This window comes from Sinohyriopsis cumingii, unplaced genomic scaffold (genome assembly GCF_028554795.1).
Source record: "Sinohyriopsis cumingii isolate HCF-2022 unplaced genomic scaffold, ASM2855479v2 utg000974l, whole genome shotgun sequence".
Taxonomy (NCBI): domain Eukaryota; kingdom Metazoa; phylum Mollusca; class Bivalvia; order Unionida; family Unionidae; genus Sinohyriopsis; species Sinohyriopsis cumingii.
The window spans coordinates 335939-398416 of record NW_028315950.1 but is presented as its reverse complement, the minus strand read 5'-3'; the positions used below and the strand labels follow the sequence as shown (position 1 = coordinate 398416).

The 62478-nt window shown below is 35.6% G+C and overlaps 1 protein-coding gene across 3 annotated transcripts; it reads right to left on the bottom strand.

Moving 5' to 3' along the window:
• Positions 1-3859: 3859 nt before the first annotated feature.
• On the bottom strand, positions 3860-36839 carry LOC149772888 (peripheral myelin protein 22-like). 3 transcript variants are annotated; one of them, XM_089947118.1, is made up of 5 exons: positions 34284-34538; positions 31223-31450; positions 8433-8620; positions 5517-5660; positions 3860-4172 (listed from the first exon to the last, which is right to left on the bottom strand). In XM_089947118.1, the coding sequence occupies exons 3-5, from the start codon at positions 8611-8613 to the stop codon at positions 3979-3981; spliced, it is 519 nt and encodes a 172-aa protein (XP_089803244.1). In that variant the 5' UTR covers positions 8614-8620; positions 31223-31450; positions 34284-34538; the 3' UTR covers positions 3860-3978. The 3 variants fall into 3 exon arrangements, with proteins under 3 accessions (XP_089803244.1, XP_089803245.1, XP_089803243.1); XM_089947119.1 differs by lacking the exons at positions 31223-31450; positions 34284-34538 and adding an exon at positions 36727-36839; XM_089947117.1 differs by lacking the exon at positions 31223-31450 and having other exon boundaries at positions 34284-34535.
• Between the last annotated feature and the right edge of the window lie 25639 nt (positions 36840-62478).

The window sequence follows — 62478 nt, the reverse complement described above, 5'->3', positions numbered from 1 at the left end:
AATGGAAATGATTTTTGTTTGTGTCTGCCTCATGTACAGTAATATGATAATTAATGTCACGCCTCCACAACTGGGATGCTAATTAAAGTCACGTCTCCACAACTGCTATCCTAATTAAAGTCACGTCTCCACAACTAGTATGATAATTAAAGTCATGTCTCCATAACTAGTATGCGTATTAAGGTCACATCTCGACGACAAGTATGCTGATTAAAGTCACGTCTCCACAACTAGTATGCTAATTAAAGCCACGTGTCCACAACTAGTATGCTAATTAAAGTCAGGTCTCCACAACAAGTATGATAATTAATGTAACGTATCCATCACTAGTATGCTAAAGAAAATCACGTATCCACAACCGGTGCTAATTAAGGTCACGTATCCACAACAAGTATGATAATTAATGTAATGTTTCCACCACTAGTATGTTAATTAAAGTCACTACTTTACAACTAGTATGCTAATTAAAGTCACGTATCCACAACTATTATGCTTATTCAAGTCACTAATTCACAACTAGTATGTTAATTAAAGTAACATATCCACATCTAGCACACGTGTCTATAACTAGTATGCTAATTAGGGTTACGTCTCCACAACAGGTATGATAATTAATGTAACGTCTCCACCACTAGTATCATAATTAAAGTCACGTTTCCACAACTAGCATGCTACCTGAAGTCACCAAAACTAGCATGCTACCTGAAGTCACCACAACTAGTATGCTAACAAACCCATGAGACTTTCCGAAAGCTGGACCTGTTTAAGCAAATTTCTTAAGGATCATTTACCAGAGAAGCATTTGTGTGTACCAGGCGAGGTAAAGTCACGATGTTGATTAAGTGATTTCGTCCGAAAATCAGTGAAGCATAATTTGCGTAAGACGTTCGAATTGTAGTAGCCGTTTGTGGTGACTTTTTTATTCATAGTACGGTTTAAAATGCCTATTTTGGAACGATAGGACCTACCTAGGTGTCCCAAATGTGTTTAGAGATAGGTACAGCCTGATTGTCGCCACTGTTTCGTGTTGTTTAGTTAGAACAGTCCTACGTTTGTGGCGTCAGTTGTTTCCGCTGCTGACAGAAGACTTTCAGTCGTTGATGCTGGTTTTGAGCATTTTTAAATCACTTTTAGAGACAATCCTTAAAACTGACTTTTGGGCGTCATACTGGTCTCACAGCATTGGCTACTTGCCAGAAAAACATGGACCGTGAGATTGGTATGTATGTTTCATTTAATTGTATCTCATGAATTGTTTAAAAAAGTTTTAAAATCTTGTTATTTTTTTAAATTTCATTTTTTGTCAAAATAATGTAGTTCTGTTTGTTAGGAACTTAATACTTTTTGTAATAAAATAGTTTGATCCTGACGATTCATTTTAGTAAACACCAGGTGTTGACCTAGATCCTGACCTTGATTCAAAATTAGTAGCAACCACGTAAATATGTTCTATTTGTATTTTTAAATGATTGGTTGTTGTCATGGTCATGATGGGACTGTGTGATTAAAATGTAAATAATTTTTTAAAATTTGATTTCTTAGAGTAATATAATTGTTTTTTTTATCTGGGTCATGTTAGGCGTACGTGGCATAAACATGATCACGTGACCCCCTTTTTGATTTTGCAACTTGGGGATTATCGAAACTGCGTTTTAGCATACGATATAACCTTTGTTTTGGAAATATGATTTCAGTTGGGCTTTTTCTGTACACTGGAAAGTGATTGTTGTGTCGTTTGGAATTATTTCAGATTACTTGGATTCAAAAGGATTAATTTTTTTTTCCTGGGAAAAACGTCTGCTCATGTGAGATTCTTGAACAAAGGCAGCTCTTATAAAAAAATATTCAGATTTCCAAAATTTTGTTTCTACAATGAACTGTATACTTCAACACTACAGGTTACAGCATTCGTCATCGTCTTCCATCTTTGGTTTTTCGTTGGAACTCGAGCTTGAAGTCATTCGAACATTTTATTGTTAGGACTCCTAAAATTGTATTCATGGATTATTCTTCGTTTAATTTTTGATTTGGTTCTTAAAACCGTAAGTTCATATTTTTTCATTTTTACAGACTTTTTCCAGGGATATAAATTATTATATTTTTTCAAAGCTTGCTGTTTCCACTCTTTTTTGTGTTATTATTTATTCGAACCTAAACACGTAAGAAGATGCATCTATGTTTCTTTCTCTTTTTGTGTGCCTGAGACAGCGCACCAGTCTGTATAAGGTGTCCAGATGCAGGATAGGTTTGCAAGTGCAAGAACGTCATTTTAAATCGTCTTATTCTTCCATGCAGTCCGAAGTGGTGGTGGAAGCTGTTCAGTTTCTTATCTGGGGAAAGCCCATTCATTCATGTTTCGCAGCCGCACTGTTCACTGCGGCTGTAGATCTGCTTGACAAGTGACATGGTTGTGTTGTATAGCCCTTCGTAGCCTACAGCTCCAGAGACATTTAATCATTCTTGTTAATCATGCCGACACAGTGGTGTCCAAGACCCGATGACCTGCGGTCTGATCAGACTCATGTATTGAAGTCGACAGGGAGGACAACTTCTCTGCTGTGGTACAAGGTCGATGATGTCATTTAAAGCGTCATGGAATCAATAATTGTTTTTAAAGCATGGGAATACGGTCAGAGTTTTTCTACCGGTGTCTTATGTTTTGCACCCCTTCGTTTCTTACGGCAACCCCACATATGTTTGTGCATGCATGAAATACGTTTTAAAGATAATTACATCACCATGCTATGGTTACGTGTAACCATTCATCTTAAACTGAAATTTCTTTTTGATATTCCAGCTCAGATTTAGTTCAGACTCTTAGATCCCTTTAAAGATAGACAAAAATAGTTGCAATGACTATGCCCATTTTATATATGAAAATCTGTTTTTAATCGAATGTGCCTGACTATAATGTGGCTGATTATGACAAAATAAAAACAGATAAATTAGGCCTGATTGCTTCCACTACAACTCCTGTCTATACATTTTATGCATTTAGAAAGCTATGTTCATACTGCAAGTTAATTTCTTTACATATAACATTTACGTATGTAGCTTATATAGAATACTCTAAGTTAAAATTATATAAAGATTCATACATGAACATATTTTAGTAAAATGCTTTATATTAAGTTCGAAATAATAATCAACCAAACATATGTGCAGCATCAACCTTAATGAACACATTTTCATTATAATTATTAATCTGTAATAACAAACCTTGTCCATTTATATCCAGTTAGAATGTACATGGAGAAAAATATTTTCTTGTAAGAGTTTGCCCATGATTGTATTATACTTGCTATGGTGATGGTCTTTATGACATTAGATCACATGTTCTACTTGTGTTCCCTTTGTTTTACTGTTATCGCATGATTGTTGGTATCAGGAAAATAATGGGATACGTTTTTCTGAACTTTCAAAATTAAAATATTGATATGTCTTAGTGAGTTTCTATATTTCAGTTTGGAATGAGCACGAATGTTATATACTTGGTAACCCATGACGAAATATAATGCCCATGTACAACGAAACCACAGAGTGTTGTCAGTTTCAAAAGGTTTGCTACACCTTTCATGATGTCATCGCATCATGTCAGAGGGTGCTGTTATCTGTTGTACCTAAAGAAGGATTATGATATGGATTAATTAACATGTTTAACACTAGTCATGTGATAAAAAAATACATTATTTTAGAATATTTACTTTGAATTAGGCTTTATTGTGAGGATGTTAGTGTTCGTGGATTCGGTGCTTACTTTCAACAAGGACTCAAGAAAAATGAATGCATTTTTAAAGGAACCTCTACATACCTGGGAAAGTTTCAGAGCACAAGATTGTGAGATCAAATACAAAATTGATAAGATTTGAATGATTTATTTTGTCTTCCATGCAATCCTTCTGTATGCTCATGGATTTGTGCATTTTATTAGTGGAAAGTCTATTTAATTATCATGTTATGAGGCAGATCACAATCTGTTCAGTGTAAAAGTGGAGAACTAGATTGATTTTCTTCAGATGGCCTTCCACGGATGAACAAAATTCCAGCTACGATCCCAAATACCCCTGCCCCTATGGCTAGAGCAAAACCAACGTGATATTGAACAAAACGTGGTCTGACTAAATAGCTTGTCCTTCCAGCGAACACGATCGCTCCAGTCAGCATGCAAATACCTGAAAAATATATGTATGATTCCATCTTATTTTAGATTGTTTTTCTAAATAAATTATTCAGATAATTGTCTATAATGGTTCAAAGTAAGTAAGAGTCAGTTTGAAAACCCATGTTATGCGTGATGCTACACACAGTTGGTACTATGGTGTTATTTTGTAAATGATTTTCATACCTGGTCAAATTAAAATTAAATTAAAACTGGAAACATCAATAACAGCAAGAGAACAAAAACACCTTAGCCTCAGCTCAAAAATGAACTTCGTTACAGCATAATGTTATATACGGACATAGAGCAATTTATAAACCATAGACGAGGAGAATTTTCTATTAATTTCTTGGACAGCCAGCATCCACAAAATCCATGGCTAGAGGAAATCGATGTGATATTGAACAAAAGCTCCTTGGATTTTCTTAGAAAGCCAGCATACACAAAATCGTTGTGAGTAGATGGTATTACAAAGTGCTCAACTTGATTAATCAAATGAAATCTTAAAGAGATATTGGTTGAAACCAGCGAACACACGTGATATATGCTGATTTCATCAACACCATGTTAAAGACTAGAAATTACGAGTTACCAGATAATGAACTTAAAATATCGACTGCTGAAAATAAAATATTCAGAAGTTATAGATTTTCAGTTCTCCCGTTTGTTGCAAAGTCATCGAGCCATGTTATTGGGTATAAATATACTATTGATTATTTAAAAACTGTTGGAGTAAAAAAAATGCAAATATAACTAAAGAATCTTGTTTCAAATAAGTGCACTTTACTTACCGGAAATATTATTTTGTTTCAATCAGCTGAAGGTGGCTTTACTGTTAATGAATTCTTCTGAGAAATGGTTATTACCTGCATAAGCCTAAAACCCTGTAAAGAGGCCTTTCCAGGTATTTTCGGTGTAAACAAATCACCTTACCAATATCTCCTTCCATCATTTAAAACAGTCAGAAGAAATCAAACGGAAAAAGCATTATATACAGATATTCTTTGTTTCCTTAATAATGCTTCATAGCAAATCAGTTTATTGTGAACAGTCTTAGGTTTTGTCAGTCGAACAGCAAAGGCAAATTGTGTACATGTATATAGGGTATTCGATTTGTACATCAGGTATATGATAGGTTTCATCATCGGATGGGATATTTACCCTCAATAACATTTTTCTTTGAATCAGGATGATGAAATGGACATTCGGTTTTTAACACTTTATTGTACATTGATGAAGTTGACACAAGAATGTGTTAGAAAAAAAAAAAAAAAAAAAAAAAACACGCTATATTCACATATAAAGCCAGATCATTACCTAATATACACATGATAAAAACAGGACTAGTTGTACATACCTGCTAAAATAGAGATGCCACCTGCAATACGAGAGATGTTCTTTTTTTGTCTTATCACAAATATGCCGACAAACCCGAATACGTTTGCACTGGCTACCATGAAAAGACCCATCAGAACCAATGCGCGAACGGCAAGATAATACTCTGAAAATATAAAATCATTATATAGAAATGAGTAAATATGCCAAACAATAAAGTGATGGAAGGCTTAATAGACCTATATCATCAAGCACTAAAGTGATGGAAGGCTTAATGGACAAAATATCATCAAGCACTAAAGTATTGGACGGCCTTTTTGGACCTATATCATCTAGCACTAAAGTGATGGAAGGCCTTAATGGACCTATATCATCAAGCACTAAAGTGATGGAAGGCTTAATGGATCTATATCATCAAGCACTAAAGTATTGGACGGCCTTTTTGGACCTATATCATCTAGCACTAAAGTGATGGAAGGCCTTAATGGACCTATATCATCTAGCACTAAAGTGATGGAAGGCTTAATGGACAAAATATCATCAAGCACTAAAGTATTGGACGGCCTTTTTGGACCTATATCATTTAGTACTAAAGTGTTGGAAGGCCTTAATGGACCTATATCATCAAGCACTAAAGTGATGGAAGGCCTTAATGGACCTATATCATCTAGCACTAAAGTGTTGGAAGGCCTTCATGGACCTATATCATCAAGCACTAAAGTGATGGAAGGCCTAATGGACCTATATCATCTAGCACTAAAGTGATGGAAGGCTTAATGGACCCATATCATCAAGCACTAAAGTGATGGAAGGCCTTAACGGACCTATATCATCAAGCACTAAAGTGTTGAAAGGCCTTAATGGACCTATATCATCAAGCACTAAAGTGATGGAAGGCTTAATGGACCTATATCATCTAGTGCTAAAGTGATGGAAGGCTTAATGGACCAATATCATCAAGCACTAAAGTGCTGGAAGGCCTTTTTGGACCTATATCATCTAGTACTAAAGTGACGGAAGGCCTTAATGGACCAATATCATCAAGCACTAAAGTGATGGAAGGCCTTAACAGACCTATATCATCAAGCACTAAAGTGATGGAAGGCTTAATGGACCTATATCATCTAGCACTAAAGTGTTAGAAGGTCTTAATGGACCTATATCATCTAGAACTAAAGTGATGGAAGGCTTAATGGACCTATATCATCTAGCACTAAAGTGTTGGAAGGTCTTAATGGACCTATATTATCTAGCACTAAAGTGTTGGAAGGCCTTAATGGACCAATATCATCAAGCACTAAAGTGATGAAAGGCTTAATGCACCTATATCATCAAACACTAAAGTGATGGAAGGCTTGATGGACCAATATCATCAAACAATAAAGTGATGGAAGGCTTAATGGACCTATATCATCTAGCACTAAAGTGACGGAAGGCCTTAATGGACCAATATCATCAAGCACTAAAGTGATGGAAGGCTTAATGGACCTATATCATCAAGCACTAATGTGACGGAAAGTCTCAATGCACCTATGTCATGAGCAAAAGGGGGTTGACGTTTGGTTTTAATATGGAAGTATCACACTTATTTAAGTGATATATCTGAATAAAAAAAATGAATATTCAAATGTAGACAAATCGTTAGTAGTTATATGTGGTGATTGCGCCTTGAAATGGCGATTGACCCTCAAACGTGAAATGAACATGGGATTGGTACTTGAGACCTAAACGGGAATTCAACATGGGAACGGCTCTTCAGCCTCAAACGGGACTTTAAAATGGGGATTCCTCTTTGGAGACAACGGGAATTTAATACGGGTGATATGATGGGGTTTTATAGGGACATAAGTGTTGATAGGGACAGAGAGGGCTTTATGGGGACAACAAAACAAAACAAATGAAGAAAAAAAACCCCACATACTTATACAACACGAAGACAAATATTTGTTTTTTATTTGGGGGGGGGGGACAATAGCAGAATATTATATCTTTTCTAGGAGTAAGAAAGGGAATAAAGACAGTATTTATTTATAGCCTCATCTTGTAGGAAAGTCCTATGAAAAAACACTAGCATCCATTTATAGCCTCAACCTGAATGTAAACCCTATAGAAAAACTCTATTTTTAGCCTCAACAGGGTCCATAGGGTAGAAAGATACATGGGGCAGAAAGGTTTATGTGGCTGAAAGGTGTAAATGGTAAAAGGGGTTATGTGGACATACAAAAAAGGGTTTTCCACAGGATGTTCATAAAATTTAAGGCTATAAATATATATTATGGTTTATCCGTAGGAGTTTCCTAAAAGATGTAGCGATAAATATATACTAGCGTTTTTCCAATTTTAGAAAAGATATAATATTCTACTATTGCCATTTTTACGTCTTTTTGTTGTATTAGTGTGTTTGTTTTGTCCAACCGCCCTCTTTACCTATAAATGATTTTGTCCATATAAAAACCCCTCACATCTACAATGTAAAATTCACATTGCCCCATCAAGTGCATTCCGATGTTAAAGACCCGTTTGAGTCTCAATTGCTCATCCCATGTTAATTTCTCGTTTGCGACTCATTCACCATTTTTGAGGCTTAATCGCCACATATAACTATACTTATTCCTACAGGAATGACGGACATCTTGATAGCGTTCCTTGGATGTACGGTGAAGTTCAGACAGAAATGGAACAAGAAACAAACATTGATAAGGAAATATATCTTCAGAAGTAAAAGTCAATCTCTACCATTCGATTAGACATGCTTAATTATTCATTTATGTCTTCATATTCTTTCTTATTGTTGTTACTGTTGTTGGTTTTCGACATGATCTGGCTATTGATGCTTTCTTTTGTTGTTGTTTTGCTGTTTGGCTGAAAAAAACTGGGACATTACCGAAAAGCACGAATACTACTTTAAAATATTAAATTGAGAGAGAGAGAGAGATACCTGGAACATCTGTCACCTCATTACATTCTGCTTCCTCTTCCTGATATATTTCGAAGCAAAACATCCACAATCCTATTGATCTGGCTTCATCTCTATACCAGTATGGTAAGGCAGTGGACACCACAATCAGAGTTAGGGAAACACCGCAACATATCAGTCCTGCAATTAAAACCTTTCCCATAGTGCACCTGTAACCAGAAAGTGTTGGCATGAATTAAGGTAGTTTAATTCAAATATGTGTTTTGTATGAATGAAATATATGTTTCGCTTCGTATTTGTCCATGATGAAAAACTGGTAAGAGTAAAATGTCGATTCAGAGAGTGAGGCTAACGCAATTAATTGCAATGAAAAAGAAAGAAAGTTAATTTATGTACTTAAATTTTGATCTCACTCTAAATTAGTCTGATTCTCGATATTACTGTGGACGTTAAATTAGTTGAATTCTCGATCTTTACTGTGAACTTTGAAATAGTGTAATGCTCGATATTTATGGTGTACTTTCAATTAGTTTAATTCTCGATCTTTATGGTGGACTTTACATTAGTTGAATTCTCGATCTTGACTGTGGACTTTAAATTAGTTGAATTCTTGATCTTGACTGTGGACTTTAAATTAGTTGAATTCTCGATCTTTATCTTGGACTTTAAATACGTTTAATTCTCGATCGTTATGGTGGACTTTGAATTGGTTTATTTCTCTATCTTTTGTTTGGACTTTGAATTTGTTTAATTATCGATCTTTACTGTGGAATTTGAATTAGTTTAATTCTCGATCTTTACTGTGGGCTTTAAGTTAATTTAATCCTTGATCTTACTTTGGAGTTTAAATTAGTTTGTTTTCTGATCTTTGCTGTGGACGTTAAATTAGTTTCTTTTCAGAATTTTACTGTGGATTTTGAATTAGTTGAATTCTCGATCTTTTGTTTGGACTTTGAATTTGTTTAGTTATCGATCTTTACTGTGGACGTTGAATTAGTTTAATTCTCGATTTCAATGGTGGACTTTGATTTAGTTTATTTCTCGACCTTAATGGTGGATTTCGAATTATTTTAGTTCTCAATCGTTACTGTGAACCTTAAATTAGTGTAATTCTCGATCTTTACTGTGGACCTTAAATTAGTGTAATTCTCGATCTTTACTGTGGACTTTGAAGTAGTGTAATTCTCTTTCTTACTGTGGCTTCGACTTAGTTTCATTCTCGATTTTAATGGTGGATGTTAAATTAGTTTAATTCTCGATCTTTACAGTGGAATTTAAATTAGTTTAACTCTCGATCGTTTTGTTGGACTTTAAGTTAGCTTAATTCTCGATATTGACTGTGGACTTTAAATAATTTTTATTCTCGATCGTTATTGTGGACTTTGAATTTGTTTACTTCTCGATCTTAACGGTAGACCTTTAATTAGTTTAATTCTCGATCGTTTGTTTGGACTTTGAATTTGGTTAATTATCGATCTTTTCTATGGAATTTGAATTAGTTTAATTCTCGATCATTGCTGTGGAAATTTAAATTAATTTATTTCCAGATCTTTGTGTGGACTTTAAATTAGTTTAATTTTCGATCTCTATTGTGGACTTTGAATGAGTTTAATTCTCGATCTTAATGTGTGGACTAAGAATTAATTTAATTATCGATCTCAATGGTGGACTTTGAATTAGTTTAATTCTCGAGCTTTACCTTGAACTTCAAATTAGTCTTATTCTCGACCTTTACTGTGGACTTTGAAGTAGTGTAATTTTCTTTCTTATTGTGGCTTGGGATTAGTTTCATTTTCGAGCTTAATGGTGAATCTTTACTGTGGACTTGCAGTTACTTTAATTCTCGATCTTCACTGTGGAATTTAAATTAGTCTAATGCTCGATCTTTACTGTGGACTATAAATTAATTTAATTCTCGATCTTTACAGTGGACATCGAATTAGTCTGAATCTCGATCTTTATGGTGGACTATAAATTAATTTAATTCTCGATCTTTACTGTGGACATCGAATTAGTCTAAATCTCGATATTATGATGTACTTAGAGTTAGTTAATTCTCGATATTTACGGCTGACATTGTATTAGCATAATTATGGATCTTTATGGTTGCCTTTAATTAGTTTAATAATCGATTTTCTGTGGACTTTGAATTAGTTTAAATCTCGATCTAACTGTGGACTTTGAATTAGTTTAATTCTCGATCTAACTGTGGACTTTGAATGACTTTAATTCTCGATCTAACTGTGGACTTTGAATGACTTTAATTCTCGATCTAACTGTGGACTTTGAATGACTTTAATTCTCGATCATATTGTTGGACTTTTAATTAGTTTAATTAGCGACCTTAATGGTGGACTTTGAATTTGTTTAATTCTCGATCTTTGTGGTTGACTTTGAATTAGTTGAATTTTCGATCTATATTGTGGACATTGAATTAGCTTAATTCTCGATATTTATGGTTGACTTTTCGCTAGTCTAATTCTCGATCTTTTACCCTGAACTTTGAATTAGTTTAATGCTCGACCCTTACTGTGAACTTTAAATTAGTTTAATTTGCGATCTTGATGTTGGACATTGAATTAATTTAATTATCGTTCTTTTCTGTGGACTTTAACTTATTTTGATTATCGATCTTTATCTATGACTTTATAGTAGTTAATTATCTATCTTTATTGTGGACGGTAAATAAGTTAAATTCTCGATTTTTACGGTGGACTTTGAATTAGGTTAATTCTTGATCTTAATGGTGGACTTTAAATTAGTTTAATTCTCAATCGTTACGCTGGACATTGAATCATCTTAATTCTCGACCTTTATGGTGGACATTGTTTAAGTTTCATTCTCGATCCTTGCTGTGGACTTCGAATTTGTTTAATGCCCGATCTTTACTGCGGACGTTGAATGAATTTAATTATCGGTCATTACTGTGGACTTTAAATTAGCTTAATTCTCAATCTTTGCGATGGGCATTGAATAATAATAGTTCTCAATCTTTATGGTGGACTTTGAATCAGTTTTATTATCGATCTTTACTGTAGCCTTTGAATTAGTCTAAGTCTCGATCTTTACTGTGTACTATAATATAATACTCCATCTTTACTGTGTACTATAATATAATACTCCATCTTTATACTGGGCTTTAAATTAGTTTAATTCTCGATCTTACTGTGGACTTTCAACTAATTTAATTCTCGATCTCTATGGACACTGAATTAGTTTATTTCGCGATCTTTACAGTTATTTTAATTCTCGATCTTTACTGGGGACCTTAAATTAGTTTAATTCTCGATATTTACTCTGCACTTGAATTACGTTAAATCTCGATCATTCCTGTGGAGTTAGAAATAGTCTTGTTCTCGATCCTTACTGTGGACATAAAATTAGTCTAATTCTCGATCTTTATGTTGGACTTTAAATTAGCTTCCTTTTCGATCTTTCTGTGGACTTAGTTTGAATTTCTTTACTATGGACATTGAGTAAAGTCCACGATTAACATCGAGAATGAAACGACCACAGCAAGATCGAGAATAAAACTAATTCAAAGTCCACAGTAATGACGGATAATTAAATTAATTCAAAGTCCACTGTAAGAACGAGTATAAAACGAATTCAATGTCCACAGATCGAGAATTAAACTAATTTAGAGTCCACAATAAAAATCGAGAATTGGACTAATTATATGTCCACAGTAAAGACCCAGTATTAAAGTAATTCAGTCCACTCTAAATTTCGACAATTAGACTAATTGAAAGTCCACAGAAAAGATCGAGAATTAAACTACATTTAAAGTCCACAGTAAAGATCGAGAATTACACCAATTTCAAGTCCACAGTAAAGATCGAGAATTAAACTAATTCAAAATCCACAGTAAGGACCAATAATAAAACTAATTCAAAGTCGACGGAAAGATCGAGAATTATACTAATTCCAAGTCCACCATAAAGATCGAAAATTTAAACTAATTCAATGTCCACCGTAAAGATCAAGCATTAAGCGAATTCAATGTCCACAGATCGAGAATTAAACTAATTTAGATTCCACAGTAAATATCGAGTATTAAAATAATTCAGTCCACACTAAAGTTCGAGAATAATACTAATTCAAAGTTCACAGAAAAAATCGAGAATTAGAACAATTACAAGTCGACAGTAAAGATCGAGATATATTCTAATTCAAAGTCCACAGTAAGGATCGATAATTAAACTAATTCAAAATCCACAGTAAGGATCGATACTAAAACTAATTCAAAGTCGACGGAAAGATCGAGAATGTTTTTCTAATTCAAAGTCCACAGTAAGGATCGATAATTAAACTAATTCAAAGTCAACCATTAAGATCGAGATTTAACCTATTTAAAGTTCACAATAAAAATCGAGATTTAAACTAATTCAATTTCCACAGGAAGGATCAAAAATTAACCTAAGTTAATGTCCACAGTAAAGGTCGAGAATGAGACTAATTCATCGTCCACAATAACGATCGAGACTTAAAGCCATTCAATGTCCCCAGTAAAGATCTATAATTAAACTAATTTAAAGTCCACCATTAAGATCGAGAATTAAACTAATTCAACGTCAACCATTATGATCCAGAATTAAGCTAATTCAATGTCCGCCGTAAAGATCGAGATTTAAACTTATTCACAGTCCTCCATAAAGATCGAGAACTGGACTAAATTAAAGATTGAGAATTAAACTAATTCAATGTCCAGAGTAAAAACCGAACATGAAACTAATTGAAAGTCCACAGTAAACATCCAGAATTAAATTAATTTAAAGTCCAACATAAAGATTCAGACTTAGACTAATTCACAGTCCATAGTAAAGATCGAAAATTAAAATAATTAATACTCCACCAAAATGATTGAGAATTTGATTAATTTAGAGGAAACAGTAAAGATCGAGAAATAAACTAATTCAAAGTCCAAGGTAACGATCGAGCATTAATTAATTTAAGGTCCACAGTAAGGATCGAGAAATAAATAAATTTAAAGTCCACGATTAAGACCGAGAATGAATCCAAGTTAACGTCCATGATAAGATCGAGAATAACACTTATTCCATGTCCACAGTAAAGATAAAAAACTTAGACTTATTAAAAGTCTACAGAAAAGATCGAGCATCAAACAAATACAAACTATAAAGCAAAGACCGAGAATTAAGTTAATTTGAAGTCCACCATTAAGATCGAGAATTAAACTGATTCAAATTCCACAGTAACGTTGATAAATAAACTATTTCAAAGTCCATAGTAAGGTCAAGAAATAAACTAATTCAATCTCCACTGTAAACATCGAGCATTAGACTCATTCAAAGCCACAGTAGCGATCGATAATTAAACTAATTCAAAGTCAACCATGCAGATCGAGAATTACAGTAATTCAAAGTCCACAGTAAAGATCACGATTGAAACTAATTTAAACTCCACCATCAAGATCGGGAATTAAACTATCTTAAAGTCCACAGTAAGATGGAGAATTGGACTAATTTAAAATCCAAAGAAGAGATCGAACATAAACTAATTCAGAGTCCACCATAAATATCGGAAATTGAACAAATTCCAAATCCACCGTTAAGATCGAGAAAAAGCTATTTTAAAGTCAATCATAAAGATCGAGAAATAATCAATTGAAAGTCGAAAGAAAGATCGAGCATCAAACTAATTCAAAGTCCACAGTAAAGATTGAGAAGTAAACTGATTCAACGTCCACAAAAGATCGAGAATTAAAGTATTTCAGAGTCCATAGCAAGATCGAGAATTAAAGTATTTCAGAGTCCATAGCAAGATCGAGAATTAAAGTATTTCAGAGTCCATAGCAAGATCGAGAATTAAAATATTTCAGAGTCCATAGCAAGATCGAGAATTAAACTAATTTAAATCCACCATGAAGATGCAGAACTGTGTTAATTCTATGTCCAAAATAAAGTTCGAAAATTGAACTAGTTCAAAGTTCACCATAAAGATCGAGTATTAAACTAAATCCATGTTCACTGTAACGGTCGATATTTAAATTAATTTAAAGTCCGTATTAAAGATCGACAACTCAGCTAATTCAAAGTATACGGTAATGATCGAGAATTAAAACAATTTAATGTCCACAGTAAAGATTGATAATTAGTTTAATCTACAATTGGTAGACGTCAATCAACACACAAATATGCGTTAACTGTCGTCGACGTTGTAAGTAGATATAAAGAAGCAGAGCAATTATTAACTAAAACAGCAACTCATGTTGTTTCTGCTCTTGACAATTACAAGTAATTCCCGAGATTCAAAATTACCACCGCGATAACATATGTAAGGTGCTAGCACCTCAACGTCGATTACACTCAGGACAGCATCACATTTTCACGTGTGTGACTATTAATTCTGCTCACGGTAAAATGTCTTGGATTATTAAGAATATCATTCCACATTATTACTGTGTTACAGCACGCACAATCATTATTATGATGTTTATTTTAATGTGATGATAAATTCAGCGTCAAGATCAAAGTCGCGCTTATTTATTTTTATCACATTGTTTATAACTAATTTTTTCTTACTATATCAGCTTTAACAACTTCGTTGTTGGTGCAAGCAGTTTCTGTTAAATTTACAATAACTCTCCGCAAATGAGATATTCTACTCACCCGAGACACTGCGAGATAAACTAAATTTGACCATTGGATACGATCATCATCGATCTAAACAAGGGTATCAGAAATGGTTAATCATTGTGATGAATGGATCGTCATTGCGTATCCTAACGTTCACGAAGATTTTGTCCATTTTCAGCGCATCCTCAACAGCACTGGCATCTTCTAAAACAATATCATTTAATACAAGATTTTGTTTAGTTCTTGACTCTGTCAAGGGTCCTGTTATATCAACGTCAATATTCTGTTGTCGCGTATCTGCTGGTCGATAATACAAAGGAAGGGCAATTCTGAAAACCTCTCTCATTGTAACTGAAATAATTTCTGCACATTCTTCCATACCAAGAAAATTTCCTGGATAACACGCTGCTATATCAACCGAGATAACGTCGCTATAATCATACTTAGTATTCCATAATCCACCGTGTCCGTATTCGAACCAGCTACGCTGAACATTTTCAAGAAATTCCAATCGTGTTAGTTTCCTAGATATTTCCCCTGAGCAAAATGAGCAGCAACTGACGAAAGTGTAAAACAATTACTCAGTAATTGAAACGTGTCAGGAGTATATCACTGACCAAATGTTTTCATTTCGTCGCGGAGAGATTCTGTGCGATAAGTGTCTCCGCTATGTCGTACAAACTGATCATAGTTTTTATCATCGGAGGATTTTCAAAAATAACCACACTGATACAGGATCATCTTTAATTATTTCGTAAATAAAATCAAACATATATCCGCGGTAAAATCTAACAGCTCGATTTCGTGGAAATATTATTATTGCGCTAGTCCACGAATGCGCATTCTGATCATTAATTTCAATCGGAGCTCCTCCCTTTTTGTAATGTTTCGAAATGTGTAAAATCTCTACGGTTATCGTTTTTACTTTTATTGAGAATTTTAGTATTTTTTCTAACTTAGCGACATCATTAATTGTAGCTCTCTTATCCTTGACTGATTCCGCCCACTCACCGTTTTTTTACGTCGTAGATCCGTTAACCCATTTCCACGTATCGCATTTGTGAAATTTCCGTTACCCGTTCAGTTACACAATTTATCATCGAAAATTTCATCGGCGCTAAATCATCAACGCTGGGATTATCATTCAGCGGATATAACTATCAAATAACTGAGGTTACACGATAAGCACGTGTATAAAATGTTTGTCAATACCAGTCAATATTCCTGGTTTTGAAGTTTTTCTCAATATAGCAATTATATCATTAGCAAGGACAGGGTCACCATTGTCACGGATAACCCATGTATTATTGTCTGTTTCGGCTAATACGAAACATTTTATTTTGAGAATATATCTTTGATCGTCGAGATTATTAATAATCGTTGCTGCTCGTTGGTCGTTCATTGTAACATTGATAACTTCGTCAATGACTTTGTCATCGCGCATAATTCTGAATGATGACCACACATGATATGCAGCATCGCTGCGAAATTCTTTTTTAGCATCTCGAATACTTTCAATCAGATTATTCGTCGGATCAAACAGATCTTGCTTCGTTAAGTCAGTGGTTATTCTGTCAAGGTCAAATCTGGATATGAAAGGTTTGGTTTTAGATAATCTCTCAAACTCTTCCATATTCTAATTAAGACAAGTATTTAAATTAAAATATATATATATATATATATATATATATATATATATATATATATATATATATATATATATATATATATATATATATATATATATATATATATATATGAACCAAACAAGGAACAAATGCAGGTGCCTAATGATAGGCTTTACAACTCCCTGTAACAGAGCTTGTGTTGATGAATTATGCGGGCATCATTCACGAAGCGTACTAAGGGGTAGTATATGACCAAATCCTTGCTTACGGTGTGGTGTTTGCGTCAGAAGGAAAACGCAGTTGTGTATGCATTGTGGAGGTAAAAAAAATACAGAGAACTGAGGCGCTATTATGATAAAAATAACACTGATAATAATGACAAAATTATAAGAAACGCTGAAGATTATTTAGCTAGATTTGTAAAATAATAATTTTACAAATTATATTATATATAAGTGGAGCAAAAATAATTTATGGCACATGCTATCATCAAGTATTATGGAGCATCTCGTGACGGTATGATTAGACACTGTCGACCAAAAAAAAAAGAAAACAGTTGGTCCTGTCATTAATACTGGTTATCTCATATTCAGTACCGGGAGAGAAATAATATATCTTTCTCATAAATTTATATACGAATGTTTCTTTGGGGTAACCAAAGACGGTCTTGTGATCAATCATATTGATTCAGGTAAGAAAAATAACTCTTTGCATAACCTGCGACCTATCACACAATGCGAGAATTGTGAATTTGGAAATACTGGAAAGCATAAAAAACTTCCTAGGGTCGTTAAATCTGTAAATACAGAGACTGGTGAAGAAATAATACAAAGTGTCGCAAATAATATTATTAAATCGACGTATTCCAAAAAGTATAAAATATGTATCATTTTATTATCACCGATGTGTTAGCTGAAGAGAGATAACTCTGTAATGGATACGTAGAACGGTTAAGAGTTATCGCCTATATTCTAATAATATTCGCGTCTAAAAAAGTTATTTTGTGTGGTTAATTCTCTGTCCTTCGGTACAACAGGCGAATTGGCGTTAGCCATATTGGTATTTTCAAAAAATAAAAACAAAAGTACCTTACTTCAGAATAATTTGATCTCATCGATGGAAAAGCCCTCTGAGTATTCTCTTTGATTGTTAGCGAGGGTAGTGTCTGTAATCTTTTATTTACTGATAAATGATGTTTTATGGATGTTTTGAAAAATAATATCCTTTTTTTATTGAATCTGTCAGGTTTCTTGCTTCATCTACATTTTTTATCGGATATAATTAAGAAAAACAAACAGTGAGAAGCCATACCATTTCTAGAACTACTTTTAGATATATATGTTATGCAGAAAATTATTTTCTTTAAACTCTGACTTTGACAGAAATGCTGACATCATTAACGAAAATTTAGATACCTTTCACATTCTGGGGACTGCTATTTGTCTTCTCTACCCCAAAAATAATGAAATCCTCCATAAAAGGTGTAAACATACTAATCGTGGACTAAAAGGTTAAGGTAACTGTACCCCAGCCCCTAAGGAGATTAGTAGAAAAGAAATATACAGAGCTTTACATCTCTCACTTCGCAGGAGAAATACCCCTTGACGTTTTCAACCTGGATGCGAAGCCAGAAATAAAACTAAAGTCTTAGAAGTACGCCGAGATACATACAAAGCCATTCCTCGGTTATGTAACGGCAAGATAGTTGTCAAAATAGGTCTAAAAGAGGCAATCAAGATCCCTGAATATTTTAAGATCTTAAGAATATTGGTGCTGAGTTGGTTCCACAACTCTCACTTGGTGCGACCCTGAAGTCTTTGTAACCAACTGAGTCACACAAAGTGGAACTGTGTGGACAAATAAAAAGCACAAAAACCAAACCGGACATTACCGGACACGACCAACCAACCATTGGTAACCTCTAACGAAACCAACACTAGGACATACGCAGCAGCCCTAATAGGCGATGCAAAACAAAAAGACACACAACCATCCACCATACAACCCACCACAACACAACCACCTACACAACCCAAACCGGAACCACCCACACCAATGGTAGCGACCATAACACTACAACAACCAACTACATCCACCACAACTCAAGAAGTCACCAAATATCAGGACCCAAACACTGAGGTGACCGATGACGAATATAGTGACAAGGAAACTGAGGTTTCCACCCCTGCACCACAATTTGGCTTTGGTGATATCTTTTGCACATGGATCCAAACATTATACAAAAACATACAATCAGCAATTAAAATTAATAGAGCTAAAACTAAACCCTTCCCTGTCAAACGCTCAGTGCGCCAGGGATGCCCACTTTCAATGTTTCTTCACGTAATAGGCATTGAAATATTAAGAAAAAACATACAAAATGATACAAATATGAACGGGGTAAGGATACCCAACATGAAATCCGAAAGCAAAACATACCAGCAAGCAGACGATTGCACACACCTTATCACAACATAACAGTCTTACAAATATCTCATAGAGCAATACGATATATTTGGAATCATTTAAGGATACAAAAAATAAACAAGGCAAAACAGAGTTACTTTTAATCGGAAATTGGCGTGGGAACCACCCAGGGCTCCACCTGATATTCATCAAATCCCAAGTCACAATTCTGGGTTTTTACTTGGGGAGGAACAGCAAATATCTCAACTTTAAATAAATTACCACGAAACTACAAAAACATATTGCCACATGGAGCACGAGACAAATTATCTTGATAGAAAAAAATACACATAGGTAAAACCTTACTTTACAATACGATATGGCACTAATTCGATGTCATTGATTTTGAATTTTTTACAAGAACAAACTTGAAACTGTTATAATAAATTACATATGGAATGGGAAAATACACAAGTTAACAAAACACACCCTTCCAAAAAATAAACCGCAAGGAGGAGTTAACCTACCAAACTTACGAACAAAGTAGGTCGCAAACTACCTTGACCGAATTAGAAACCTTACCCCAGGACCAGTATATCACTGGCAAGGAATATATCTATACTGGTTCGGCTTCCTATAACATCACCGACATGATATATATCGCACAATACTCTCACCAAGCAGCTTGCACCCCCAAACGGGAGTAACAGAATAACAAATGCAATCGAATCTTATCGAACGAACACAAACATTTGGAAAACAAAAAGCAAAGAAGAACTACTAACACTTATACGAAATGAGGTAACTAGCCGTACCCCACCCACCCACCCACCCACCCCCCAAAAAATCGAATCCCTATATCCTCACCTAACCTGGAAAAAACATTTTGGACACACTGGTCCAAAGTAAAGAATACAAAGCACCAATAAAAAATACTAGACTATTTATATGACGCTTGGTGGACAAATGACAAAGTGTACCAAAGAAAACTCATCTCTAAAATACCGCCATACCCAATACGCAAACAAAGAGTTGACACCAAAGAACATATAATACTAGAGTGTACAACACTTAACACACCGCGGGATGAAATAAAAAACAAAATAATAAATAAAATAGGTTATTTTGACAACAATCATCTACTCTACACGAACAATATATATAATAAATGTCTATACCAGGACATTATCACATATATTTTACATGATATTGAAGCCAGACGAAAACACACATGGATCACGGATATATAAATTAGAATAAAAGACACACTAGTACTAAATTGGAAAAAACGTCAATATTAGCACCTCTCTCTTACACAGAAATGCAACAAATTTCAGACGAATAATCGAGCTCTCCATCTCAAACTACCCTATATCAATTCAGCTACCAGCAATAAGCAACAAACACTCTCAGCGCTGATGACATACAGCTCACAGAGGGAGGCAAGAGAGCTCGATTAAACCTGTATCACTAAGAAAACACAACTCAACCACTGATCACCCTCAAGGAGGAGAGTACTACACGTCCATATATACAACATACACCGCCAGTTAATAAGAGAAAAATTCTCCACCTCCACCAACCCTACATTTTCCCATACTATTAATCCGACTCATTAAACAGACACATAAACTATAGTTAAAAACAATACACAATATGCACTGCACCACCTAGTCTGGAAAAGCTATCTTGTAAGATGAGCTAGTTGAAAAATACCATAAAATAAGCATACATATCTGTGTTTGTATGTATGTATATGTATATATAAATATGTGTGTGTGGGTGCGTGTATATGGATTTGTGTATGTAAGGATATGTACACATGTGCACGTGTGTCTGTAAAAAAAAGAACAAAAAAGATCAAAACAAATAAAACAGACAAAAATAAAAAGATACCACTGTAACCAATCCTGGAAAAAGCTTATGTAAGCTAGTTAAAGAGAACACCAGGGATCTATAACCTATCTGGTAAAGCCCTTGTTATAGCCGTCTGGATAATAAATCACCAGATATATAAATTTCACTAATAGAAACGCAAATTACAACAAATACAAGAATATCAATAGCAATAATGATCATAATAATAAAACCATCAATATCCAAAATAGTAAAAAGAAAACTCATCGGTGAAGTTACTCTAACCTGTCTTCAAACATTTATCATAAGATACGGAAACCAGGACCTTCAAAATAAAAAGTCACAACCTGTGCGCTCTCAAAAGAGATTTATTAAGAAGATTCTGGTGACTGTGATAACACTGAAATACACCGACACATAGCAACAACATAAAAACAACAATAAATAAAGTGTTTATAGATATGATCTATATAACACACACAATCACAAACTACTTCTTCTCTGTTTTTCACATAATAATCTCGACTCGGATACTACGCTGGACCGAAGAAAAAATCCGAGTCAACAACCGGCGACAACCCTGATGATTTAAATGAACACCATCGTCATTAAGATATATACTCCTAAACCCACGCAGATTACAGAACTGGGTGTGGGTAGTTTTGCTGAACACCAGGGCTAACTCATGATTCAATACATACGAAAGAAACCCAGGATTGTAGTAGCCCATCACACAAATGAATTAATCGGTACGCTATTTTACACGGTTCAACAAGGCCAATATCATTTGCACCCAACACTATGAATACGACATTTGGGAGTGGACTCAGATCAGGCAAATTATCTAAAAAGGAACTAACAAGAGCTCTTGGTCGACCCTCAAAAGAACGAACGATCTCATAAGGCTTATGACACAATAATGGTAATCCAGGAATCAGCAGCAGACGAGACACGATACTATGTCCGCAGATCAACAGACGTATCCTTGACTTCTCTTAGCACAAGATAACAAGACAATGAAGAAGAGTTACAGATAGCCCACCCTAATGAACCACGCGCTCAGGTGCGTGCCGAGGGGCGAAATATTGGGTTACCAAAAACCAAAAATGACCCAAAACTCACAATAAAATGAATGACCCTACCCCCACACTCATACACACACAACAAATAAAATAGCAACACCATAGATCACTAAAGATAAAACCTCTTTGGCACTAAAACATTATTAAACAATAGGTCTCTTACATAAGACAAATGAACTCAATGAATTTGACATTAAAAAAAGCTGTCCGGCAAAAACAAATGGGGAACAATATAACACTACACTCATAATACATGCAACACACTGACAAAAATGACTGGCAGAATTACTACGCGAAATTATCAAATTAAATAAACATAAGGGGAAGGAAATCAGCCCTGAGACTAAATAGTCGCATGGGATGGAAAAACCAACCTAAGTTCTAGGCCAGGATGGCCATGGCCCAGGCCCAGTGCCAGCTCAAGCATAGGGAAAGGATATGGTCTTCCCCCGGCCTACATTTGGGATAAAATCAACTCAGTAATCTGACGAACAAAACCAAAAGCACCCCTTCAAAGAATTCATACAAATAACCCTAAAAACAGAAACAGACATAAGATTACTGAGTGGACAGGGAAACCTACACCTACACATTTGTTTTATATAAATAAGGCTGACACATCTGTGTCTTTACAACCTGTATGTGCTGAGACCGGAACAAGAGGTGTCGACACTCGCTTCTAATTATTTGATACAGCTTTTTCTAAACAAAAACAAAAACGCTGTAATTTTATGTATCATAACGATTATTTCTTGCAATCCAGCATGGTAACTTTATAATAATTTCTGAAATATTTCTGTAACATTGGAAGGTAGCACGTTGTTAACGCGTAGAACTCTTATGCTCAACGTTTCGGGTTCGAATCTTGTGACTGACAACTGTCGACGGTGGCAATGATCGAAGGTTTTTTCATTAAACAATTAGGGTATCCAACCCCAAGATCGATCTTCAACAGAAAACAAAGCACCCTCCCACGATGTCACCATGTGATGGGTGCTCTTTTGCTCTCTCCCGGGGTTGATAATGGGGAAAGTGTGCAAACAAATATGTTGAACGTAGAGAAGGCTCCCAGTATATGTACTGTGCCATCCTTAGATTAAGTTAAGTGTTGTATCGTTCTTAAAATTAATTTGATAAGAATGTATGTTGTGCCGTCCTTAGAATTAAATTTAGTGTTGTGCCGTCCCTAGAATTAAGTTAGATAATATTATTGTATGTTGTGCCGTCCTTAGAATTAAGTTAAGTGTTGTATCGTCCTTAAAATTAAGTTAGATAATATTGAATATGCTTTTTTATTTTAAATACATATTTATTATATAATAAACTATGAAAATATCATTTCTATTATTTCTGCAATAAAAAAGTTAAATCAGGACGGCATAAAAATATCTGATGAACTAAATCCTAAAAAAATTTTTTTTTGATTTTGAATCATTATAAGAGTGTAAATTTGAAGGTGGATATACACTATTATCAAAAAATCAAATTCATTAAGCAAATTCAACATTCTGTGTACAAATCTTTGATTGTGGCTGGGGAAACATTAGTGGATAAATTTAATCACTTTCGCGCGCGATCGAAAAAATTAGATCGGAATTGTCTCACGAATAGGAAACCAAAAAAAAATTATGAATACACGTGTGAGACATTAAGAAATTATGTCAGATCCTCAAAGTGGCTATAGTAATGAAAATGAAAGTTAGGCCCCTTGTCACGACGCATGTGTAGTCGGGTAAAATGTCATCTGAGGCCTCTATCGTGGGGGCCATCAACATAAGGAAAACTCGGTTTAAAATAATAACTGATTCGACCTTGTCTGTAGTTTTTTTCTTCTGTTTTGTTTAGATGATATTTTTAAGACAATCACATTCAATATAAGAATGGAATCTGATCTCTTACACTTAATCATCTCGCTGAAGTTCAGTTAATTGTTCCTGTGTCAATGTTGTAGTCATGACTCGGGATGTGTCAATGGCATTTCAAGTACGTGTTTGTCGTGAATAAAAAATCTCACAATACATAACTTTTAAAAGACTCTACATGATTAAAAATCGCTATGATCGTGATTATACTGATCTAAAATCGTTAAAATTTCACATATAAATTTACATTCAAAATTCCATTTCTTAAATCAAGCAAGTGGCCGTTCTGGTCAGTTAGTCTAAAATATATCCTCGATAAAAAAGGATTATGACATCGTAGATAGACAGAATCGATTGGCTCTTGCACGATCAAATATCCGGTGGGGGGGGGGGGTGGGGCGGGGGACTTGAGGCGTAAGGTATAAAGAATATATCCTTGCTGAACTTGATTTCATTTTTCAAGATTTATCTGATAACTACCATCGACTGCATCACATTCAAGATTGTCTACTTTCGTTGAAGTTCTATTTACTATTTCTGGTGAAATATGACGACCTTCACCATGCTGACCATTGTTAGCGCAGAGAATATTCCCGCCGCCATGATTTAAATCATGGGGTTTAATTTTTTCTCCAGTCAGCGTGTGTTGCTATAAATAGACCATCAATAGTTTTTTAAACTCGCTGCGCATTTCATCAACATCAAGCCCGGGGAACTTAAAATTAGGGAAATCTGCTTCTGTTGTCGAAAACGTATTGTAAAACTGTTCTTTCACATTGTCATACGATGAATTTGTCACTGATAATTAAGCGCTCCTGTGAACAATTTCAGCGCCAAATATAATTTGATTTAATATGTCTACTTGCTGGATTGTTTCATCCTTTATTCTGGCTACGTATTCAAATCCATCCTAAGCGGTTATAAATTCTTTTTCGAAATAAGGAGCCAATTTGTGTTGGTGTTTTGTATATTGCTCATTGATAAGCTTAATGGCGTCTTCAAGATGTTTTCACAAATTATAACGCGCATACGGAAAACGCCATGCTATGGAATCATCAGGCTCATGTATGATCTGGCCACCGTCTGTGTATTGTTTTGCAAGTACAAAAAACCAATTTTGGTCATAACTCGTGGTATCTTCATGACACGATCTTTCCACGATGTAAAATCAGTCAACTTAGTTTCAGGTATTGGTGCAGGTGCCGGTGGATGTACTTCAGGCCATCTGAACACTGACCTGATCGAACTCGAGTATATATCAACAACGAAATCTGGTGAATTTATTTATATCGCGGCTGATAATGTCGGTTCGTGGACAGTTATGGCTGTCTTGGATTCTCGTCCCGTCACTGATTTTATTCTACGCTGAAATTCATATTTAAAAATTGCTCTATTTGATATATTCCTGTCGGTATTCCTACAACGTGCCCGTCAGGTGTTCCATCTGGCTTCTTTTTATTCGAAAATACCAACGAATTATTTGACGGAAATCCACCAAACGACTTTGACCTAAAATTAGGCCAGCTGTGGTATATTCGCAATTATGCAAGAGCTATTTCTTTTACTGAAATTGCGCTTGGTAAAACAGCATTGAATTCACGGTTGGTTGTGCTTACTGATATCATTGTGGTTTTTAACGGTGCTGTATTCGTCACGATATACTGAAGTAATTATGTCATTAAGGAAATTCCCATGATCTAAATCGCTGACTTTGTAAGTGTGATTCAAATCACGATCATTGGAATCAATTGCTTTATTGTATATTTTAACCATCACGTCAAACTCAGAATCTGATATCGCTCCATCGTTAAGGCTTGACGATATCAAAGAGGATAATTTAGAGTATGTTAACGTTGCAGTATGTAATCTTACTGTATAATTACGTAATTATACTCTCGTGCATGAAGATATTTTTTGAGACAATATTAAAAATACCAGCAAACGCTGATGAGGCTTAGACGCATATTATTACAACTGCAAACGGCGGTGTCAACGCTGATAAAGTTATGCCGGTTTCAGCAATAACAGCAGATGCCGAATAGATTATAATATTAATAACAACTGCGAGTCTACGATATTTTTGTTTGCATAATCGCCAACGATACCCTTTAGCGCTGTTTGCCATTCACGTACTTGATCATCCCTGAAATTTTGAACGTCGATTCATGTGCTCATTATACTTTATACAGTAGCTAATTGAGGCATTTCAGCTACAAATTCCAACATCACTAGTAAGACGTTGAGGTTAATTTCGTGTCAGCTGATTCTAATATAAACATTTCTTAGTTTCGACTATTTAAAAAAAAACGTATCAGATGGGTGCGGCTCTGAACACAGTCTATACACACCAGTGAATTCCGCAGTATGTTTGATAGTGTTATTTTGCTGTGACTATGTTGAGAATCCTGATGATATCGTGTATGTTTTGTTCGTAATTTACTTGTGGAGAATTTTAATCAGACTAATTTTTTTAACGATATCAGGAATTCCACTTATGACATCTTCTAGTTTTTTTTAACCGTTTCAATATCTGGCATCGCTGTCTTAATATCACAGAGTTTTGTGTTAATATCAGAGAATTTCACGTCAACAGTCAACGGGGTGTCAAATAAATCATCTGCGATTTTATTAGGCTTTTGAAAATTTCTACGAGTATTTAAAAATAGATTTACGTGAACGTCATATTCAGTTCGTAACGTGAATAATTTAGTATATTATTATAGTTATTGTCTACATATTTGTTTGCTGCGGCATCTTCATCTGACGTTGGATCTCTTAAAACAGCTATTTTATTTCCGTTCATGTTGAGTTCACCTGTGGCCGGTGGCCCGCAAACGATTAGCAGCATTTGTTTTGCAATTTCATTTCTAATAGCTGCAACTGATATATTTCAATCTATGATTATACCGCCGTCAGTAAATACTGGAATATTATCCGTGGTATCATCGAAAACTCTACGAATTGTCATTCCATTTGATATTACTTGTTTTTAAAACACTGTCTTTATCCTGAAAAACAACAACTTTATCTCGGTCAACTCCAGATAGGTTCATAATACGAGCGAGTTCATGTTTGGTCGCATGATTTGATAAATCCACGTCGTAGAACTTTTTCATATCTTCAAACGAAGAGGATATTACGTAAATATCTACCATTATTCGTTATAACCTCCACTTGTATAATTGTGCATGACTTTGTGAGGCGGTAATGTTAATTTTGAATCAGCGTCGATTTACGCAATTGCTTTATGGCCGCATATTGGCGGATCGGTTATTGTCTATGCTGGTAATGTTGAATGCCAGATCGGAATTGATTTTGTATCTAACAAATTCCTTTCGCGGGGGGGGGGGGGAGTCCTTACGAATACAAAAAAAAAAAACAGATCCACGTGGATCAATTGCGTATGCAACATATTGAGTACCTGCACCAGAATTATTGTCAAGATTAATGATACCGGTTTCAACTTCATTGTGCTGGTTAGGTAATGGATCAAGAATAAAAACACCTCTGAAGTTTTTTATTTTTAATTATTCAGCAGCATTATTTAAATCAAAATTAGACACTGGAAGAATATTTTTTTGTTGTCTAACGAGGTATTGTTCCGGGAAGTATGATTCCTTTTCTGTATCATGAGGCCGGAAATTTTAGTCGACCCGGTTGAGGCATACTTGCTTTTAATGTTTTTGTGGCGTCTTCCTGGTTTTTGTTGGCGTGAACTTCTTACTTTAAGCCTTCTGCGTACAAAATTCCTTGTCTAGTTGCTTTTTTAATGCCATTTCAGCGGCGGGTCCAACAGTACCTAACGCGGCTGCCTTTGCAACGGCTGGATCTTTAGCGCCTATCAACGCTGGTATCGCCGCAAGAAGCGGAAATATACCACCTGATTTAGTTATGTCTGAAATAGCACATGCAGAAAAAGTAATTCGTATTCCACTCTTGGCTTTCTTAGCATCGTTGAATTTTTTGAGTTGACGTTCTGTCAGCGACAACTTATTTTGGCTGCCTGTGATCTGGTTATGTTTTAATGTTATTATGGTTCCAGAATTTTTTACTGATGCGGATTGTAGTTTTTTAATCTGACCAGGAGTCAGACTGACATTAACATGATGACATGACATTTATAACATCAACGGTGATTTTATTACAATTACATATTTTCCACTGGAGCGTCAATAACTCTCATTCTGGAACCAACGCCTTCGAGTAACATAGATTTGTCGCTAAGTATAAAAGCGATTGATCGTCAATTAACACCGCCACCTGTATTTCCGCTGGCTCAAAAATGAATATCAACAACAGATTGTCTGGATAAATCAAGATGCTCCAGCAAAAAGTAATAGATCGGATACAGATTTTTAAAATCAAATTGTGATATTTGCAACCCTGTGTCTACCTTTAGATATCGCCCCATAAATGTCACGCGCTATACGATTTTGATCAAAATTCAGTAATATATTTTCAGCTGATTCTTGTTGTCCGTTTATCCGTAAAGAAACTCCACTAACTCCAAATTTGTAAAATATCGTATGACTACGCGTGTGCGAGTTTAATCAAACAGAATTTTTAAACGCAACACATATATGACGTGGTGAAGAAACGCCTTGCTGTGATGATATATGCCATGTAAATAAACCATTAATATTACTCTAGATAATATCAGTGGTTACTGTTAACCAACTGAGCAATGATTTACCGCCTTGATCCACAAATGACAACATTCACTGTTCTTCAGCAATCGCTGGAGTCATTACCGGCATCCACAACGAAAGTTTTGTTAGTATTACTTTATCAGCATCACCAATAGGTAGCTAGATAGCGTCGTCATCAGTGGATTTTCTTATAGGAACAACTGTATGCTTAGCTCCAAAGATAACTTTTCTGACCTTTCTAAAACATCCAAAGATGTGGGATAGTGGAATCGCGCATCAAAAACCTATAGGACCTTGTCTTAGCATTGCTCGACGAGTTAAATATCCTATGTTGTATTCTGGATTAGCATTATGTACCACCGGCCATACATCAGCTTCAGCGTTGTTGGCGTTGTTTCTTGGCCGTCTCATAGCTTACTGTACGTCGCTAGGATGATCGGAAGTGTCCTTCAGAAACATCATTGGGGGGACGGTTGATCTTGTATAATCATCAGAGTATCTTGCTAAGCCTATTATTTCTGTAGCAACGTCGACGTCTTTCTGAATTGTTTCGATGTTTTCCATACATCAAATACGTAGCGCTGTAAAACAATGCCATGATACCCTATTGACAAAACCAACTCGTACTTCATTTGCATATGCAGTGTCATCTGTTTTTATAATTTCACCTTCTACTTCAACAAAAGCCTCAGCGGATAAAAAATATCTACTTGTATCATAGACTTGTAATTCAATTCTTCCCCGCTGATTTGGTGTCCTGCGTCATAATAATAAAATTGATAATCTCGTACCGATTCATCTTTAAGGACTGGCGCATCCATGTCAAACGCTGGATTGGATATATGCTTAAAGAACTTTATTATAATTATTATCGTCTAAAACGAAGACCACTTTGAGAAATTATATTTCTCGAAATACCACTTTGGGGGAGATCACTCACTCCTATCAAACTTGAAACTATATTTTTTTCTGCTTCACAGGCCAGCTCCGCTACTTTTTGCAGGCATAATTGCGGTGCTTGGTAATTTTACTGATTGTTGAGGTCTTGGTCGTATTAATCGTGCTAATCTATCCTTGATTATTGAGATAGCATTACCGGAAACATCACCAATAGCACCAATACCTTTATCACGAACAACGGCAATAGCTTTCACTCCTAGTTGTTTTGCAATCGGTATTGCTTTTTGGGCTATCCTTCTGAATCGACCCTGAACAACATCGCCGAGCCCATTACCGTAAGTCGCTTCATAAGTAGGTACTCTCGAATTCATCACGCTTACCAATACAGGTCCACGCTGAGCATTGTGTACGATCATGTTATTTATTATTTATTTATCTAATCATTGTGGATAAGTTAAATCGTCGATAAGTTCCCGATAAACATCGATGTCCATGATACCCCCTGTAAATAATCTTCGACAAATATCAGCTGCTTCATTAATAATTTCTAGAGAATTATTTCCAGCACGTTTTCCTCCGATTAAAACTTCTAAGCGATTAACATCGGTAAGAACATTGTCAGGACAAATTCCTAAACCACTTCCCGATTTTGGAGGTTTTCCAGTCGGTTTAGTAAGAACATCTTCCTCCTCCGTTTGTTGTCGTCCTTGTTTTTCTGACTTTTCTTTATAGTATCCTACTACTTTTTGAAATGTACTAGTTTTGGGTCATTCCAATTAATTTGATCTAAATCACCTATAGCTCATTATACCTCACCAACCCATTTTTCTTGTTTTCGATTTCGAGGATGTTGAGGTGTAATATATTTTTCTTTTTACTATATTCATATGCAGCTATATCAGTTCATTTAGTGGGGTCTTCACGTTCTTCAATAATTTCTGGTTTAAACATTTTCCTAAAAGGACCTGGATGACCACCACATTTACTTAAATTTTCCTACCCTATCTGAGCTTGTTTTTCCGTTGGAAATCCTCCTATACTTCGTTGAAGTTCATTCCTATTAGTTAGATATGTCATAAATTCAGGATCACTATCTCTAGCCTGGTTAGTATCTTTATATGTTCAATATACCCATTTTTTCCCATGTTTTTGTATATATATTTTCATACCCAGATTTTAAATATTTTTATATCTGTGATTATAAGAATATATCTACAAATTTAGCTAATTCAATCTCATTAATTTATTTTATTTTATCAATAATTCCTGGATTAAATTTTTCATCTATATTAGCTTTATCGTTTTTTTGGATCTGCACCAACAATACCTTCAATTGTTTCTTCTTCTTTGTCTTCAAGTTTTTCTTCAAGTTGAGGAGGAGGTGGAGGTTCAGCAACAATCTCAGTTGGAAGATCTCGTCCTTTTTGTTTGTTTAGCTCTTTTCGCTATTTTTTCAGTTTGTTCCGCAGTTTGTCTTACTGACGGAAGAAGACCTTCATTAGCCGTTGCAACTCTTTCAGTAACTTTTGTAACAGGTCTAAACAATTGTTCTGTACCTCTCTGCAAATTCAACTTGAGATCGCTAACGTTCTTGTAGTTTTTTTCTAACAGAATCGCGAACGGGAAGAAATGTTTTGATTGCTTCTTGTCGTTCTAGAGCTAATTTAGCAGTGTAAGAGTCTTTAGTTGGTGCCAGTATTGAATTAGCAATCATTTAATTATAGCAGCAGAGAGAGCACGACCACAAGTGTCACGGCGGGTAAACGCGCGCGCATACCTTTTGAAAAAACGATGACGACAACAATAAAGTAAAATAAAAAAGACTAACCCGGTAGAGAGTTACTTTCGGTTGGTTAGAGGCTTTGGTTTGGCGTTGTTAACCCTTTTTTCGTTTTCGTTGGAGACCTTAGTCTAAAAAAAGACCTTCTAAACATTGGTGGGTTCGCCCTCTCTGCTGCTACTCAGCCCGTGATTGCGGCATAAATTTCTGCATGCAATCTGGTCCCTGCCCCCAATAGTGTACATCAGAGTCATTGACCTTGAAGGAGAATTATGCCTGAAAGTAGGTAATCAGGTAATTCATTCTACACTGTCAGGTCTGTTTTAACCTGCTCCGCTCATCCAATGGTATAATCCAATGGTATCATCCAATGGTATCATTCAATTGTATCATCTGATGGTATCATCCAATGGAATCATCCAATGGTATCACCCAATTAGTTTAAAGATCAATATCATTTAACATTTCGATACAAGCTACCCGGTGTTAAGCAGCTCTAAAATGTGGTATAATGTGTATAACCATACATACATACATAGATTCACACATACATCCACACACAGATATATACACATACATACATACATACATACATACATTCACACATACATGCACACACACATACATACATACATACATACATACATACATTCACACATACATGCATACATACATACATACATTCACACATACATGCACACACACATATATACACATACATACATACATACATACATAGATTCACACATACATGCCCACACACATACATACATACATACATACATACATACATACATACATACATACATACATATATACATACATACTCAGTAAGGAACTGTCCAACATATCTCAAATGTTTTTGCTTGACTGTTAGCCTAATAAATTTATGACAAATATTTAGCATCGAAACTACGTGTGAATTCAAAATCTTTCATTGCAATTTGAATTATTTTTTAAACTGTTAATATTCGTATAGTAAGAATAGAAATAAAGGCAAGAAATGAAGGAGGTTCGGAAAGAAAGCAATTTATTTAGTGTTTGGTTCTGATACTTTTTACTTCTGCTGCGAATGCATGCAACCATATTTGCAAATATGCAATAAATTGATTAGACTAGAACAAATGCACTACAATTGTCTCGCCTATGTGTTGTTAATAAATTAAATACAATTCAAACAATTCGATGAGCTCAAGATTAAAAACAAGATAACTTATTAATACAATAAAACTATTGACCACTTATATTAGTTCAGGTCCTTCTCTAATTATTGTATTTAGTGATAAGCCTCCTTTATTGTCATTAACAAAAGTATAAACAAAAACCTGAGATTTTCTGGATGACATTTGATGCTGTTAGATTACAGCGTTGACATTAGAAACATTAGAGGAAACGATAGCCTAATTGCTGATGCACTCTTACGAGTATATAAGTACAATGTTGTTGTTGTTGGGGGGGGGGGTATATGTTGTGCCATTAAACTGAGTGTCATTCATAAGAGATCATATTGTCACACAACGTTTTAACAATTATGTAAAATAAAGCTTTCTTGTATAAATCTTTGTTTTCCTTTATTGGAGTAGGTGATGAACTCTTTTCAATGATAGTAGATTATACTTTAAGATAATGATGGTTTATCAAAACGATGATTACGTAACTAACTTTAGTCCTTGAATATAAGTTGTACATAACATCTTAACATAACCTTTTAGCTCAGAACATTCTATAAAACAGACTTGGATTTGGATATTTTCATATTCTGTTACGTTTTAGATCTCGAGAACTTTGCATAAATAGGAATTTGATAAACTTTAAGATCATCCTTAGTAAATCCTTATCAGTTGTATTTAGATATCATTCGAGAGGAATTGTTTATTTAAATTATTAATTGTATGACGACTATGTGGTCTTCAAATTAGTAGTAGTTACTGTTGTTGTAGGGTTTAACGATATTTTTCAGCACAAGATAGGCTATACATGGCGGCCATTATAACTAGTGGAGAAAGAACCCTGGAAACCTCCGGGAAGAATCGTCGACGCACGAGAATCTACTGGAAAAGTTTATTCTAAAAAATTAGAGTTATCATACTGAGAGTTGTAATGTAAAATGGATCGATCAATGGCAAGCAAAGATCACAAGGTGAGGGCTGAGGAATAATTAAACGACTGAGAAAATTAGGTTTGAAGTCTAATCAGGCACCGTTTTATACGAATGATGCAAGAAATCCATCGCACACATTCGGGCCTTCAATTGGCTAGCAGTCTTACATGTTAGTCTCTAGAAATTAGCATTCAGAATTAAAATCTTATTCGTGTAGTTCAAAGCGATTTTCCTTATATTTCATCGAAACGTTTAACTCAAACACCTATGTTATAAGTCTGATAGAAGAAAGGTTTCTTTCTTTTAAATTTATTTGTTTATTTGTTTATCTACCGTAATTTTCTTAGTAACCAATATGAGGCATTACGATTTATAAAACCTATTCGATCTCCAGCTTCATTCGATCGTATCTGGGTATTGCGACTTCATCTAGCAGAAACGACCAAAATAACGCCCCTCCCCAGTCTGTTACTCTGTTTCTTTTTTCTCCTAAGTATTGAGCCTTAAAACAGATTAACGACATTCCAACAAGTGTATCTCCGAGTGTGCTTCTGAATGACATCACGTACCACACTGATTTGTATAGCCTATCCTGTGCTGAAAAATGGCGTTAAACCCTACAACAACAACAACAACAACGACAACGACACTGATTAGCTTCCCACACAACAATTAGCAGATTAAAAGCCAGAATGAAGTTCAAACTAAACCATGTTATGTAATGGCATTCATGATAATAAATACATTCGAACGTAATGTCACTTCAATAGCACTCCATGCATGGATTAAATATGATCTCCCGTAATTATAAACACACATAGTATTAATGTGTACTTGTGTCGTCAGCCTGACACAAATGAATTGACTAAATAGGATATACCGTAATAGTGAAGCTAGATTTATATTTACAAACATATTGACAAGATAGCATTTACCCAGCTGTTGAAACAGATAAACTAGATGTGCACTTGTGTTGTTAAATAATAATGTAAAAAGACTTATACTTACAAAACGTATTTAAATCCCTCAGAGCGAAAATTTCATGAAGTATCAGGTGTGTTCTTGTCTACCTTTCCCCGGCCAACATCGTGCTATTATAACCAAACCCACCAATCACTGCAGTGAATTTGAAAGGGATTGAGCTGAATTATAAGGTGTGTTTTCATCTACCTTTCCCCAACTAACAGTCTGTTAGCAGAAATATACCCACCAAATACTGCAGAGAAACTGCAGAACATTGGACGATGAACAAGGTTATCAATAGTCAACCTTACCTGGCTGAAGTTTGTTATTGAAAACAATATTAGTTCAAGGACATCTACTGCGATATGTATACAGCTTTCTTTGCTTATGTTAACGAAGGTAGATAAATAAACTAACACGGAAGTATTAATATGGATAAAAGTCTGAGTGAAGATTGTGATGGTTACATACATGTATCTCAGTTTATTTATTCAAATTCAATAACCAGAGTATTTGGATTGCTGTTCAATCTATCTATCTATCTATCTACCTATCTATCGATCGACCCATCGATCGATCGATCGATCGGTAGTTCAGTTAGTAGAAAGTTGGACACGTAATCCAAGGGTCACTTCTTCGATACCAGTCCAGGCCAGTCCATTTCCGCTGCCTAGCTGTTAAGGTCACTTTCCTTCAATTCCTTGGCTTGCTATAGCCAATAATAAGTTAAAAGCGTCGTTATAATCAACCAATTCATTATTCTATCTGCTCCTCTTTCTACAAGTACCACCTACTACCACGGCCAATTCTGCAACCACTAAATGAAATCTTCTCTCGGCACCGCAATGAATAGTAGTATCACCCAAGTATTACCATTATTGCTACCTTTCTAACCGTTACAAGTAAATTATCTACATGTTATTTTTATATCACCCCTACTAACGTTGCAAATTTTGACACCTCTTCGAAAGTCACAGAAGCACTATCCCTTCCATTTATTTTGTTTCGTTAATGCTATTGTTGTCTTGCTGCTTACACCAACACTGCGGATCAAATAGATATTATTGGAATAAACAAAATTACAAATTCACATAAAACTTTTTATCTGACCAAGAAAGAATATACTTACAAATATGCTAATAGTAAATGTGGCCTTGATAAATTTTATCCATCAGAAGTAGCAAATAAATTATTGATAAAACGAGCCATTGAAAAGTGGACATTTCACATCCCAATGCTACTAATGTAGTACTAAACACAGAGAACAGAAGAAAATGCAGTCACGGGTTTTGGAGGATAACTAATTAATCCAAAATTAAATAATAATAAAGGAAATATTATAAATCGTTTTTAGATAAAGAACATTAAAACATTAAAACAGTGAGGGGGGACTTATAGGGGAAATCAAAACAACTAGAAAGTATTGCATATTCAAACAGAACCAAAGTAGGGGATGTGAAAGAAGATGTCATAAGATAAACAGTATGGTACAAACCGAAAAAGAAAAAAATAGAAGCTTGAAGAAAATATAAGCCAGTACAAATTAGAAAAAAAATAGGAACAAAGACAAAGGCTGGAAAATGTATCTCTCTATATGTAAAGCAAGGGGGATGCATTGTAAGGAAGAAAAAAGAGGAGGAAATAACGAAGATATTTTGAGTAAAATTGGAAAAAGCGTTATTTGAAATAATCATGGAAATGTATTGAAAGAAATGTACAGTTGCTATAATGATTTGTATAATACGCAGGGTGAGATATACAAATAATGTAGAACAATAAACTTAGTGCAAATTTCACAGGACTATGTTTCAATGTGCAACGTTTATATCAGCAGATAAAACAGCAACAGCAGTCAATCAATTTTATAAAGGACAATCACCTGGTTCTGACGTCTTATTGTCAGGCTTCTATGTTATTATTCAAACTCTTTTAATTCCCGTACTAGAGTTTGTTTATAACAGTATCTTTCTACTAACGAAATGACCGAAAACTAGAGTGTGTAGATGAAAAGGAATACTATAGAAACCCAAATTCGCTCAGCAATGTGTACTCTATTCATGGAAACGATAAGACAAATATATTGTATGAATGGAATAAAGTCCCACCACTCTATAATATAGCCATTGTGCACCAGAAACATATTTCAGTGAGTCGAGCACAATAAACTACATAATATTCTATGCAATCTTATAGTCTTAACGGTCTTAAGTGTAATGAACATTACCTCCATTACGAATTTACAATGTAATTACTATGCATCATTTCCTAGATGAGATGTGTGCTTTATGTATGGTAATATGTATAATGTACTTATCTAGGACACGTCTTTCAGTGTTTAGCAAGTGAATTTTGTTACCTGCATTGTGTATTGGAACACGCTGACTCACGATGCTTTGACACGATGTGATAGATTCGGTATGTATTGTAACCTTGTATGAACATTTTGTACATATTTTACATGTTAGTCATAGCAGTATAATTAAATTACCTCGTATCATGTATAATTCCACCAGAACATGGTCAAATTATTCCATATTTCCAATGTTTGACTGTGCGCTCGCCGTCAAAATACGTACTAGTCCGCCTTTACACTCTTTTGGTCAGTGAGCGCTATGGAATCTGATTGGCTATTGGTCACATCATCTTTTCCTATAAATAGCACCACGTACATGTAATGTAGGGCTTCACTCTTATCTTGTCCAGCGTTCAGAGCAGACGGAAGCAAAGCATCGGGTGACGTTGTACCCATTTCAACTGTTTTATAATGTCTCAAGCTATGTTGGATAAACATAGGTGGTTACAATGTTTAGTTCTAATGAAATTTTATATGCTTGCTTTACATTACGGGGAATTCCAGAAGTTATTTAGTATTCATGAGGTGACGTCTGCTACCGTATTGGTTGATATGATTTCACCTTCGGTGAATTATCACAGCGATTAACCTTTGTAAGTGAAGGCGAGAGATCATTACGATATAATCCTGGGAAACATGGCAAAATTGTTCCCTCAGAAACTGATAAATAAGTATATTAACGCTACTAAACCGTCACTCTTCACCTTCGTTAGAAGGCGAACTCACGTTGCACCTTCACCTAACAATACTATCACCTTCAACACCTGAAGGTTAATACTTCACCTTATTCACCTCCCCGACTTAGGCAACTCTTTCTTGTACGTCCATAACGTGAGTTCTTTGTGATAGAAATCATTAAAAATATATTCTTAAAGAGGTGGAGAAGGTGCAATTATATTTGAAGCTCCATTGTACCTTCCCCCACGGGAGTCGACCACCTTTGTTTCCCGTGATTCTCTGGTTTACATAAGTCTGGTATTAAATCTTAAATGTTTATGTATATGTAACTGTATTGACATTCAGTAATTGCATGTTCACCTGCTCTTGTACTTAAAGTAATTTACAAATAAATACTTTCGATGTTGATTATATACGGTCTTGTATTATTCTTTCTAATCAAAAGCTAGACAGGAGAACCCAAAAATATTGTAGTCGGAAACGACGGTACATAAACACTTCACTATCATAAATCTGGTACAATCAAAAGCATACACTTAAATGTGTCTCTCTCGGTCTCTCTTTATATATATATATATATATATATATATATATATATATATATATATATATATATAGAGAGAGAGAGAGAGAGAGAGAGAGAGAGAGAGAGACTACACCTCTCTACTAAAGTCATGATCGTTCATTTATGAGGGTCTGACATGTGACATTATAAAACCTAATTGTACATGAAAATCCACTTAAACCTAGAATGAAACAGAACTCTATATTAATGTTTTATATTTTAATCTTGCCTTTCGTACGATAAACAAATGAAACGTTGCCGTTAGTATTTGTAGATGTTCAGGGGTATACATGTTTCTTTATTGTTCCCTTTATTTTTTAAGACGTAGGGGCCCCGAGTGGCCGAGTGGTCTAAAGCGCTTTCCGTTACGGATCACTCCCATCTCAAATCTGTCTGCGTGGGTTCGAGTCTCGGATTCGGCCAATGTGGGTATGTCAGAAAGCTTGCCAGTAGCTTCTCGTGGGTCGGTGTTTTTTTTCGGGGTTTTCCCGGGTTCTTCCTCCACCATTAATACTGGCCGCCATCTATAGCCTATCGTGTGTTGAAAAATGGCTTTAAACCCTACAACAGCAACAACTTTAAGACGTAAAGCTGAATGCATCATGCTGCACTTAAGGGCACCAACCGAGAGGAGAAGACATAGAGAGCACGTGGAAATAAGCATTTGTTCGAAGGCGCAGGACCAGGAGAATACGCAGTTTTGCAAAGGTGCAGGGTCAGGAGAACGGAAACAAAGGTACCGAAAGTACCGAATCGGGATACAATGCGGAAGTAACAGATGAGCAACATAGAAAGGGTTGGGAAGGAAACACTCTCATCATTAATTTCGTGTGATGAAATAATTGGCAATTTGAATAGATCTTTGTAGTGATTGAAAGAAATTGCGTTGAATAATTGTCAAGTAATTGTTGAATACCGGGATATAGTTCATTAAATTGGTAAACCTTTCACCACATTATTTTTGTATTTTATACACCTAGACCGTCGGCTTTGCTGACTGGCGGTTAGGAGCCTTTTAATATTTTGATTGTCTGTCCTTCTCCATTGCTAGCAATAGTACCGTAGCATGCACGTGACAGTGAGCTTCAGTTGTTGACATCCGTCCGTCTGCATAAGCTGATGGATATGCAATAGCGGGTTGGAAATGAGTTATTAGTATATGCTGCATTTCCTCTGGTGGCTAAAACTCATATCCTTAAAGGTGTTTTGATATAGGAACAGCATGACAGTAGTACTGTTTACTGGGTTGTCGATTTCGGACTAGTACGTTCACACTGGAGTTTGCAATTCCATTTCTCTTTGCAGCGTGTTAGTGACTCCCATTCGTCGATGCGGATGTTGCAAATTTTCTTGTCACGCTTACAACCCTCTTTAATGATTTTGTCTGTATGTCCTGCTTGTGTTGTGATATTGACACTGCGTCTATCTTGTATCCTGTGCACGTGTCCGATCCAGTGCAGCCGCCTCTGTTTAAAGAGTGCCTATATGCTTAGTAAATTGACCAGGGCAAGGACGTCAGCATTGGTAACCTTGCACATACCGAAGATACGATACTGTTCAGCTTCTTCTCGTGGCAAGTCCAAGTTCTCCATGTTTCGGAGCCAAACGTTTGAATGTAGTGTTGACCTCGCCAAGTGGCAGGTAGTGATAGAAAGCTGCTTCAGAGCGCACAGCTCGAGTACCCTCATTAATCACGCCGACACCTTGATGTCGGTGATACGATAGCCAATATCAGTGGTCTCATCAGCCTTTTGCACTGAAGTCTCGAAGACGAAATAGCTTCTCACCCTGTTGTATACGCCTGGGCCTGTCATGTAAAGCGTCATAGAAGCGATCTCTGTCTTTAGGGTGTGTGTAGAAATTTTGAGCATAAGTGCTAATGAATGTAATGACTCAACCAGCGTATGATATTGTTATGTGTATATCTATTGTGCGTTGAACTTTTGCCCATGGTTTTACATTATATTTTAAGATAATGATAAATTGTAAACAACATGTGTACATGGATTTGAGTTCCAGATCTTCAATTTATCCTTCGAAATTCTCTGTCTAACTTTCTTTTGTCTTGTTTGCAAGTTATAAATAAGTTGGTGACCGTTACTGGAGCTCAAGATCTAGCATTATTTACAAAAGAATGTTCTAAAAGCAAACGATTTCATTATTTAAAACATTAATGGGAATTGCTAAAGAGCTCATTGATTTGATTAGCACTATTTTGCAATTATTGAGGACTGATTCAATGACATCCAGGATTATACCATTGCCATTCATCAAAATTATTGGTACATCAGTACATTTAAGATTAATGTAATTAATTTGTAACCTTAAATACTTTTGGACTTGTGATAGAATATTTAGGATTATCTGGAATCATATTCACAATGCCTTAGGTTCCTCTTCAAATTAGCTTTGTAACTTAAAAACATTAAATAATGTGTTGACTTTACTAAACTAGTTGGTCTTGCTTTTCTCAGTTACCTAGTTTGGTGGCTACAATACGTAAAGTGAGATGATGCATTGAAATATTGTTGCCGCCGTCATAATCTTCTATATCAATGCTATTTTATTGCAAAACCCTCAATATGCTGAGGGTGTTCTTCAGCATTATTTTCGTGAAAGTGTTGTTGGGGTCAAGTATTTAGCAAGTGTCATCTAGTCTTGCTTCACTGAGAGCTGCAATGCTGATGTGCAGAGTATGCATCCCATGGTATTGTTATACAGATATCCTCTATCGCTTCCAGGTCATCAGACATTCTAGGACAAACATTACTGACCTAGCTTCGAAGCCGGAAATATCTGATTTTCTTCTCGCTCCGTACATACTTTCCGTACGCTTGTCAGGAAGAAACTCTATGCATCCAATAAAGTAAGCAGAATGGTTATGTGGCTGTTCGGCTTCGCGGTATGATTAAAATCAGACTTCTACTATCCGACGTGAAGACAGCGACTGCGTAGGGGTCATTTTCTGTTGCCTTGGAATTTTGCAATGGAAATACAGCTTTCAGAAATCTGAAGTGAATCAAATCATTTGGCATATATTGATTCTCTACAGTCAAACTGCTCATTCTCCCAAACGTGAAGATATAAGACATTGTCTGATTGACATAAATTTAGCGAGAATGTGACCTCTGAGCGGTCGCTGTTATGTCATTAGTGGAGATCTTATTTTATTCCGATTGACCTGCTTCGTTGCGGACGATAACTGTATAGTAGGATCAAATAATTCATCTCACCGTCTAATTTAAGCCGTATTACCAGTACTGTATGCTCAGTGAGCTGCACTTATAACCCATACACTTCTCCCTCTCGTGTTCAATCCCTGTTGGCGAGAGCAAGGACGAAGTGTCATCCATAAGAGTCCCTTGCATAGCTTACGCACAGATCCTGATGTTCAAATTTGAACACAATCTCCACTTGTCAGGCTTGTTGTCTTCATCGTATCTTAACTATTTCCATCGTTAACGAATATAATAAGGAGTCAATAAATTTCGGATACTGAATATATTATTTATGAGAATGTGTGTCACCATGAAAATTATAAATCAGATGTGGACACTTTAACGCTCAAGAGATGACACTCCAGCCTATCTTCTAGGCAAAAGCTTGACTGTATTTTAGAAGAAAGCTGTTTCAGCGTCTGATGGTCGTGGAGAAGAATGAGTTATAGTGAGATTTAGTAAGGAATCGATGTCGGAATATGATGAACATCCTGTTATGTGTATTCAAACTAATCAAAGTGGAACATATCTTTAATAGTTCTTGGGTCGAAAAGTTGAGTGCTTGAAACATTCATATCACACGGTTTTTATAATTGTAATCATTAAGGCTAAATCATTCTGCACATTATCGAGACCATCTACGTTTTATATTTTATTTCTTTTTGCTATGGATCACAGAGAGAATGACAGTAATCTAGTGGTGTTTTAACTTAAGATATAGCAAGGTATGCATTATTTTTTGCAGTTTTATTTTTCTGCTCTTTAGGATTGTTTGAAAAATTTCATTGACTAATTTAATATTGATAAAATTCATTAATCAGAATATGCAGTTGCCAGAGTATTCTTCTTCTTCATCGTAAAATAAAACACCAGAGAAAGAAAACGTGATGTATAATATAACAGGTAGAAGTCTTGTATCAGAACCATTAAAACGGCGGCTGACGTGTGCACCATCAGTAAAACTAGATAAAACCTTTAGTACTACTAATCTGAAATGATGATATTTACAAAGTACATGAGCTTAAATTGAATATCTGATCATATAACCCTTTTTCATGAACAAGATACTTTATCGAGATTAATCGTCGTCTTTCTGGCACGGAGCAACATTGTATGGCTTCTTAAATGTTAGCAGCATCATACAATAATGCCTCCGGAAGAAATTCTACTAAATAGTTTACTGACAAAATAGTACTTGTATAAGTGAATAATTCACGAGAAACAGGATAATTACGTACAGGTTATATAACAGGTTGTAAGACTGTAAATTTGACACTAATTTGTAAACACAACCTGAATCACAAATTGAAACAAATGTTCACAAATGACGTAATAATAATATTTTATAGCACATTCTCTTAAGGTAACGAAAGTTCCTGATGTTCCTAGTACATTTAATTTTACTGGTAATGATAACTATAAAAACATTTATCAATAAGAGACTCACTGAATTGGTTCTTGTCGAAAAGCTGTTTGATAATTTGATAAAGCAATATAAACATATTGGTGATTAGAATTCCATTTGAATTGTAAGTCTGGGTTGTGCAATGTTACAAAATGCACAAGAACTTTTAATTAAATCCAAATACTTTTAAACCAGGACGTAATACGCAGTTTATCTAACTGCCTATCTTATTACATGGAATGGTACACATACTATTATATACACATTTCACGAGTAATAAAGCCTTTAAACTGGGCTGTTTAGGGCAACTCATAAAACTGGCCTATGTGCTTCAAATTAAATTACTTTGTATGCTTTGCATTCATTTAAAAATTCGTTTCACATACTTATTTGATTTGTTTGTATAACATATTCAATCGTATTGTTTATCTAGTAGACTTAGACGTGAATGCGAAATCATGGTCTACTTGAAGACTTACAAATGAATGTATCTTTAAGAAACATGGTTCATTAATTTCTTTAATTCAGTTAAATCCTTTTATTATAATTATTAACGTATGATTATTTATCGAATCATATTACATCCAGTTCCAATGTACACGTCAACCAGATTCCTTGTTTTAGTGTTTGCCCTTGGTAATATTTTATCTAGAATAGGTTTCTTGTCGGAGGTTGTTCATTATGACTTGTTTCTGCAGCAGTTTCCATGTTACAACTTGTCCTTTATAATGTAGATTTAGAACAGTATAATTGTCAAAGTTCGTCCAGTATAGCTTGTACATGCAAACAGTTCCTATTTACAACTTGTCCTTTATAATGTAGATTTAGAACAGTATAATTGTTAAAGTTCGTCTAGTATAGCTTGTACATGCAAACAGTTCCTACTTACAACTTGTCCTCTATAATGTAGATTTAGAACATTATAATTGTTATAGTTTGTCCAGTATAGCATGTACATGCAAACAGTTCCTAGTGCAACTTGTCCTTTAGTTAGATATTAAACATGGATGTTCTTAAGATATGAAGTGTTTTGGGGGGAGTACATTGTAGACAAGTGTCCATAGTAATGGTGATGTCATTTAAATCGAATTGTGCTGTATTTGCAGTGGAGTTTGTTATCATTAAGTCAGATCATTTGTTCTGCTCTGCTCATATTCTCGTCTCTGTAAGGTATTTTCCGTTCCAATTACATCAACGTCTTAGTTCCAGATCACACATCAGTGCTTCTATAAAATGAATTCATGTAACTAACCAAACAAGTACTGTCTATTCAAAGTCTTCCAATTAAAAAATAATGACATTTATTGGCTACATATTTTTTGTATTTCGTATTAGATTAGACAAAAATGTAACATACATTGTATCACACGATTAAACCCTCTGCTTTTAGTTGAGGAATCCACAGAACGGTATTGTCAGAGGACTTCGCAATTCATTTTTTGATGCCTCGGTTATCTTTGTCTTGCGTGAGGTGATGACCATGTCATAGGGTGTTGCTATATGTGTAACGTTTAGAAGAATCGTTACATGGTTATGCTATCGTTTTATTATTTCATGGTAGGTAAAAATTTAATCTACCGAATTTCAGATTCACTTTCATGAGTTGGATGCAGAGATTTGTGGATTCCGTTTCCTTCCAACAACGAATATAAAGACTCAACGCCATTTATTCATCTTTAAAGTCAACAGGAACCTCTTGATACCTGGCAGGTGTAAGTGAGCGTGATGATTTAATCTGAGAAAATATAAAATATTGAGTACTTTATGTGCTTGGATTGTGTAATCTAGCACAACATATAAGATATGAGTACTTTATGATCGTGATTGTGTAATCGCACACACCATATAAGATATGAGTACTGTATGTGCTTGGATTGTGTAATCTGAAACAACATATAATTTATGAGTACTTTATGTGCTTGGATTGTGTAACCTGGAACAAAATATAAAATACTGAGTACTTTATATGCTTGGATTGTGTAATCTAGCACAATATATAATATATGAGTATTTTATGTGCTTGATCGTGTAACCGCGCACAACATATCATATATGAGTACTTTATGTGCTTGGATTGTGTAACCTGGCACAAAATATAAAATATTGAGTACTTTATGTGCTTGGATTGTGTAATCTAGCACAATATATAATATATGAGTACTTTATGTGCTTGATCGTGTAACCGCGCACAACATATCAGATATGAGTATTTTAGGTGCTTGGATTGTGTAATATGGCACAACCTATAAGATATGAGTAGTTTATGTACTTGGAATGTGTAATCTTGCACATATAATATAGGAGATTCCAGTACTTTATGTGCCTAGATTGTGTAATCTGGCACAACATATAAGATGTGAGTATTTTATGTGCTTGGATTGTGTAATCTAGCACAGCATACAAGATATGAGTACTTAATGTACTTGGATTGTGTAATCTTGCATAACATATAATATGAGTACTTTATGTGCTTGGATTTTGTAATCTTGCATAACATATAAGATGTGAGTACTTTATGTGCTTGGATTGTGTAATCTGGCATTACATATAAATCTTGAGTACTTTATGTGCCTTTAGTGTATATTATGACAAAATATACAAGATTTTAGTACTTAGTATAGGAGATTCGAGTACTGTATATGCCTAGATTGTGTAATCTATTACAATATATACGATTTGAGTCAAAAAGATCTGATTAGTATTATGTGTCCCTGGCACAATATTTGTATTCGTGGTCCAGATGGTGGAATTTGACAAAATGCAGATTTGAGTACTTTGTTTTGTTATACCATTTATTTTCCGAGCTCTTCAATATCTTTATTCTGCAGGCTGAATGAGTACAAGTTCATAATGTCAATCTTAATTCTTTGGGATGCTATGTAATGGTATATCAGCTAGAACTAGTTTGACTTTCTTCATATAATTTTTCACGGGATAAAAATGTCCCCGTCACGATCCCGACCACTCCGGCTGTTATGGCTAGATAGAGCCCTGCGTGATAGTGAAAGATAGTTCTTTCTAGCAAAAGAATGGTCCTCCTAAAGATGAGCATCGATCCACGTAGCATGCTCAAAATTCCTGTAAAAAAATTGTATGACCTTTTACATCTTATTTATATTTTATGTCTAAGTAATTTATTATATATATATATATATATATATATATATATATATATATATATATATATATATATATATAATAAATGTATAGAATGTACGCTGTATCAGTGATATACCACGAGATATAAAATTTTTCGTTAAAAGGAAACGAGGCTTACTGAATTTCCTTTGAATGAAACATTTATTCAACGAGTTTTATATCACTGATGCACGGTACATACTATATATATATATATATATATATATATATATATATATATATATATATATATATATATATATATATATATATATATATATATATATATCACATACAAATGCACATATTTACCCTTTGAATGGAGTTACGGTAATCTCAGGGCAACTGTGTATTGACCGAGCGAGTAATCTCGTCATATCCCCACGAGTGCTCCCGCTACCAAATGTAATTCTACGCCTTTTCTTATTGTTCACAATCACATATGCAAATTGATTAGTTGATTGTTTTCTTTTTGAGTTTCTATTTTTAAACACATCTTTTAAATCTACTTGCGCACTGAACCTGGACTGGCAGGCATTCACGTACAGGGAAATTAACGTGGAATATAAACTAAGCGAAATGACGAACCAACAAGATGTAATTAAAATATTTTAATACATTGACCGTTCATCTAAGTCATTTTTCTGCATTAATTAATATTTCAAAAGACTATATAACTCTCTCTCTCTCTCTCTCTCTCTCTCTCTCTCTCTCTCTCTCGGTTTGATTAAATTTTACCTTCATCTATAGGTCCAGAGACATCGTCGTATCCCACAAGTGAAAATCCCCAACGCTCGTATTTTAATGGACTTAGCTCGTATCTAGCTACGATGAGAGAGAGTGAGAGAGAGACAGAGAGAGAGAGAGATTTGGACATTGTTATATTTGCTAATTATTAATCGAATTTTAGAACATTATACTAGGTTTAAGAAACACAACAACAATGCATCAAATGCGCAAACGTATATGTGCAGTGGCAGATGCTTTATCTGCTCGGGAAATTGACGCACCCGCCCATCCACGAGTCTCCTGCTGCCTTGCAGGTCGACTTTGGTTAGCCAAAGGCTAAGGGAGTAAACCCTATAAGAAAATCCGGAGTGGAGACCCTAAGGCAGCTGGACGATGTACTACATCCCCTTCTGGCAACTCCTTGGTCTGGAGAGGGATGGGCTCCGCCAGACGACTTTTGCCCAAGACACACTGATAATGCTGGACAAATCCGAGCTTACAATACCGGATCGGTCATCGCCGGGGTCAACAAGGACCGCGCCTGTCGTTGTCCACCAGCACGGAGGTGACAAGTGTGCTACTGATACTATGCATAAAATCAGAGCGAGAGACAGCATTGCCATCGCCACCTGGAACATTAGAACTCTGGCGCAAATTGGAAGACTCCAAGAATTGACACATGAGCTGGAACACTACACATGGCACATTCTGGGACTCTGTGAAGTTAGATGGAAATCCCTTTGAGAACACCAAACCGAAGATGGGCATATATCATACTATAGTGGAGAGTGTGACAAGTCCATAAATGGAGTAGGCTTCCTTGTAAACAAAGCCATCATCACAATTATCCAAGTCTATGCTCCAACTACCGATCATGATGATGAAGAAATAGAGGAGTTTTACAACAAATTACAGGGTATTCTAAACATGGTCAGTAAAAAAGACATTCTCATCGTCCAAGGAGACTAGAATACCAAAGTTGGCAAAGATGCTCTAAAAGACTGGGAAGAACATTGTGGACCTTCTTGCAATGAGCTTACCAATGAAAGAGGGAGACGGCTGCTCGAGTTCGCAAGCTACAACAACTTGGTACTAGCCAACAACCTGGGACAACATAAAGCTTCACGATGCTGGACATGGCACTCACCAAATGGAACCCATCTCAACCAGATCGACTACATACTGGTTCAAAACCGATACCGATCTGGCATCAATAGAGCGAAAACAAGGACATTCCCAGGTGCTGATGTTGGGAGTGATCACGACCTCGTGATTATGAACTTCCGAGTGAGGCTGAAGAAAATTAACAAGCCAAAGAACATCAGGCTTAAATTCAACCTTGAACAACTGAAGGACCCTAACATCTGCAAGTCATTCCAAGCCACAATTGGAGGAAAATTTGCTCCACACCTTGTGATGAATGGTGATGTCAATGGGATGACAGACACCTTCAACACAGTCATGACAGTAGCTGCCAAGGACACCATTGGCCTCCATCGCCCGAAGAAAAAACCCTGGGTTACAAAAGAGATTCTGAAGTTGTGTGATGCCCGAAGAGAACTCAGAAACACCAGACACACAACAGGGGCAATGGAGTACCGAGAAATAAACAAGAATATCAGAAAAAAAACCGAGTAAAACAAAAGAAAATTGGATTGGACAAAAGTGCACAGAAATGGAGAACAGTCTGATAAAGAATAACAGCAAAAAGACATTCCAAATTATAAAAGACCTCATCAGAGAGAAACAACCAAGAGTCAGTACCATTCAAGACAAAAATGGAAAATGTCTCACAGAAGCGAGTGACATTGCAGAAAGATGGACTGAGTATTGCAAAGAACTCTACAAATATCAGTCCACAGGAGGCACAGAGGTGCATGAAGTTCCAAACTCCTCAAATGATGACTTCCCCATTCTCAAAGAATAGGTGGAGACAGCAATAAGAGCACTGAAGAATGGGAAGGCAGCTGGAGTAGACAACATCCCAGCTGAACATATCAAGAATGGGGGCGGGGGGAATCAGTGAAAGAACTACTAACAAAAATCTGCAACAAGATCTGGCAGACAGGTGGATGGCCAACACAGTGGACCCAGTCACTGATTATAACAATACCCTAAAAAAGCAGTCTCCAGCTGTGCCAAAATTACAGAGCTATCAGTTTGATCAGCCATGCTAGTAAGGTAATGCTAAAGATCGTCTTGAACAGACTGAAACCACAAGCAAAAGAAATAATCGCTGAAGAACAGGTCGAGTTCCGGAGTGAAAGAAGCACAACAGAACAAATATTCATTCTCAGGGTTCTGTGCGAAAAGTACTCGCAACACCAACAAGACATCTATCATGTGTTCATAGACTTGAACAGACTGAAACCACAAGCAAAAGAAATAATCGCTGAAGAACAGGTCGAGTTCCGGAGTGAAAGAAGCACAACAGAACAAATATTCATTCTCAGGGTTCTGTGCGAAAAGTACTCGCAACACCAACAAGACATCTATCATGTGTTCATAGATTTCAAAAAGGCTTTTGACATTTTGTGGCATGAGGCATTGTGGGCCACACTGAAGAAGTGTAACATGAGTCAAAAGTTAAACAATACCATCAAGCAGATGTACGCCAAGGCTACCAGTGCAGTAATTGCCCAAGGTTATGTGGGGGACTGGTTCAAGACAACAGTGGGAGTGCGTCAAGGTTGTCTCCTGTCACCCAAGCTTTTCAACATCTACTTAGAGCGCATCATGAGCGAAGCCCTGGAAAACCACTGTGGGACAGTCAGCATTGGAGGGCGTAACATCACCAAGCTCCGCTTTGCAGACGACATTGATGGGCTGGCAGGCAGTGAAGACGAGCTTGCCACCTTAGTGAAGATGAATGGATGAAACATCATCCAGATTTGACATGGAGATAAGCGCTGAGAAGACAAAGCTAATAACAAATAGTGGCAAACAAATCTCAGCCAGTATTAAAGTCAGAGGACATGAACTGGAAACAGTGAGCCAGTTCAAATATCTTGGTTCCATAATCACCGAAGAGGGATCTAGAGCAGAAATTTTGTCAAGAGCAGCACGCAAAAAATGGCAGCTATGTCAAAGCTAAGACTCAGCTGGAGAGACAAGAATATCTGTCTGAAAACTAAAATCAGACTATTGCGAGCTCTAGTCATCTCAGTCTTTTTGTACTCATGTGAGGCCTGGACCCTGACAGCAGAATTACAACGAAGAATCCAGTCACTTGAAATGAACTACTACAGAACCATCCTTGGCATCTCTTACATCGACCACATCACAAATGAAGAAGTACGTAACATCATCAGGCGCGAAATAAGCCAATATGAGGACCTCCTCACCACCGTCAAAAAGAGAAAGCTGAAATGGTATGGCCATGTCACTAGAGGCAACAGTCTATCCTCAACAGTCCTGCAGGGCAGCGTCCAGGGTGGCAGAAGGAGAGGTAGGCAAAAAAAAATGTGGACTGACAACATCACAGAATGGACCAGGAAAAGTTTTGCGGAGACACAGGCATTGGCACATGATCGTGACAAGTGGAGGGAGCTGGTCAAATGTTCAGCAGCACAGTGCCTCGACGACCACACTAGGTCATGAGACTGATGATGACGATGATATGTGCCTCGTAAACGACAAATTTAACATATAGTGTCGACTGGTTATTGCAACTATGTATCATTAACATTATAGACACTGCAGATAGATTCTAAGGAAAGCGTACACATACCGTTACGACGAACCACATTAATGTATGCTATTTGGTACAAGATCTGTTTTGATGTTTTCGTCCAGCGCAATTTTTTCGCTCTCACTCCAGATTATCACTTAATTTCTCCCTTACACATTTAGAAAACAGGGACTATTAATACTTTTTTTCCATATGTCATTTATAATTAATGAATGAGTACAGGACTCAATGGTTTCAAGCGCTAACCGTTATGGATCACTTCCATCTCACCTCTATCTGCGTCGGTTCGAGTCTAAGGCTCGGCCAATGTGTGTACCTGAGAAAGCTTGCGAGTAGCTTCTTGTGGGTCGATGCTTTTTTCCGAGGTTTTCTGGGATTTTTCACTGCCAATTATACTGGCCGATGAGATATGACGTTAAACTCTTTAAGAATAACAATTTATTTATTTTCTATATGTTTAATAAGTGTGCATTATTCATAATACAAATATTGATAAAACTGTTTATATTCAAGGCTGGGAAATCATCGGGATAGCATTATTCCTGCATAGTACATATTCACAATCTACCATTTGATTAGACATGTATACTAATTGCTATGATGTTTCCGTTCTTGTTGCAATTGTTAATATTTAGTTGTTGTTGATATTGTTGAGACTAAAACCTTGTTAAAACATGAACCATTAATATATTTTATGATGAGAGAGAGAGAGAGAGAGAGAGAGAGAGAGCTTCCACAGGAGGGAGCTCTTCACACTATCATTTTGCTGCCTTTAAACTCTGTGTAAAACTAACCGAATGTTATCACTTGTATTCTTCTTCGTGACCACTGTGCGATAAAACTGAGGTCACTACAATGAGACTCGGGGAAACCATGAAACATATCAGTCTTACAATTTCAGTTTTTCCAATAAAGCAGCTTAAAATAGAAAGTGTTGGTTTATATATTAGCTGTTTCACTTTATTACGAAATCATTTGTTGAATTGTTCAGATTGTCTTGTATATGATTAAGAAAGGGATGTATTATAATATTACTATTTGAATTGAAGATATCACAAACTAAAAATTCAGACAACTCACCTCAAGCAATACTGAAGGGAAAATGATCAATGTCCCTAAATCCGTATGTCAGCCTCGTATATCGGTAATTTGGTTCGCTTGTTTATACGTCAAGACTAATCACACGACCGCCATGTACTTTTAACTCAGAAGGACTATTTTTCCACTTTTTCAACACTTTCTAACGACAATAAATATGAAAGGCCTGTGTATAAAAGAAATACCCCAAGGAGCATTTGCTCATCATACTTGTAATGTAGAGATAGAGGCGGGGGCCCTTTGTAGAAATTAAATTATTTCAATGGCCCTAGGGCCTCCATTAACCTTAATCCGGCTTTGAGTACAATTTCACACTTGTACTATATATACCTCCTGTATTACACTGGTCAACAGTGAAATCATTACTGACTTGAAAAGGCCCTAATCTGTAGTATTTTGGTGTGCCGAACACGAATATAACCGTGAAAAATTTGTATTGGCTCTCGTTTTGAAGATATTCATATACCTCATTTTCTATGTTTCACTGTGTAAATTTCTCCAGTAGGACTGCAGCAACATCCGGAATAATGATGTAACATTGCATAATACCATCATGCTCACATCATCCACAGTTGATTGCATCATTTTCTGATGCAATGCAATACTAATGCCATGCGGCTGCTGAAGTAAGTTGACGTCAGCAGTGTACTATACATGTGTAGGCCTATTATACTAATGCCAGGCGGCTGCTGAAGCTGACGTAAGCAGTGTACTATATAAAGCCCAATCAGATAGGTTCAGCATTTAAAATATTTTAGACGTTGTGCGAGACAGTTCAAGCTACTGTTACATAAAACTTATTATTTTATCCATTTACGTACAATAAAGAACAGTAATGCCTCGAAAGTGTGTTAATACCGCGGACAATTTTTGCTATATTTGTGGGGAAGTGACATTTGCCAACCAGAAGAAAAGTATCAATTCTCAAGTGAAGAAGGCATATCATCTTTACTTCGGATGCAAGGTTGGTGACCAAGACAAGCCTTGGGCTCCGCATATATGCTGTGCTACATGTACAACACAGCTTTCACAGTGGTTGAATTGCAAAAGGTCATCAATGCCGTTTGCAGTCCCAATGGTGTGGAGAGAGCCAAGCAACCACCTAAATGACTGTTACTTCTGCTTGGTTCCTCCTCTTTCCGGCGGAATAACGAAGCGAAAGAAGTCGAGAATAGTCTACCCAAACATTCCGTCTGCATTGAGACCAGTTCCACATGGTGAGGGACTTCCTATTCCAGAACCTCCAGCAGAATATTCTCTTGATTCATCTGACGAAGACAAAGGTGAGTCGACCTGTTCTTCTCCTGGTCCATCAGCATGCAGTGATCCAGATTTTCACTGTGGTGCATCATCAACCCCACACAGAATAACACAGGAAGAACTAAATGACCTGATTCGTGATTTGGACTTATCAAAGAACAAGGCAGAATTGCTAGGATCAAGACTCCAACAATGGAATCTTCTAGAAGAAGATGTCACAATTACTGCATATCGAAAGCGCCACCAGCAATTGGAGCCTTTCTTCAGAAAGGAAAGTAATCTGATATTCTGTTCCGATATTGAGGGCCTCATGAATGCTTTAAAAATCACTCATGACCCACAAGAATGGAGACTATTTGTGGACTCTTCGAAACTGAGTCTCAAGGCTGTGCTTTTGCACAATGGAAACATTCTTCCATCTATTCCAGTAGCGTATGCTGTCCACATGAAAGAGACATACGATAACTTAAGGCAGCTACTGAATTCCATTGAGTATAACAAGTACAGCTGGCACCTCTGTGGTGATTTGAAGGTAGTTGCCCTTTTAATGGGACTGCAGCAAGGATATACAAAATACATGTGTTTCTTATGCGAGTGGGATAGCCGAGCAAGGGAAATGCACTACATGAGGAAGGAATGGACTCACAGGCAGAATGTAGCCATTGGAGAGAAGAATATCCAACACCCAGCTCTGGTTGAGGCTCAGAAAATCTTGCTACCACCCCTTCACATCAAACTAGGTTTGATGAAGTACTTTGTGAAAGCCATTGACCGGACTTTGCCAGCATTCCAATACCTGCATGAAAAATTCCCTCGACTCAGCGAAGCAAAGATTAAAGAGGGAGTTTTTGTGGGTCCTCAGATTCGAGAGCTTTTCAAAGATGACCGGTTCAACAACTTGCTGGAAGGTGACGCGAAACAAGCATGGAATGCTTTTCGCCTAGTTTCTACAAACTTCCTCGGAAATGTTAGGGCAGAAAACTATAAGGAACTAGTAGAAGACATGTTGATGAAGTATAAGAAACTTGGCTGCAATATGTCTCTAAAGATTCACTTCCTTCATTCCCATTTGGATTTCTTTCCTAGCAACTGTGGTATTGTTAGTGATGAACACGGCGAACGTTTTCATCAAGATATCGCAACAATGGAACAAAGATACCAGGGAAAATGGTCCACTACAATGCTGGCTGACTACTGCTGGACACTCCTCAGAGATGCTCCCGAACAGCTGTACAAGAGACAGGTGAAGAAATCTAAGATGTAGTCAATGACTTGATTTTTTAAAGGTAGGCTATTACAGTTGACCTTTTACTATTGGAATGCATTTCGTTATGTAAACATTAATTTCTTGCAGATTACAAAAAAACTAGAGCCAATTTTGCAATTTGACTGTCATATTCGTGTTCAGCACATAAAAATTGATAAGAATTGACTAATTTTATTTCAGTAACATGACTTTTGTAAAAATTTGTTGTCCAGTGTTATTAACACACTTAAGGAGCTCAATTACCAGCTTCATCCACAATATCAAATCGAAAAATAGCCACGATGACTTGCAAAAATGGCTATTTATTTCTTCACGATGATCTATATTATTGTTCTAGCAGAACCAATTACCGCACGATCGTTAGTGTATTCATGTTACAACTCTTTGTCTTAAACTATGCAACAGAAAGAAGCGAAAACTAACAAGCTCGGTAAAATGATGTGTGTTACCCAAGTTGGAAACACTTTAAGTTGCTTTATGAGTGGATTTCTTTTTGTTCTATATATGTTGTTGTTGTTATTTGCGTTTATAACAACTAAGTCAGGCCTGGCAGAAGACAACAGTTTTCTTTGTGGAAGTAATTCTTAGCGCGTGGACACCATGAGTGAAACGACTTAACTAGGACAACCAGAGTGAGATAAAACAATTAAGTTTTGCAAAACGGCTAGATGTCTCTGTCGCATGGGCAAGAAAATGCATTCTGATCAATCAAATGAAACTTTGTGAGTCAGAGAATAATCATCTGTTGTACGAGCGGCATTTTCCAAAGTTTGCACCTTTCGCTCATCAAGATAGGGCTTGACATAACTGTGGATGCAACTACTGAACACTTCAATTAATATGAACAGTCTAAGGTTATCATTATGTTAAACAACCTTTTTGGTTGAGCACACCTATCAAACAGTTGTTCTTGTACACTTACAAATTCGATACGGGTTTGTCCTGTTTCTTTTCGAAAATTCTTAAAACTTTGTTTACATGCCTCAGGTACAATCTCATAACTTTTCAAAAATATTATCATTAAGTACATCATAATCAGCTCTCTGTTGTACCGACGGTGTAGTGCAGACTTCACGACTTTTGCCAATATGTACAATTTATAATATCTAAATTCAATATTCTCTTAGCCTTTTCAAGATTTTATTAATATTTTCTAACGGAGGAAAGTAAAATATTTATCTAATTCTTGACAAATATATTAATATTTTTGGTAACTAGCTGTATTTTTCTCCACCTCCTTTAATTTCCTCTTCCTGAACTTTCAATGCGATCAATTCTTTATGAAGCTAAAGCTTTGTTAATTTCAGTTCCATCTGTTTTCTTTTCAACTGTGATCCTTTAACGTTCTATCAAAACCAGAGGCAGACTTACTAATTAAATCCTAAGTATTAACATATAAAACTTCTTTTCCCACCAAACACTGAATCAAGATATTATTTATATAATGTTTCGTTAAAGATGCTCTCTCTTTAAAAAAAAAAATACTGTCTGGCAAGCTAAAATAATTCTTTTTTTTTTTAAAGATATATATGAAGACATGGTTAATGCTTGCTGGTTTCATTAACGATTTCTCAAATGTGCAAAATTCAAATCTTTACCATGGACAATACAAATTCCGTAACAAAGTATATTTAAAGTGTACAGACAAATTTAATATATGTTAAATGATTATAAAGAAATTCAGATCCCGGGCTAGCCCTCAATTTTCGTTACGATACTTTAGTATTAAACTGTATAATAGAAAGGAAATGAAACTTCTAATTTAAGTAAAATACAAAAGCCATTTATTTCTCTAAGTTACTAAGCGAAATGAAAGAGACAATTAGTTATTGTGTATCCAATTCCTAAAATTCGTTAATGCCCTCTCTCAAGTACAAAAGTATAGAATATTAAAAATAAAAACCAATACTCTTGGATGATCTTAGGTATGTTCCAAATGATTTCCAATAGTTTTGAATGTCCTGATTTACCACAGTGATACAACGCTGAATGTATGTAAATGAGTTCTCAATAATCCCAAAGTAGTATCTTAGTCCCTAAAGTCAACAAGCACTTTATAATTCCAATGAATAATTTCAATAAAAAATTATTCTAGAATTATATCACAAAGATAAACACCGATGAGAGATTCACAAAGACGGATGTGAACCAGGAATAAATGATTGTTTACCAGACCACTATAACATAACGTTATTGTTGTTGTTGTAGGGTTTAACGCCATTTGTCAGCACAACATAGGCTATACAAAGAGGCCAGTCTATATGGTGGAAGAAGAACCCTAGAGAGAACCACCGACCCACGAGAAGCTACTCGCAAACATTTTCACATACCTACCTCACATATACATAACATACTCAGACAGAGGTGCGATGGCGATGATCCGTAACGATGATCGCTTTAGACCACTAGGCCACTCTGGGCCCTCATAAAAATACGTATGCGACTTTGGACGCAATATATTTCCAACGCAAAAGCCCACTAACTCGTAACAAGGTCAGACATTGAATTCAAATTTAAGGATACATCTTGTTTAGTTCTTAGAATCATAAAAAATCATGACGAAATTCAACTAGGCAGAAATTCCAACCCTCAACTGAAGACAAAAGTCAAGCACAAATTATAGATATTTAAATAGACATATATATCGGGTAAAGTTTGATCATATGATACACCGTGCATGCTACCAAAATTTGAATGAAATAATTTCAACCAAACATAAAAATATCAACGTCAAAATTATCTGACTGATGTTTGCTCGAGTGCAGATCGTTTTTGGTAATAAGCATTATTAAACAGGAGTGGGATGGGTGGGATCTTATCGCTCAAATAGTGGTGTGAATTTTCCGCAATCAAAATAATAAGATGTGAAAGATAAAACCTTAAAGTACATTTTATTATCATTTCTATTTTGAATATGTATATGTCTGCAGACGAATGTAGTCATTTCCTTTTCATAAATAATTATCATTTTCAGGAAGACTTTATTGAACAGATTTGACCGTTTTCGTACAGGTATGTGCACTATCTCCTTATATAATTAAACTGTGTATGGAACAGATTGGACCGTTTTCGTACAGGTATGTGTACTATCTCTTTATATGATTAAATTGTGTATTTTTTACCAGGGCATTCAGACAACTCGAAATAGTAGATCTTGAATCGTTCTTTGTTTTATACAGAATTTCCTTGGGATTGAATCTTAATATGCATTTTCATTCAAATGTACTGGTTATGATAATGTTAGCAAAAAGCATAAAAAGAAGAAAACGAAATTAACCTTTTAATATGCTCGCTTTCATTTCTTAACTTTAGAGTGTCAGATTCGTTCAGTATTTTACGATGTTGAACACATTCGCATTGCATGCACGTGCACGACACGTTTGCCCAATAGTAGCATAGCGTAATAGGTACTACTTTGTAAATAAATCATGTACACTCATGTAGCAGACGTTAGACGTTTTGATTTATTAAATTTGTTTCTGAATGAACTAAAGCAGCTGTTTGGTGGACTGACAAATACTAGCTGCATTGCTATTTTCCGTGTTATCTCTTGACAAAATGTTTTGGAATTAGGCTGGCAATAGACGCCATACAGGTCATAACATCGCTGGGGTCCTTACAAAGAGCATACAAGTGATAAGGCATAAACGTGGCTTCTTTAGCTGGTACTAATAATGGCAAAACATACCTACAGTTTTACATCCTAAATTTCCTCAAAATCTACTCTGTTCGTTTTGCAATTGCGAATTATATGAGCTATGCCATGGATTTTAAAGCTTTATTTCACAATTCGAAATCGTGCTGTAACTATATAGATATAAAAATCCAACCCATGATCAGGAAATTTAGAAGAATCGACAACACTACCAAAATCCATTCATTCCAGACAAAATAGAAAAGTTGTCGCAGTAATCATTCATACACAACATGACTCTAAATTTCAATTTTAAGTAGACCAAAACGTCAATTTATTACGAAAGTGATGTCGAGCGTGCGACTATGTTCTAATTGTGGTGGGCGGAGTTATGTGCGCATTAATATTGTTCCTGTGTACTGATGAATCTGAGCTTGTGTATTTAGTTTAGCCTTCAGCATTCATTCAATTTATTTCTTTTATTTTATGAATATATATATATATATATATATATATATATATATATATAAACCTTAGATAGAATAAGAAAATGAGCATAAAATTAAAATGATTGCTGCATTTGTATAGGAAAATAGGGACTCGTTTTCTCGGATCGATATACAAGGTCGTGTAGTATCCATCCAAACAAACTTGTTCATATTTTCCCATACAAATACAGTAACCTATAATTATTCTTAGCATTGCAATGAATATCAAATAAATTCGACATGATGTAGCTGATACAAAGAAGTCCATAAACTAATTTTTACCTTGTCACATATAACGATGGACTCTGCTGATTGTCCTTGGAAAAACAGCATGAGGACCTTCTAGTACCTTCTTGTACTCCAGCACAAGTTAATAAATAGAGTTGAGTAATTAGATTACCATAGGAACCTAGTTTGTAACTATCAACCAACCAACTTTCTCAGACGAGTACATTCTGTTTATACATATACTGTTGGCACAATCTCTTCCCAAAGAATAGTTTGCGTTAGCAGTGGTAATTTCTTCTAATCTCCAAGTGGTATCCAGTTCTTTGTTATGCTCAACCCGTTTTATGAATTTGTATCTTTTTATCTTCTAGGAACGGGAATATCTGTGTGCAGCAGAAGGTGAAAAAGAGATATGTATGAATACACTGACATCTTGCTGAAGAGTGTTTAGCGAAAGTTGAAATGGAGATTATCTGTATGAATATGATGGACATCTTACTAATGTGTGTGCAACAAAGACGACACACGTATCCACCAATTAAAATACAACGGATAAAATGTGTTGTGAATTTTGTTGGTTTTTTTAATACAGCTGTTACGGTTATTATTATAACAAACTCTAGCATTAATCTTCTATTGACCATTATCCGAGTTTTAATGTAATATAATAATTTAGCAGATATGTAAACTATTATCCAAAAACGATACATCTTAATGGAAAATATATTCAGGATTCGCACATCATAAACGAGGACTCCAAAAATTACGCTTGTCAAGACATGGGCACCTTTTGGAAGACTTCTAAATGGCTATGGTAAGCTAAACCCTCTCATGGAATTGCTGAAGGTGGATGGTTCACATTAATTGTCTCTATGAAACGATGAATATTTCAGATGGGGACTGAAATGCGATATGACTAAAATTCTGTCCTGGAGAAATAAATTATATCTTGAATAATACATGCAAAATGTTACTAAAAATATGGCTTGGGAAATTATGTCAAACTGGCTTCGATAAGCAGGATAATCGTGTATTTCTAGTTCCCTGCATATTTTCAAAACTGTGCGCATATTACTAATTACGTAGAAATGAAACTGCTGAATATTTTGAACACGTTCATTGATTACATTTAAGTGGAAAGCTAACATAACACGTATTTATTAAAATTGGAATTAGAAGACATTTTAATATACAATGTTTACACCCGAACGTACGACGTTTTGCAATTCTACAAACTAAATTATTCGAAAGTACCTTACTATCACTATCAATGACAGTTGGCATCAGAGACTGTCCTGACATTTCAAGAATGATTTGTTTGCAGTTATCACGCAATACCATGATGTGGAAATTCACGATTACGGTGCTTCTATGCCAAAGCTAAGAAGCTAACAATTAAATATTTCTGAAAATACAGTTTTATTTTACTGCCTATACAAGCATACTTAATACTTTTCAAAGTGATAGTTGTTTATATCACAACATCATATTTTGCATTACTCGAGTCGGACAGTCGCATAGGTAGTAAAAATGTGTGTTCAGTTGTACTGGTACCACAACTAGAGATGGAAATAAAATTTATTTTTTAAGGTAGTAGAAAATGTTCTTCGGTGTTCTCCGACAGAAATATCGGTGCAAGGTGTTCTCGCACTCCTATACAAGATATGTGATGTAATATAATATCACGTAAAGGAAAGGAAATATATAGTATAGGTGTTCTCACACCTATGACATTCTCCAGTCCATGTTAAATTACCCCTAACGTATTCTACATATGGTTACAGATTCCACCTTTACCCAATGCCCAAAGTACATCGACCGTTAAAACCTTCTACACCCATCTTCCCCATTTTACTGATCTATAAACAACTTGCGCACTTCATGATGTTTGGGTCGGTGGTTCTTCCTGGGGTTTTCCCGGGTTCTTCCTCCACCATTAATACTGGCCGCCATGTATAGCCTATCGTGTGCTGAAAAATGGCGTTAAACCCCACAACAACAACATCAACAACAATCATGATGTTTGTGAAGTTATGCTCAAGAAAAAAATAATATGCTTCATCTCAGTGTGGTTGTTCCAAAGATTTCATGACACTTGGCGTGTAGTTATGAATATTCTAAAAACTACTATGGCCTTTACCTGTCATGTACTGGTGCAACAATTGAATGAAGTGAGCGCAAACGTTCTGATTAAGCAAAACATACAACTTGCATGAAAACATTTTAAAGACAAAGACTTGCCAAATGATTGGGCCACAATTTAACTTTTTGTATGTATAGTTTTTCCATCTGATACTCTGCTTACCGGCCATACCTAAAATGACTACATTTTGAATAAAAAAAGTGGGTTACTTCAGAATAAACGAGGTAACTGGCACCGCATTTGATCTCCAACATTTGGGAAAACTTTTACTAAGCATTATCTAAAGTTAAAGTGCATATTTTGTTATTGGCACAATGCAGCGCATAACATAGAATACATAAACTATACAGTACAGTACATTATACATGTTAACACAGTTTGTTACTGCTCACAATATACTATGATGTTTCTTCAGTAAGATAAATAAATAACCAGCGGTGAAATTAATCCATAGTTGTTGTTGTTGGGTTTAACGCCATTTTTCAGCACACGATAGGCTATGTATGGCGGCCAGTATTAATGGTGGAGGAAGAACCCGGGAAAACCCCGGGAAGAACCACCGACCCACGAGAAGCTACTGGCAAGCTTTCTCACATACCCACATTGGCCGAATCCTAGACTCGAACCCACGTAGACAGAGGTGAGACACGTGACCATAACATTCAGATGTAAACAATGACATCCATTCAGTTATGTGTTGAAAAATTAAACATTCGCCCACGTACTCTATTATGGACCTTAAAGACAACTACACGATTATTGCATTCTTGAGCTTGGTCTTCCTGATTGGCGAAATATATATAAACAGAAGAAAAAATATATTTTGGGAAAGATGGATGAGTGTAACAATCACCTAATCTCTAAAATCACTGGTAATTTCATACATAACGCAAGACATAGCTTATTAAAGCATTTATTGTAATCTTAAAACTACTTCTGTTTCGAAACGTAAATGACAATTTCTTTAAAAATATACATATTTAAAAATTATGCGACAATCTCTTAAAATTTGCATATACAATTACGGACAATCTCTGAGAAGATATATATAAAAATCACTTAATAAAATACACATAAAAACCTGTCCCCTTCTTAATATTTCAATGAAAGATCAAACAGGTAATTCTTATAAAGTTGTATCATGCCATACTGTTGACACGTGTTGATATGGCAATGATAACGGCGTTGTTATCTAATAGGTGGAGTGATCTCCACATTAGGCATTACAAAATTTAGCAAAGAACAGTAAACAGTAAACGTTAACAGAACCTAATATGTTTAATACATTTAATAAAACATGTACTGGACACATCCGTCCTTGATCTCTATAAAAATTTAAACGATTAGATTTAAATAAATAACTGAGACTTTGATAATAAACAAACTACCAACTGCAATTGATAGGAAAGAGAACACGTCTAGTTTTCTTAGCTTTCTTCACCTTTTCTGGAGCACATTTTCGTCTGTAAGTAAAAATATAAATGTCTGATTAATGATGCAGTAGCAAGGAAGCAACATCATGTTATTGCCAGCATGAATATTTTCTGCTGATGATTCTTGTTATATGCATGTTGAAAACCTCTTCTGTAAATTAGAATAGAAGATGACCGGACAGGAGGCAAGTTTGTACCGAGTTACCGTCCTTATAATATAGGCAAGTTTGTTCAGAGTTACCGTCCTTATAATACAGGCAAGTTTGTACTGAGTTACCGTCCTTATAATACAGGCAAGTTTATACAAAGTTACAGTCCTTATAATACAAACAAGTTTGTACTGAGATACCGTCCTTCTAATACAGGCAAGTTTGTACTGAATTACCGTCCTTATAATACAGGCAAGTTTGTACTGAATTACCGTCCTTATAATACAGGCAAGTTTGTACTGAGTTACCGTCCTTATAATACAGGCAAGTTTATACAAAGTTACAGTCCTTATAATACAGGCAAGTTTGTACTGAGATACCGTCCTTATAATACAGGCAAGTTTGTACTGAATTACCGTCCTTATAATACAGGCAAGTTTGTACTGAATTACCGTCCTTATAATACAGGCATGCTTGTACTGATTTACCGTCCTTATAATACAGGCATGTTTGTACTGAGATACCGTCCTTATAATACAGGCAAGTTTGTACTGAATTACCGTCCTTATAATATAGGCAAGTTTGTACAGAGTTACCGTCCTTATAATACAGGCAGGTTTGTACTAAATTACCGTCCTTATAATACAGGCAAGTTTGTACTGAATTACGGTCCTTATAATACAGGCAAGTTTGTACTGAATTACCGTCCTTATAATACAGGCAAATTTGTACTGAATTACCGTCCTTATAATACAGGCAAGTT

What these genes read in the sequence shown, in the direction of transcription:
- LOC149772888 (XM_089947119.1), bottom strand. Translation starts at nt 8,613, where the DNA reads ATGGGAAAGGTTTTAATTGCAGGACTGATATGTTGCGGTGTTTCCCTA. An exon ending in TGAGGTGACAGATGTTCCAG is followed by an intron (nt 5,661 to 8,432) that starts GTATCTCTCTCT and finishes TTATATTTTCAG; the next exon opens with AGTATTATCTTGCCGTTCGC. An exon ending in TGGCATCTCTATTTTAGCAG is followed by an intron (nt 4,173 to 5,516) that starts GTATGTACAACT and finishes TATATTTTTCAG; the next exon opens with GTATTTGCATGCTGACTGGA.